This window comes from Cryptomeria japonica, chromosome 5 (genome assembly GCF_030272615.1).
Source record: "Cryptomeria japonica chromosome 5, Sugi_1.0, whole genome shotgun sequence".
Classification (NCBI taxonomy): Eukaryota; Viridiplantae; Streptophyta; class Pinopsida; order Cupressales; family Cupressaceae; genus Cryptomeria; species Cryptomeria japonica.
The window spans coordinates 250,986,005-251,058,093 of record NC_081409.1 but is presented as its reverse complement, the minus strand read 5'-3'; the positions used below and the strand labels follow the sequence as shown (position 1 = coordinate 251,058,093).

The window sequence follows — 72,089 nt, the reverse complement described above, 5'->3', positions numbered from 1 at the left end:
CAAACTCGAGCATGCTCCCATACTCTCCCTGGCTTGCAGAGAAACCCTTTGTACGGAGCACAATGCCTATCCTCTCTACATTTACAAATCATGTCAAGTGCACATCCATCTCTCAACTCCTCCACATCTTTCCCTCCAATTCCAAACAAGCCGTCCGTCCAATCATTGGAAAACACTCCTTGCGGATCAAGCCTCTCCTTAACCTTCAAAAATTTTTCCAAGTTCACCGATCGTTTGGCCAACCCTCCAAACAGGTAACCTCCAGACTTTCCCCAATGCAGTGCCCCTCCATACTTCTCTATCACCATCTGCTCTATCTCTTCATACACATCTTCATTCCACTTGGGTGTACCCGCTTCCCTCGGTCGATAAATTATAAGCTCCATCGTCACCTGATCCTCAGAGGGTCCCAGGTACGCCTCCGACTTCTTAATAGACCTGATAGATATTATAGTTTGGTCACACATCCTTTGGGGGTCCAAATCTCTTATTTTCTTGACATCCTTCATGGCTTCTCGGAATCGAGACAATGGCAGTCTCAGTTCCACGTCAAAGAACAAAGACGCGTGCACGCGACGGTCCCAGCTACATGTGCTCTCATTTTTATCTAAAATTTGGGTGGGAGTACAGCTCTCATCTGTTTGTTCAGGAGCTCGTTCGCATTCACCAGATGTCTGCATGCGATGATTGAAACCTACCACTGGGTAGCCTGTGAAGCGTTTTCCGTCATTCAAAAACCCGTTGCCGTTCGCCGCAAATAGAAGCGTTAGGTTTCCAACAAGGTTGCAAATTGCAGTGACGTCTGGTTTTGCCTGGATTGAATCGACTGAAGGGCAATGACAAACCAAATAAGATGATCGATATGTATTATATAAATGCATATTTAGAATAAAACGTCTATTGTGGAAACAAATAATTTTTTGAAAGAAGATTGAAATGCTGAAACACACACCTTGATAAGCACTTGTTTCAATGGCAGCTACTGTGATGGGAGTACCTATGAGTGAGTTACTGCCGTCTCCTGCAACATCAATAAAAACTCTATCGTTGGCTACGAAAACCGCCTTCCGGTGTGAAGGAAGCCAACTTATGTCGGCAAATGTGTGAGCTCTGAGAAAACGTTCGGCTTCGTTTTCTAGATCGTGATCATCTTTCACTGAGACGGAAACGGATCGTTTAAACATGGGCTGCAAATCGAATGTTATCTCTGAAATTGCTCCCAGCGTTCCCAGAGCCAATTTTGCGGCCTTGAGATCTTTGTCTGCTTCTGTCAAAGTTATGATCTTTGCGTAGCCCTCGGAAGGAGACGCAGGCACTACGATTCTCATTCCCACGACGTATTCATAAACTCCGCTGCCTTTCCCGGCGAAACTGCTGCCGTGGGCTCCGGTGGAAATAACACCGGCTGCAGAAACTCCGCTGATGTAAGGCATGGCAGGCAGAGCAAGGCCATGCTTTGCAGCTGCTTCAATCACGTCTCTCATGAGTGCTCCGGCTTGGACGGTGATTGTCATGGCCTCGCTATTCACTTCAATGACGGAGTCATAATTTTGGGTGGAAATGATGAGTCCTTCGCTGTCCACACAGACGAGCTTCGATATGCTGTGAGCATGTCTACTCACCACTCTGATCTTCTGGTTGTTCTGAACAGCGTGGGCAACAGCGCGCAGGAGTTGGGGCTCTGAAGTGGGCCATGCCACGCTGCCCGCCTTACAAATGGAACGGTCCTCCCATATGCCCAGGTAATTGAAGATTTCACATTCATCGCTTCTGCATTGTAGGGATGGAGGAGGGGGGCATGCTTTTACTTTGGCGTCTGTGCACAACACTAGCGTGACATACACGACGAACGCAAGCAATATGCTGAGAGTGCGAATCATCAGTTTCATTTTGCAGTTTTCTCCGTGGAAAACAAGTTGGTTATGTTCCGAGGGGACTATACCGCTGTGTACATATACATATCATTCCTGAATTCTAGTCATTTAATAAAATCTTTGAAAATAGCTTGTAATGATTATCATCTTAGTATGAAATGGCGGCAGCTATTGTGGCTAAACACCTTCCAAAATAATTACTAATATATATTTACAAAGCATTTTGATTTGATGACTAGAAAACATGGGCAAATTTAAAAACCTTGCCACTTCTAACATTCCTTTAATCATGTAGACTTTTTCAAATCATGTAGGCTTTTTCATTGAACAATTATAGGAGCAATGCCGGGTGAATCTAGACTTCTAAGTTCTAGTTGTTTAGATAAAGCTTATATGGTCCAAAGAATCATGAGACATTTTAGAAAATGAATCTTTTGTCTCAGGGAGGGGCGTTAGACAATCAATCAAAAAGGATGGCCTTATGAATATATTTCTTCCTACCAGATCAAATGAAAGCATGGGCGCAATAACAAGAACACAGTTAGAACGAACACCCACCATCCATTTACCAATTAGTCGAGTTATGCTTCCTCGAACTTCAACCATAGAGGTTCCATCCCCCACCTAAGGAATGAAGATAATAAAAAAAAACTCTCCTATACTACTTAAAAAGTTTACTCAAATTTAAAATCTTTCTTGACATTCAACTATCTAATGATTTTAATAAATACCATTACAATTGTTTTTCCCTGTAAAATTGATCTTAAGGAATGCCTTCAACTTCTTGTTTCTCAATAAAGGAATTTTTTAGAATTATCTCTATCTTTCTGGATTGATTGAAAATTATTTCTAGATGCGATAACAACTTATACTGTTGGAATTATCTCTCGCCCACATATTGTGAGGATATGGACAAAAAGAATCAGATGAGTAGAAAACTGGATAACGCCTATCTTTCATATTTCAAGGACCACACTTTACGTTGAGAATTATACGATGCAACCCATGTCGAAGTGATAACGTTATGCAGAAAATTACAAACGCCTATTTTGGTCTGCAAAATATTAATAAAAGTTGGAGCATTAAAGTCTTTGTTATCCCCACCGCAAAATATGTTATGAATAGTTGCACTTAACTTTCTATTTTATTTGAAAGCCCCAAACCCTAATATCATTCTACCATTTCTCAAACAACAAACATAGCGTAGAGTGCGCAATCCGTTGGACGTGGGCGTGTAATAACTGTTGAGATTGCGACCAAATGCCAAGCATGCCAAATATAGTAAATGCTGTACAATTATTATGAGAAGCCATGGCCAAGTCGTCCACGACTAGCATTCCTTCATGCACATTTTGCGTGGATTCTGATTTCTTAACATTATTGCAAGTCTTTACACGTCAGATATCTTCAGAATTCTACACACAATCCATGGGCGTGTGGTCGCGTGCGATAACGTGATGCAGTTATATATTCTTCTTAATATAAAACTTGACAAAGAAGAGCCTGATATTCTTATTATGGTGTGTGGTGTAGATGAGATCATCTGCAAGGGAGAGCAGTTGTCGACTTCGCTACCATTGTCCAGCTTTAAGGACGATGATGATGAAAGTTCCAATTATTCTATGACAGGCAATAGAGGGCCAGCCTTAAACCCTACATACATATTAAGCAACAAATTAAGTCTAGAGAATGTCAGTCAACTCTGAGTGTTTAACACTTTTAAGTGTAGTAGTGTATTCTTAGTGTGAACACACACATTAAGCAATATATTAAACCTAGAAAATGTCAGTCAACTCTAAGTGGTTAACACTTTTAAGCCTATAAGTGTAAGATTAGTGTGTGTGATTTAAGCCTTTATGTTGTAGAGTGGTCTTGGATTACCAAACAAACAATGCTCAGCCTTGTGTTACCACAAAATTTCAACCCAGATAACAAACATTTTGTAGTCAACACCCTAGAAAAATGCTCCCGATCATGGCCTCGCAATCCCTGTTTTCAAATTCTCAACTCCCACCCAAGACTACAAGGGTTAATAGCTCCCTGACCTACATAACCCTAGTGGTCAACATCTTCAATACGGGCTTTGTTTCCCCCTAGCCAAAATGCTACTTGTCACCTCTGTTGATTCTCTCACTTCCTAGACTTCGGTAAACTCTCCGCTAAAGAATTATTTTGTAGATTTACTATGCAAACCCTCAAAGGGTTCTTCTGTATGGCTAAGAAGTCCCTGTAGACACATAAAAATGTCTTTACAATAATCTTAATACATCTATTAATTAAATAGATATTGTTATTTATTTAATTAATTCATGATTATGGATACATTGTTTATTTATTAAATTCCTTATATTCTCTTTCATAAATCCTAAATCCCTATTTAATTCCTTCCACCCCCAGCAATCACATCTACTCAATGAATGTGGGACAAATGCTTACAAACTCCATTTCACTCAATAATCCCAAATCCTTCCCAAATTTGGATCCACCCATGATGACACCTATAAATACATGCCCCCTCTCTCTCCTCGAAATTTGGATGTCCTAATGTTGTTTTGAGATCTTTATGCTATTTGAGAATATTTTGCACATTTTATGGTTTTTTTCAATCACTTTCACATCAAACAACCATCTATGTTATTCTATAGCCTCTTGTGCATTGTGCAAATCTGAGAGAAAAAATTGTTGAGTATAAGATCTTGGTAGATAGGAGTGCAATGGAGTCAAGTGCCTCTTGAGTGCATAGGTTTTATTTATTTATGTTTGTTTATGCTTGCATTTCTTCAGGAAGAGCTCCATTGTTATGATGTTGGATTAACATTTTGAATGTTTGACTTATAGTTGGGCTTTGGAGGTTCAAGAATTAGTTTCCATATCCACCATCATACAATGCCTCTTGTGTGCCTCGATTTTGGAGGTGATGCTTAGTCAAGAGGTGGTGGAAAAAATCTCCTATTTCAAAATGAAGGGTTTAATTTTCAAGTTTAATCATATGTGCCCTTCACTTCTTGAGCACCTGGATCTTACTTGTTGACACTCTTCCCTTATGTACACTAGTGTTCAGCTTGTGTTGTAGCACCTTGATCTTAGTTGTTGGAGTTGTATATATATGTATATATGTTATGTGGTTTACCTGGTGGTAATGTGTTTCAGACCATGTGATGTTTATTTCTGTCATTTGCTTGAGGGTCTTATGTCTATCTCCTAGCACAGTGGGGTGGTCCTATTTGGTCCACATGGTAGGGTGGTAGTGTTTTTTACTTCCATCAAGGATTTTGTACCAGTCTTGTGTGGATGGCTTCATTTTGTTCCATCTTGTTCTCATGGATTTGGTCAGCTCAGTATCTTCAGATGATGTTTTTATGCATCTACCTTGTTGTATCTTTTGTATTGATGTAACCGATGTATATTTATGCCTATATGACAAATGATGTAATATAATGTACTCATGATATAGTTTGATGTAAATACTATGAAACTTAGTAGATAGGATTTTATTTCTATAATTGAAAAATAATGGTTCTAAACAGTTAAATGTTTCATTTGTTTCAAAAATATTTGTATTATGTACTCTATTATAAGAATCTTTATATTGTTGAAATGAATTACTTTAGTAATTCAATTTTCTTAAATACATGAATGCACTAGATGTAATCTTTAGATGAATTAATGTTCCTTAATTATGTATGGTTAGATTAAGTAACCATGTAGAGAAACCCTAGGCGAAAATTATAGAAGTCTCCTGCTTGTGCATTATACTTTAAACTTACTCTTTTAAAGTGATTGAATACTTGTTAAATGTTTCAAAAAAATTATTTGCACTCTATTCCAAGTTTGTTAGTTAGATCCTTTAGGGTTTCTTGGTGGGGCGTTAAATAACTCTTACATGAATAAAATAAAGTGTCATTCTATTACATGCAAACATATCTCATTTCATCATGAACGTCATCTTGATTCTACTCTCATAGTTCACTATCTTTTAGTTATTTTCTTAATATTAATTTAAGGATGATATAATTTGAAAACTATAATATTTGTAATATTTTATCTAATGAAGTGAATAATTATTATCTATCTCTAATTTTATATTCCAATTCTAGAAATCAAAACATAGAATGATTTTATTATTATTTTTCTAGCCAAGATGAGACTTACAACATATGTAGAATTCCTTGATCGAAATATGATCCTAGCTAATAACACTTTTTATACTTAAATAGTTAATGGCTCTAGCAATAGATTCATTGGTCTTTTTCTTTTACTAGAGAGTTCTATATTTAGCTTCAATGGGATTGTAAGAGTGATGATAGATGTATCAAATACCTTCAATTCTTCCAAAATCCTTGCAATAACCTCATGAGAGCCCTTGGATGCTTGCATGATATCTTAAGTATATTCATTCATGTAAGCCTTGCCCAAAAAAATATTTTATGTATCATTATAATCTCCTAAATTCTATGGTTCATGTATTCCACCTTCTCAAGGAGATGATTTTATTTTGTATCTAAATGGTATTGTCAAACAACCGCTCAAGTGCAACCATTTATTTAGGTATACTATTAGTTTTCACATATGTGGCTTTTTGTTCATCCACCTTGAAATTATCTCTATCAATCTCATTGATGATTTATTATTTAATATATGCAATTTTATAATGTGTTTCATGATATATTCATCATCTTTTAATACTTATAAATTTGTGTTATAAGATTTATTTTTTGTTACATCATGTATGTTTTTCAATCAATATTTTAGATCACACTTAATGCTCTATTTTGTAATGTTTTGAATAAAAATGATATAAAGGAACTACAAAATTCAGTTACTTTGGAGGAGGTTAAAAATGTTATGTTCTCCTTTGCTACCTTCAAACCCCTTGGTTTTGATGGTTTTCCCCTACCTTCTTTAAGTATTTATGCAAAATAATTGTGGTTGATCTCTTTAATGTTTTTTGAGATTTCTTTAGGTCTGGTAGACTTCTCAACAAATTAAATTCTACTCATATAGTCTTGATTCCTAAATAGGATGAAGCCTCCTCATTATAGGATTACAAACCTATTAGTTTATATAGCACTACCTATAAGATCATCTCAAAAAAATAGTTAATATGTTAAAAAATGTTATAAATCATATTATCTCCCCTAATTAAGAAGGATTTGTTAAAGGTCAACAAATCCTAGATGTTGAAATCACAACTCATGAAAACATTCACTATATGGATAATAGCAAAAGAATAGGTATGGCCCTGAAACTAGATATATCTAGATTTTATGATAGAGTTTCTTGGCCTTTATTTGTTGTTGTGCTTCAAAATTTTGGCTTCAAAGGTCATATCTTTAACCTCATTAAAACTTGTGTTACTATTACTAAATATTTTATACTAGTCAATAAAGTTCGAAGAGGTTACTTCTGAGGTGAAAATGCCTAAGACAAAGCAACCTCTTTTCCCCTTACTTATTCATTAATGTTGTAGAGGTCCTAGGTCAAAAATTTCAAAAGAAAATCAATGAGAGGATGCTAAAAGGTGTTAAAGCGACCACATCCTTACCCTACTCTACTCATCAATAATTTGTTGATGATACTATGAGTTTTGGAGATGTCGCTATCTCTAAAGCTAGACATTGGAAAAATACTCTTGAGAACTATTCTAAAGCCTTTTGGAAATACATGAACTATAGAAAAAGTAAGTTTTACATACTAAGAACTATTTAATAAACTTTTTTATAAGGATCTTACAATGTCAACTTGTTGTTTCAATGGATTCCTATCTTGATCTACCTCTAAGTACTAAAACACATTTGAATTCCTTTTGGATGAGAATATTTAAAATATATCATAAGAAACTTGTTGCATGGAAATAAAAGCTTCCCAGTCAAGTTGGTAAATTGATTCACCTAAAAGAATCTCTTTAAAATATTTGAGTTTACTGATTAATTTTGATAGGCATTGAAGAACACTCAAGAATGACTTTGGTTAATTGGAGGACTTTGTGTCTTCTCAAAAGGCTAGGAGGTTTGGGTATTAGAAATTTTTTTTTTTAACAAAGCCCTACTTGCAAAAGTATGGTGGAACCTATTAGAGGGAAACCAAAATTGGGAAAATATAATCTGTTATAAGTGCCATTGTCATTGCACCAAAACATCGACCTGTTAATGCCTGATACAACCATTAGAGTTGTAGAATCAACAGGAGGTGGTTAAGCCTTGTCACAAACTTGAGCGTTGCATTGCACAACACAAGGAGACCAGGGTCGCACACCTTACAACAAGCCCCCCCCAGCGCAAGCGAGGGGTTTGAACCAGTGACCAAGCTCTAATACTACTTGTTACAAGTGTGGTTTCCATTGCACCAAAAGATTGATCTATTAATTCCTGATACAACCACTAGACTTATAGAATCCACAAGAGGTGGTTAAGCCATGTCACAAACCCAAGTGTTGTGCTGCATAGCACAAGGAGACCAAGGGCGCATACCTTGCAACATAATCAAGGTTAACTATATGAATTTGTTTTACTAGAGATGCCTCCCCTCCAACCTAGATCTCCCCAAAGGATTTTTCATATGGAGAAATATTCTTACAACTGGAAATATCCTCAAAAATTGAGTTAACTGGAGGATAGGGAATGAAAAAAAAAATATTTATGGAATTACTCTTGGAGGGAAGGTCTTCTTTGTTATTTAACCAAAACTTCAACCATCTTAAATAAATTCTCACAATAACTAGTGGAATGGCTAACATCATGGTTATGTTAATTCGGAATAAAAAACCCCAATGGAAAAATTTTAGGGAGAAAATAAGGAGATACTTTGAGGAAAGAGATGATAGATACCAAATCCTTCATACTACAGCTCAACTTCTTTAGACTTGATCTAATTGGAGAATTCATCTCTTGCTCTCCTACAAAGAAGGATGATTACATTTGGATCCCTAGTCCTTCAGGAAGCTTCTCCATGAGACCTTCTTATGACATATAGGATCAAAGTATACAAATTCCCAACATCATTGGAACTTGATCTAGAACCCTCACTTGATCCCTAAGATCAACTGCTTCTAGTGGATACTACTCATAACAAGATCCTAACTAAAGATAATATTTAGAAAAGAGGTTTTAATTTCATAAATATATGGACTCTACGTTATCAAACTAAAGAAGACAATTACCATTGTATAATACACTGCCCTTATTCAAGAGAAATTTGGTCGAAAGTTCTTCAATCCATCTCTTATAATTGAACCTTCCCCAATTATGTGAAAGAGTTCATGATTAGTTAATTTTAAAATCCTCCTTTCTCCCATATTATCATATAGGACTTATGGAAACAATTACTCCCTTTTTTGCCTAAGGCCTTTGGAAAGACAAAAATAAATATATATTTAGGGATCAAAAGAAGAATAGTAAGGATCTCTTTTTAGGAGATTTTCAGTGCGTAAAAAAGAGTATAAATGTTAGAAAATATGGCTACTCAAAAAACATGGCATCCTACTAGGACCTAAGGGTCAAACAAAATTGGGGAATTTCTTACAGTCTTTCTAAAATTGACTAGACAAAAAATATCGCAATAAATAAATTCACTTGATCTCTCCCTGAGGTAAGATGGATCAAAATGAACTTTGGTGGTTGTTCCAAAGGTAATACTAGAAAGGTAGCCTCAAACCCAAATTTATAAGAGATGACAAAGGAAGGTTGCTACAAGTCTTTGTTAAGAACCTTGGTAGAGCCTCCAATAATTTTTTTGAAGCTACAACGGCCTTGTAGGATATCAAAGGACTAAAACTTAGGGGACTTACCAAAACAAAAATTAAGAGAGACAAAAATTATCATTGAAATATTAAAAGGGAAAGTTTTACTACCATAGAGATTAAGAGACAAAATGGAAGAAACCAAAAATATGCTATCGAGTTTTAGGCCATTCAAAATCTAACACACATACCAAGAAGGAAACTTGAGCACAGATGTGGTTTGTATTCCGAGCCTAAACTATAGAGACTTGACCTACAAGTATTTTTACAATCATCCCCCAATCATTAAAGAAATTTTTAAATTAATGAAAGTTTGCAATCTAATAAACATCCTAGTTTCCAAGTTATTATCCAAAGAATTTATTGGGAATGGTAAAGAGTTGAAACATGGCCTTGTTTCACTTAGAAATAAAGTTAAAAGAGACAACATTAGAAGGAATATTCATAACTAGGCACATTAAACAAAGAAAAAAATAAACAAAACCAAGAATTTCTTAATGTTATTTTGGAGGGTTAAAAGGAGTCAAAATAATAACACCTTAGATTAGAGGAGTCATCAGGAAGAAAGTCTATAATCAATGTGTCACCATAGCGCTCCATGACAATGCCAAAAGGAAGATCTCCAAGATGACTTGTGATACCTTAGCATGCAGAATGAGGATAAAGTGGAAAATATATTTTCCCACTCAAAGATGGTAAAAAGGAAGGATGAGCCCAAGAAGATAAATCATAAAAGGATCACCTTACTGGTTCAACCAAATAGGAATAAGCATAGGTTCCATTATTAAAGGTTGTGGGATTGATCTAATGATAAGGAGAGAGACATAAGTATCTCCTCTAAGTGACCAATAATTATGCGATAAGGCATGATTATGTGTCAAGGCCTAATTTATTGCTTTTAATTCCCTTAAATAATGAAAAGGACAACTTCACTCTCATCCTTTGAGGAGATATTTACTTGAAAGGGATTAATTTAGAAGAAATGATTGTATCCTACATGGGAGACTGATCTTCATTGGAAACATTTTGGATTTAAGTCTTAATTCCCCACCACTAAATTTTATTACCCTAAATATTTTTTGTCAGAAGGTCTTTCTCCATGAAAGGGATAGTAATAACATGATTATATATTATGGGCAATAAAAAAGGTGGAGAACTATTTTTGAGGGCATTAGTAAAAAAACTAAATACCTCTAAAAGAAAGAAAACAATCCCTCCTTGTTTGAAAAAGGGCTAGTTTGGAAATTATTGGTCTCCCTACTTGGGAGGTCTATGAAACTAAAAAGATAATGAGAGGCCCTTAAAAAATAATAGAACCATCCTCATTTGATTCTCTAATAAATGAGGCTCAACTACGGAGAAAATTTTGAAATCTTTGGGCGGACTTAGTTCGTTCTATCAATGAAATATCATAAAAAGAAACTTTGTAGTAATTTCTATGATTCCTAGGAGAATAGTCGGGTCACTATAAGGGGCTTGAATTTTGAGGTTACTCGAGATGATAGGGAAAGCGACTAGAGCTTGAGTTATAAGGTACAAAAGTCACTAGAAGGAAAAATGCAGATTACAAGGAATTTGTGGAAAACTTCTTCAAGGGAAAGGAAAAGATTAAAAGACATTAGAATTGCTACAACAAAACCAAGATACCTTCTCCTTGGGACCAAGTGATTTTCAATGAAATATTTTACTATAGAAGGGAGGTTTACTATAGTTCACAAGTACCATTTACCCTTGCTTAACCACATTAGGAATGGTGAACTTAAATTATCTTCTCCTTCTACCTAGTCTCGTATGTCTAAAATTGTGGTAATGATGGTGCCAATCCTACTCTCCACCAAGGTCTTATCATGGCCATCTATAAATTCCAATTATCTATTATGCCCCAACCTTTCCCTTCTAGTTCAATCTCGATCACTATTTTCCAAAACTTCAAAACAAAATATTAAAGGAAAAAAGAATTTACTTGACCACACTATATGGGTGAATCCCTAAGTATTGTCAAATAATCCTCCTTTTTATGTTGTCCTCAAGGTTAGTCCCAACAAGAGGAAAGCATGATTCTCAAATGTTGCATCTCCTTCCAAGAAATCCAAAAAAGGACTAGAAAAGAACCAAACCTCAAATTATTGTGGAAATTGGAGAGGATGGTGTGGAACAACTCATTAATACAAAAGAAGAGATAAGTAATATTGGTAGCCACAATGTTAAAAAAATGGTGATAATTTCTAGTGTGGCTAATATTCATAAACACCTTTATAAGGTGGAGATTGTTAATAGTGAGGATGATCAAAAGGGGGAGCACAAGGAGGGTGGCTAGGATGAGGATGAGTATATAGAGGAGGAATATACTTTAAGTGAATAATATATAGACAATGGTGAAGTGGAAAGAATCAAAGAGGAATAGGAGGAATAAGCTAACATAGTTATGAATGAGGATAGGGAGAAGGTAGATAATCAAGACATTGGTCACCATTCAATTGGAAAGAAAAGAATAAAAATAACTCTAAGATTCTCTCTTTGAAGAATCAAGTCGAGATGCTTCAAAAACAAGTGATCGAGCTTGAGGAGAAGCTGGAGCTCAAAAACAATATTTTTTTAGAAAAATTGAACATGACCTCAATAGTATTTATTGATATTACTAATGGTATAATTAATAGAGATAACATGCAAGTTGTTTTTGGGAGCTCCAAGATCAAAAAATGGAGGAAATAATAGATTATTGAGGCAACTAAAAATAAGAATTAGGATCATGCAATGAACACAAAGGCTTGCGGAGACACTTTGGACTCCCTCAAGGCAAATTCGAACCTCATAAAATGATTATGATCCTATATTTTGTTGTCTTGATTAGATGTAATTTTTTTAAGTTTTTCAAAATTATGTTTCTTTATGGTAAGCCTGCGTGCCTCTATGTACATCATAAACTTTTATTGTAGTTTCCTACTTGTTTGACAGTTCTTTATAATTTTGTTCATTGGTCAATGAGTAGCTGTGAGGCATTTTTGGCTCACATTTTCTTGGTTCTTGGGATCAGGGCCCTTCCACCATATTTTTTAATAAAAATATTGAGTATAAGTTCATTTTTATTAAGATGAGTTTTTGGCAAGCCCCAAATACAATTACAAAGGAGCATAATTACTAAAGGCGTAACCATCAAACCTAAAGATAGAAGTAAAAAAATAAAAATTTGGAGAACAAAAAAGCTCCAAGGGATAAAGTAAACAAGAAAAAATACTAGAAAAAACTATAATTGACTATCAATGTTTGGACCCAACTTAGGCCCCAACGAAACAATCTACGTATTTGGAATAGTAAGGGACTAGTTTTTTTCTTATGTCAAAAAATAGTCCATGAAGCATCATCATAACTTGTAGAACTTTTTGGAGTAGGGGAGGAAGTACCTTCCAAATAGAAAATGAGCCCCCTAGATGAGCACCATTAGGAGCAAGGTTACAATCTAGAGATAATGAATCAAGAAGTTCTAGAAAAGGAATAAGATAGAAACCTAATCCCCAATAGTTGGGGAAATAAAAGTAGCAATTAGAGGAATCAAACTCATTAAATTAAAAGGAGAAGGAGGCATCAAATCCCTAGGGAACTCTAATTCATCATCAAACACAACAAGAAAAATAGTGACTTAGTGATGGTCAACACCTTTCTACCAAGGGAGAATAATGTGGATGGGACTCATGGAAGCAAGAGGAGGAAAAATGATCTACAGAAGAATAGCATTTGTAGTGGAAAGGGATCCCCTTGTACACAATCATTTGTGTCCAAGGTTTCTCTCTCACCTTCAAAATTATCTTGGCAAGCAATCACCTTACAAGATCAATGCCTACTAACACATAGGCAAAGGAGTTGTGATTGAAGTTATTAGTCATAGGGTCCACCTTGAGGAAGCAAACCAATGCATTTCCAATATCCTTGTAGGTAGAGTTGCACTAGAATGGGAGAGGGATGTAATGCATCCTTATGAAGACTATAGAGATAGTTACATAGATTTATTATGCGGGTTAAAAGAGAGTGACCAAGGAAAAGAGAAAGAGGGTGAGAGATCCATTTCTAGTCACCCAAATCAAGACTAATTCACAATCTTCTAAGGAGTCAAAATAGATTACAAAAAACTCAGGCACAAGATTAAATCTCAACCTTACCTATGGCCAGTGAGTTCCAGTGCTCATAAATCCACATAGTAAATACACTCCAGCACCTCTTGGCCTAGTGCCACTTCTAGTGTAGAGGAGGCATAAGGGAGGCACTTACAAGAAACACTAGAAGGATCACCGCACGCAAGTTTGCAAAGTAGGTTGACAAACAAAGTTTTATTTGTTGAAGGAGAAGACTTTAGCGTAGACTTAAAAGCGACAAATTTTCCAAAAGTGATGGTCTTGGCATTGTCAGAGGGTGAAATAGAACATGTATTCAAAATATCGACCACTAACTCTAAGTTGTAGGCACTAGTGGACATGAGTGGGAAATAAGAATTCAAAAGTCGGGAAGAGTGGGGAGAGCAAGTGGCCATAAAAAATGTTCACTTGTGTATACATTAACAAGATTGTTGATTTCATTTTAAGTCATTTCATATTGTCCTTTATAGATGACTTTTCTAGATACAATTAAATCTTTATTAATCCTCAAGATCAATACAAAATAGCTTCTATAACACCATGGGGGATATTTTGTTGGGTTGTCATGCCTTTTAGATTTTAGAATGTTGGTGCAACATATCAATGTGCTATGAATCCTATTTTTCATGATTATATACATAAAATATTGGAGGACTATGTTGATGATATCTCGACCAATTCTGTTTTGTGCCAAGATCATGACAAAATATTTCATCAAATATTTGAACATACTCACAAATATAACATGCACTTGAATCGATGAAAATTTGTCTTTGGTGTTGAAAGTAGAAAACCATCAGGATTCATTATTTCATATCATGGAATTGAAGTAGATACAACGAAGATTGATACTATAGTCAACATGCTACCTCCTAGAAAAAAATTTAACTTCATAGCATACAAGGAAAGACCTAGGCCATTCATCAAATTATTTCACACTTCATGGATTGAACCTTTCCTTTCACTCAATTGCTTTAGAAAGCTAGTACTTTTAAATGGAACATGCATTGTCAAAAAGCCTTTGACAATTTAAAATGCTAATTGGATAATCCTCCAATCTTACAGCCATTAGCTTTTTTATCATCCTTTCCTTCTTTACATTTTGCTACTTCATCTAATTCTCTTGTAGCTTCATTGGCACAACATGATGATGATGGCAAATAATGTGTTATGTATTACATTAGCCACACTTTACTTGAATATGAAACTTGATACATTGCAATTAAGAGACAATGTCTTGCTCTTATATTTGCAACACAAAAGTTGAGACATTATCTCCTTAATAATGAAATGTATGTCATTATAAATTTTCATCCATTGAAGCATATTTTCTCTAACACTGATCTTTCAAGATGGCTTACTAAATGGGCTATGTTGTGAACAGAATTTGACCTTATGTGTGTCTATCAAAATTCACTTAAAGGTCGAGCCTTGATAGACCACTAATTAGTCAATGCTTCTTCAACATTCACTCTTCCTTGATAGCCTTGATTGTTCTAGATACCAAACTAGCTCTTGTGCTAGTGTCATATTAGTACCTTCTTTAGGAAAGCGAATTCCTCTCTCTTATTGTCTCAATTTGCTATGTACAAAGAACATTAATGAGTGCAAAGTCCTTATAGCTGGTTTTTGTGTAGCCATATCTTTCAGAATATAATATTTGCATATCTTTGGTAGTTCACAATTGATCATAATACAAGTAACCATAACTTGCACATCTTCGTATCTTTTTGTCCTCTTCAATTTCTTATATACATTCTATGCATCTATATCCAAGTGAATATATGTCACTAAAATTATTTATGAGTTGTGTTTTTAAGTGAAAACATATAGTTTATATCATATTTAGGAGAACTTTACTAATCTTGACCATTTAGTTAGATTCCTTGTACATTCACTTCGATGGAAGCTTACCAATTTTCATTAAGGAGAATCTCTTACATAATATTATTATATTTGAGGATATTTAATTTTGAATCAAGTTTAAATAGTCTTTTTTATTATGTGTGAGAGATGCTACTCATTGTATGACTTTCTCATTGCTCATAATTTTTTGATGAGATAAAATGGTAGAGGCCCGAACCCTTTACAAAAAAGGTAGCCATTAAGACAAAGCTAAAATTGCTAAAAAGTGAGACAGCTTGAAGGCTAGAATAATAGTCCCACGAGGGGTAAGACTACCTAAAAGATTTTGGATTGGAGGTATAAATTGACAAGAAAGAAAGCTCTCAATCCTAAACTAATGAGTATTGAGAGGAGTCTCGAAACCTAAAACCAAGGAGAGCACCTTAGATTGTAACAAAATTGCCAAAGAAAGGTCTAGAAGAGAAACAATATGAACTCCTAAGTAAACACGGGAAAAAGAAGAAGGGAGCAACCAACAACATTACATCTTGCCAGGAACCTAACCAGCCATCTTTCACATGACTAAATCCTTGAGCTGAAACAACCCTCAAATGAACGCTTTGAAAATTCTTCCAACTGGACATCCGTCCATCGCTGAGATAAGATTCCATCAAATCCTACTACAATCCACTTCAATAGCAACAACGGGAGAAGAAACCACAACAAAGTCCATCTCAAAAGTAGTCCGCAGGACAAATCCTTAGGCAAAATAATATCTGCCAGCCACTTCATCCAACACAAAGACCAGAGCCCAATCAAACCTCCCATAGTATCCACCTCAATAGGACAAGCCAAAGAAAACCCTGCAATAGAGTCCACCTCCACAGGACATGTAGGAATGCAGACTAAGGGAAGGGCAGCAAAAGATCTTCAAAGTAGTCATCTATCAAATCAGCACCTGTCCCAAAAATCTATGAGACAATAGACTCAGTAAAATGGGAACTCTCTATCCCCCACTGTGAGTCATCATCTACTTTACAAAGCTAGGGAATCAACAGCTCCCCACGAACATCCTCTGAAAAGCTATAGAGATAGAAAATACAGATAGCTACATTGTAGAAGAAACGATAGAAACCAAAGAGGGAAAAATAAATAACCATAGATAGAGCAACCAATAACGCACAAAGGTGCAAATTAAACCCCTTGAACCAACACCAAAATCCGGAAATGCGCCCAACAGGAACAGAGAAGGGCTTCCATAGGCCAACCAGGTAATAGATCTTCCAACAAGTGCACCAACAGCGTGCATCTACAGGACCAAAACGTTCGTGCAAACAACTCTAACAAAGTAACCAAATTTGGCAACCAAGCCTCTAGCCCAAGCATAAAATGTGACGGATAAGGTCTCCGGGAATAAAACATACTCGGAGGATGAACTAGAAAGAAGGTAGCCCACCAAGGGATGCCCAAGCTGAACAGCAACATCTGCCATAAGATAAAGCTCTCAGAGAATAATCAACTCCATACTGACTAAATCAGCGACACCATCTCCAATAGAGCAGACAGAGGGACCAAGGGCACCAGAAACAGAGACCTCATCAGAGGGAGCCAAAACACAAAAGCACCCAACAGATCCGAGCCAACAAGATAGAGCATGAAGAAAGAGAGAATACACGGCTCTCCCAAAGCAACCCATCAACCACACTAATCCCAATAAGGGTAGTTGAAACCCTTTCCCCTAGCCAAATTTGGGGACCGTAAAAAAATAGGGGCCAAGCAAGGAAATTGCACAATCCAACAAGGTCACAAGTAATAGTGAAGTGCTGGTATTGGTATTGATGTGATGATGTGATGGTTAAATTATGATGTTGTTGTTTCTATCATCAAAGCTCAAATTTTGTTGGAATACTATTAATGAATGTTTAAAATGGGGATGAGGTACCTTCTTTATGATCTCACAGGTTCATAACTCTGGATCAAAAGCATGTACCTTTCTAAAAAAATCGAGTGAAATCATCCCCACTCCATCTTGAATCTAATTGCCCTCACCATCAAGATCCACATTACAATTAGCATCTCTATCTCCAGAAGATGTAGAAATCCTAGCTCTCCAACTTGCTCTCCCACTCAACATCTCCATTGAGTGCTCATAATGTTGTAAGTAGAATTCAAGAATATTTTTTATACTTTGAGTAGATTTATATCCTTTGAGTTTTAAAAAATTGTTTAGTTTTCAAATTAATTGGTGATTTTGCTTTGGCAAGCATCCACCTAGTGGTTCACATACACATTGAATTAGAATATATTTTAAATGATGAAACTTACATAATTTTGGTTTCATTTTAAATGTAGTATACTTCATGTAATATAAGTCATCAAGTGACTCATTCTTACATGAAGTTAGATCATGACATCATTCATTCCCCAAATTTACCATGCTCCCTAGATAACCCTTTTGTCATTAGAATATATACATATATGAGACTTGGCCCAAGTCATGTTGTAATTATAGATGTGAACCTATGGACTTTTAAAATTCTATTTTTTGTACACCTATTTTACTAGTAACTATGATTGAATTAGTGACTTTTTATGTTGCTTTGTGCTATGTTACTGTATGCAAATTTATTTATTGACATAGATCATGTTATATTAATGCAAGACATATAGACACCAACTAAGAGGATCAAATGTCATTTATTTCAAAGCATTACATCAACATACATCATTCTAGATCCCTTACATAATTGTTTGCTACTAGTAATCTTTATTATAAAGACATTAGATTGGTCTATTTTGTTGCCATTTGCATGAAGATTGCATTAATGATATGTTATGTTGTCATTGATGTCAATTAAACCGATAATGATATGTTGATATTGTTGTAATATTGTTACTGTAACCGGTAGCAAGAATTTGTGGAGTGAATCGGTAACCGGTGTAAAACTTATCTATTGTTGTAATAGGTAAAACCTACCTGTTGTTTTTGATAAACCCTAACCAATTAAGTTTGGTGAATTGTTTATATTGGTTTATGATCTGATAATGAGTGGTATTGATGATGACACACATGATTATTGTATGAACACGATTCCAAGAGATTTTGGTGAGTTGTTGTAATGGTTTTTGTCGAGGGAATGAACAAATGTATTGCATCTAATGCAAAGCATGTGATGAGTTACTAAGTTCAATGAAGCAGTGATCAAGGAGCGATCAAGGTTTTCTTGATTGATGTGCAGAGATTGCTATTTAATCCAACGATCATACTTGAACCGAATTTATTTGTAATGTCGATGAGAGTTAGGTTTTTGTTGTGTTACCAACCTAATTGATTTGTATTTAAGTTGATGAAGTTGTTTAGTTTTAAGAGAGAGTTGGCAAAGAGATAGACATAGTTCAATTGAGTGTCTGCTTGTCAAACCGGATGATATATCTGTAGTTTGAGTAAAGGAAGATAGGAGCATGAAATGGATCTGATCAAGCAAGTGTAGTGCTATTCAGACAGATCAGCAAACTCTTGTTGTTTTCTAACAATTACAGCATAATTGAAATCCCCTAACCGGGTAAGCTCTAACAAGCTTGGTGTTATTCAAATCCTCTAACAAGGTGGTCCATTAGATTGGATTTTCAAATCCTCTACCAAGGTTACTCCTTACAGGGTATTGCTTCTAACAAGGCATTTTAGTCAATCCCTTAACCAGGTGATTCTTAACAAGATCAGTTCCTAATAGGACTTTTTGTAAAGCTTTAATAGGCTAGGCTCCTAATAGGGAAAACTTCAGAGGAGTTTAGATATTTACCTTGTGAGTCTCATCTCACCGTGGTTTTTACCTATTTGGGTTTCCACGTCAAAAATATTTGTGTCAAGTGGTGAATGTTTTTGTGGTTACATTTTCATGGTTGATTTACTTAACTACTTAACTATTTTTGATAAGTCATGATAACCGAAAGCATTGAGATATGAAGAAGTCCTTTACTGTTAATTTGTTGTAATAGACAACCGGTTTATCTTATGAGTTTTTATCTTGACAGAGTTATTATTCTAAGTTTACTTTGAAAGATTGATTGGTGAAGTTTATTATCAGTTTTTCTATCTACTAATTCACCCCCCCCCCCCTCTTAGTAGTTGACGGGATACTTATTCTTTCATCATACCATCAATTGGTATCAAAGAAATTCAGGTCCTCTAAGATCTAAGCCTAATAACTTGAGGTAAAGATCTATTGATCATGATGAAGAAGGAAGGTCCAAAGTTTAATATAGAGAACTGTGTAGGGGAAAAAGCGAGACTAGGCAAACATGCCCTAATCTCACTTTCAACCACACACTTGTGGAATACAAAAGAGCCTAGAGGTATCACACAATTGGCTACTTCTTTTTGTGGAAGAGAGAGCCATGGGCTACCTATTAGGATTTCTATTCCTTTGTTGTAATTGAAAGATAAAATAATGCAGTTCAATCCCTAACCCCAAAGTGCAAGTATGAACTAATAACAAGATTGCAGAATTGAACTTAAACAATGGAAAGCGAAAAGTTGTAAACACAAGGACAAGACAAGAATGTAAATGCGTACCCGGTGTTAAAATCTGAGTGAAAATGTTCGGCACGGGGGTGCGGGCGCCACTGTCCTGATTCTACCCCTGAAACTGCTCCGAAAAGGAAAAGCTATCAAAAATGTTGAAAATGTTGTCTGTCAGGAGGACCAGGGCGCCCAGCGCCCCTGTCCCAGGGACCAGGGCACCTAGCATCCCTGTCCTGGCAGGACCAGGGCACCCCATGCCCCTGTCTTGGTCTTTTGCTCTGAAATTTGGTGCGGAGTGCCGTCTCGACCTGCTATTCCCGGATCTGCAACCTGCGGCGTCGTCCGAGTCCCGAAACCTGCACTTATATCTGAAAAGATGTTTGGGCGGCTATATAGGGTTTTGCCTTAGTCAAACCCCCACTTCGATGATTTCCACCTCCACGAATAGCCAAGTTGTATTGTAAAATGTATTGTGTGTGCAGACCTAGTGTGTGTGCAAGGTCCTAAGATGCAAGTAAGCAAACTAGAGCAACCTAGAAAGTAAACCCTAATTGCTCATAAATGATAATGTAAATGCTCTAAATCAAGATGCAAAGTGATCTAAAGCATGAATAAAGGATATGTTGAAGCTTATGCAAAGACATGAAAACAACATGAAATCATACCCAACCCTCAAGGGAGGAGTACAAGCCAATCTTCAGTCGGTAATCTCCTATTGTTCTTCAATGTCTTCCAAGCCCTAAATGGATGAATGAAATTGATAAATGCTTGATAGAAGGATGTTGAATGTTGTTGAAGTATTCAAACATCTGCTCTTTTGCTGCATAGAAGGTCCTTGAAAGCCAAAAATTTGGATCCTTTCAAATGAAGAAAGAGAGCTCTTATATATGAAACCCTAGGTCTTAATTTCAACTTTTGGCCGACCTAGAGATTGAATATCCCGCCAATTTCTTGGGGTTAAGCTTTATTTTATGATTGGATCGCGCTCCTAAAATTTTGGGAAAAATGTCCGGGACCATGTGCACTCCGGGCGCCATGGTCCTCACAACTTTTCACCAAATTTTCAGGGCCGTCGGATATGATGATTTTAGAGCGAATCCCGAAGTTACAGGTGATTTTGAGATGTTCTGACCCCCAAAATCAAGCCCCCAAGCTCATAATAGGACCTAATTAGGGTTTTAGATTAAATGATGTATTGGAAGAATAAAATGAAAGGGGCACACTTTAATGAAAAGGGCCCAACTTTATGATGTGGAAGATGATGAAATAAGACCTTAGACCTAATTAATTTGATTAATTAAGTGCTAAAGGGGAAATGCGCTGCAAAGTGCAAGATGCGCCAAGGCGGGTGCTAAACTAGGTGTGAAATTGTACTGTGTACAATTTACGACGCTACATTTAGCCCCCACTTTAGCGGTCATATGAGTACTACGTGCATATGCAAGCTAAAGTACAGGAAAGTAAACATTATTTGAAAAAGGATATATCCATAAGTCTATCGAACGAAGCCCCCAGCGGTATCTGCAGTACACAATTAGGAACCACAACCTACAAAACACGCGTTAGATCACAAAATCACCTAATGTTTACTAAGGAAGGTGATGAAAATTCGAGGGTAGCTATATGCTCCCCCCTATTTCGGCTTGCTAATTTTAGTGAGTTGAAACAGGGTATCATGTTTACCACTTCGAATTGTTAAAGAATATTGATGACAAATGCTCACAAGAAGATTTGATATGAGATCAAAAACTAATGGAGAATCATTTGGTAAGAAAGAGGACTAAATCTCAATTCCAACACAACAAAGAGTGTGATGATTTGAGAGTTCTCTAACACAAGATGAAGGATGTAAATGGAAACAAAATGCAAAGAGAAGAAAAGAAAGGAAAAAAGCATGAATACACACATTGGTGATCCATGAGAAGAATAGTGAGAGAGAAAAACACGGACTTCTCGCCCCTAGATCTTGTCTAGGTGATGCATGTGAAAAAGGACATGGAAAACTAGCCCCTAGAGTCTGTCTAGGTGATCCATGTAAGGGAGGAGAGTGAGAAAGTCTAGCCTTATGCCGCTAGTTCCACTCAACCTCGTGTATGTGTGTGTAAGGGAGGTTAGAAGCACCTCATAGGAGTCTATGCCCGAGTATGCTACAACCTGTATATGTATAGTACAAAAGCGTGACATCTCGCTCTAAGAGTCTGTGCTCTAGTTCCGAGAATGACCCACTGCTCAAAAAGTGTAAGTTTTATGTCATAAGAAAAGTAGAACAAGGATACCTACCTTCATCACACAAGAAGATACCCCAAAAATGCAACAATGTCATAGATCCAAGCAAGAGAGTTCTGCACTCCTTAAGCAAGGATAAGATAGTTGAAAAGGGATATCTTGTAGTATGTGTAAAGGAGATCCTTAGAGGAGAAGAGATATTTGTACAAAAGACACCTATCCCTGAGAGAAATTGTCTTAGACAAATATAACATCTTCTAGAATAAGACAAAGAAGAGAATAAGAATGCAATACTTCCTTCGTTTGCGAGGTGAAAGTGATTCTTAATGAAGGATGACGCTCTTTTTAACCCAATTAGGAGAGTGAATTCGCTATGGATGTATTTTACCAAGTGCAAAAGAGGTTGTAGTCAAGGACTTACACCTCTTGTAAGAGAGAACCCTTGAACAAACAACAACAAATGCGTACAAGGCATAACATCAAGTAATAAAGTCCACACCATCCACAAAATAGGAAAAAGTGGATCCTTAGATAAAAATAAGGAAAGATCATTGCCTCCCAAGGATAAGGACAATGAGAAGGACTTACACAATCTTCTAGGGAGAGATTTGGACATAAGCAAAAGAAGAGATGTATGAAATCATTCTTGTCCCCATAGGAACAAGAAAATTAGGCTATTATGTTGCTTCAAAAAATATGATTGCACTTGAAATTGTACCATCATGAATGACAATGAGCCCCCAGTAAATGAGCTACCAATGTCACATAATGATGAGCAACATAATAGCCATTAATGTTATTTAAAGACATGACAGACTAAATGAGGTATTTGAATATGACATGTTAAATGCTCAACTATAAGTGAGATCAAGAACATGTATAAAATGATAAAGATTGAAGAAGAAAATTCACATGAAATCTTAGAAGAGGGATGAGTGTAATTTATTAGAGCCTTATCCCTAGAGGAAAGGACTTTATGATGAATAGGAGATAAAGATTCATAAGTGGATTTAGAAATTTGAGGGGATTCATAAAGAGATTTGTTCATTGCCAAGAATTCCTTATGAGGGGAATGAGAGTTGATAGAAGTAGAAGATGATTTAGTTGAAGTGAGATCATCATCACTACTAAATATAGCATTCACATTGAGAGATGGTCTTTTAGATGCTTTGGTACGTTTGCAGGGATTATAGCCGAGTCCAAAGGCATAATTGTGAAAATTAGTCTCTAGAGGAACTTTTATCCTTTGTTCATGAGCGCCACAACCATTTCCATGATACCCATGTTTAGAAAAAATGCGAAAACCACGACCATAACGATCAGCCATCTCAGGAAGAGAAGGTGGTTTTTCATAAGACAAAGAATCAAACTCTTCATAATTAGAGGTGTGAGGAGAAGAAGTTTGAGAAGCGGCCACAAAATTATTGCTCATAGGTTCAGGTAAGATTGATTGATTTTTAGTTTCTTCCTTCTTTTTAACTTTAAACTCTCTAGGAGGAACCCTATACTCACCTACAAAGGTGGGATTGAAATCAAGGGATCCCCAATCGTCTTCTGCGAGAACCTTCTCAGGATCAAAAGCCTTTTTATGCGTATATTCAAGTCGAGAAGGATCTTCTTTAGGAGCTTCAGACTCATCCAAAGAATTTTGATTATCAGAGGGTAAGGATTCATCCATAGGTATCTTGTTTAACGAGTCATCACTAGAAGAGGAAGGCTTAGAAGAACTCCCTTTGGAAGTAGATGTTTGCAAACAAGCTTGAAAATTAGTATCACCTATCAAGGTATATGTCTTATTATTATAAATAAATTTAACTTGTCTATGCAATGTAGAGGGGACAGCTTGCATACTATGAATCCAAGGTCTCCCTAATAGCAAGTTGTATGTTAGATTTCCCGACATAACATGGATAGGAGTAGGCAAAGTAACAGGTCCCACTGTGATGGGTAAGTTGATAATACCTAATGAAGACTTAGCCACATTATCAAAGCCTCGAATGGGACGAGAGTCAGGCTCAATAAGGGATGTATCCACATTCATCTTATGCAATAGATTAATGCTACACACATTAAGGCCAGAGCCACTATCTACCAGTGTTCGTCTTATAGCAGTGTCATTTATGATAACCACAATCATCAAGGGATCATATTGATGTTGAATTTCACTAGTAGGCAACTCATCTTGAGTAAACACAATTTGAGCTTTAGGATTCATCACAGAGTTAACCAAAGATACTATATTACTAGATGTATTAGGTGGAGGAACATTCAAATCTTTCAAGGCATCTTGTAACATTCCATGATGAGCGGAAGAAGTTTGGATCAAATCCCAAAGGGATATCTTAGTAGGGGTAGCCTTAAGTTGTTCTATGAGATCATATTCCTTACCAAGAACTTGTGAAATACGTGGAGCTTGCGGAAGAATTGGTTGAGAAGGAGGAAGTGAAGTTGGGATAACTGGAGGAGGATTAGGTTGCCTATTGTTTCTAGTATTATAAGTATGGGCAACCGCATGATAACTCTCTCTAGTCAATTGCTTAGCATACTCATAAGGGCTCTTAGAGGAATAACCTCCTTGCACAATAATAACCGGTTTCTTAGGAGTGCAAAAAGAATCATTAGCATAACCACCTTGAACCACTAAGATAGGCTTATTTAAAGGTTGAGAATTTTGAGAAGGACAAGCACCTTGGACAGTGAAGAGAGGTTTGTTAGGTGTTTCATTCACATGTATCAAATTGATTGAGGATGGTTTAGAAGAATGAACAAAAGTGTTGGAAGAATTATTGATAGTCTTCTCTTGCACTAAAATCTTATCACAGATTAGATCAATTTTAGGAGAGAGACAAGGGATAGGCATTGATGTTCTAGTAGGAAGAGTAATACTAGGAAAGGTCATATCATCCTCTATCATCAAAGGATCTACATGGGGAATAAACTCTCTAGGAGAAGGATTAACATTACTCTCTAAAGTCTCACTTTTGAGAGGGAGATCTTTGAAAGAGATGTTAACCATCTTGCTTTGAACTAGGGTATCCTTATGAGTAGAACCAAGTTGAGGAGAGGGAGATGCTTTATTTTTAGAGGGAGAATAATAGAGATTCAAGGAAGGTGAGAAACTATCAAGGGAGTTTTCAATATTTATTTCATCCCCTTTGGCTAGGGTTCTCTCACAGGGTAGAGAATAATCTACACCTTCTTCTAATGGTTCATCCCAAATAGTGAAGTTGTTGAAAGGAATGTTTGAAGCATTGTCAATTTCGGGAGAGGAGATAACATTGTTTATTAATTCCTCATCCTTAGGAGGGAGAGCATCAATAGATGTGTTAAACTCATCCTCTTTCCTCAAAATATGTTCAATATGATCTTTAGGGGAGAGAGAATTAAGGAAATTGCTTATTATTTCATCTTCTTTCTCTAAGGGATGCTTATGGGTAAGACCAACTTTAGGAGAAGGGTAAGCATTTACCATTAATTCATCATCTCTAGTGGGAATTTTTTTGGAAAAGGAAAGGCCATCACTAGGAAATGTAGGGATAATGTCATCTTCTTGCACAAAAAGATCCTCATGAAGGGAGTGTTTTTTAGGGGACACAAAGGCATCAAGGGCATCATTCAACAAAGCATGATCATATCTATTAAAAGGTTTATCTTTTGATTCAAAAGGAGATATCTCTTCATAGAGGGGATCATTGAAAACAACCATGTTACTAGATTTAGTGGAAGAGCTGATAGGAATGTACCCTTGAGAGGAATCATTCGACTTATCTTTCTCATCACAATGAAATGGCATAGTAACAATGTTTATGAGTTTTTGGTAAAATGAAGGTTTGGTATATTTAGGTTTCAAAAATTCATCTAAAGCTTCATCTAACTCATAATCATCACAAATATGAACATCTTGCAAATAAAAATCTGACATTTTGAAATTGCATAAAATTTTAAACACACAATGCAAAGAAACACACTTTTTTTTTTTTTTTTTTTCTTTTTAATGAAAATGAAATGAAAACACACTAAATCTAGATCTAGATCTAACAAATGCAATGCAAGAGGAAGCAATGATAGATTCACGTCGGGTTCACCAAAATGTGTAGGGGAAAAAGCGAGACTAAGCAAACATGCCCTAATCTCACTTTCAACCACACACTTGTGGAATACGAAAGAGCCTAGAGGTATCACACAATTGGCTACTTCTTTTTGTGGAAGAGAGAGCCACGGGATACCTATTAGGATTTCTATTCCTTTGTTGTAATTGAAAGATAAAATAATGCAAGTTCAATCCCTAACCCAAAAGTGCAAGTATGAACTAATAACAAGATTGCAGAATTGAACTTAAACAATGGAAAGCGGAAAGCTGTAAACACAAGGACAAGACAAGAATGTAAATGCGTACCCAGTGTTAAAATCTGAGTGAAAATGTTCGGGACGGGGGCGCGGGCGCCACTGTCCTGATTCTGCCCCTGAAACTGCTCCGAAAACTGTTGTTTTTGCACTCTGGAAAAGCTGTCAAAAATGCTGAAAATGCTGTCTGTCAGGAGGACCAGGGCACCCAGCGCCCCTGTCCTGGCAGGACCAGGGCACCCCACGCCCCTATCCTGGTCTTTTGCTCTGAAATTTGGTGCGGACTGCTGTCTCGACCTGCTATTCCCGGATCTGCAACCTGTGGCGTCGTCCGAGTCCTGAAACCTGCACTTATATCTAAAAAGATGTTTGGGCGGCTATATAGGGTTTTACCTTAGTCAAACCCCCGCTTCGGTGATTTCCACCTCCACGAATAGCCAAGTTGTATTGTAAAATGTATTGTGTGTACAGACCTAGTGTGTGTGCAAGGTCCTAAGATGCAAGTAAGCAAACTAGAGCAACCTAGAAAGTAAACCCTAATTGCTCATAAATGATAATGTAAATGCTCTAAATCAAGATGCAAAATGATCTAAAGCATGAATAAAGGATTTGTTGAAGCTTATGCAAAGACATGAAAACAACATGAAATCATACCCAACCCTCAAGGGAGGAGTACAAGCCAATCTTCAGTCGGTAATCTCCTATTGTTCTTCAATGTCTTCCAAGCCCTAAATGGATGAATGAAATTGATAAATGCTTGATAGAAGGATGTTGAATTTTGTTGAAGTCTTCAAAGATCTGCTCTTTTGCTGCATAGAAGGTCCTTGAAAGCCAAAAATTCGGATCCTTTCAAATGAAGAAAGAGAGCTCTTATATATGAAACCCTAGGTCTTAATTTCAACTTTTGGCCGACCTAGAGATTGAATATCCTGCCAATTTCTTGGGGTTAAGCTTTATTTTATGATTGGATCGCGCTCCTAAAATTTCGGGAAAAATGTCCGGGACCATGTGCACTTCGGGTGCCATGGTCCTCACAACTTTTCACCAAATTTTTGGGGCCGTCGGATATGATGATTTTAGAGCGAATCCCAAAGTTACAGGTGATTTCGAGATGTTCTGACCCCCGAAATCAAGCCCCCAAGCTCAGAATAGGACCTAATTAGGGTTTTAGATTAAATGATGTATTGGAAGAATAAAATGAAAGGGGCACATTTTAATGAAAAGGGCCCAACTTTATGATGTGGAAGATGATGAAATAAGACCTTAGACCTAATTAATTTGATTAATTAAGTGCTAAAGGGGAAATGCGCTGCAAAGTGCAAGATGCGCCAAGGTGGGTGCTAAACTAGGTGTGAAATTGTACTGCGTACAATTTACGATGCTACAAGAACTACAGAATATGGAGTGACAAAATGAAAATTTATATCAAGAGTCTAGGAAGTCAGTATTGGGAATATGTCGATACTAAGTATGTTGCACCTACTGGGATGTTGATTGATGATCAGAAGAAAGAGAAACAATAAAATCATCAAGCATTGGAGGCTATTATCAGTTCTCTATCTAATGCAGAGTATGTAGATGTTCACGGTCCTGAAACTACATATGAGGTATGGAAAAAACAGGAAGAGATTTATAGTGGTGATGAACATATTAAGATTTCTAAAGAGGAGAGTCTAACAGGAAAGTTTGATGACATGCAGATGGCCGAAGATGAGAATATCCAGCAGTATGGTCAAAGAATAAAAGAGATAGTTGGTGAAATTAACAATGCAGGAGGTAAAGTGGAAGAATCCACAATGACAAATAAGGTACTGAGAACCTTGCTACCAGTCTACGCTATCTGAGTTGCAGCTATTCAAGAGCTGAAGTCCATTGACAAAACTACTCTTGACTCCATCATTGGCAAGCTTACTGCTTTTGAATTAAATGGTTATGATGGTAGTGTATAGAAATTTGAGTCTGCATTTAGAGCTTATGTTTCTAACCCATCTGTGAGGAAAAGTAGAGATGCCAGTCATAGTTATGAATCTAGATCCAACAGAGAAGCTGATAATGAAGACAGTTTAGTTGAGCTTGAAGCATTGTTGGCCAAGCGGTTGCCTAAAGGTATAGGTAAATATAGAGGTAAATTAACTTTGAAATGTTTTGCATGCAACAAGATTAGACACATTGCTGCTAATTGTCCTAATGGTGATAATGAACACAAACGAGATAAATTCAAGAAGTACAAGGGTAAAGGCAAAAGAGATTGTCTTATTTCTGTTGATGGCGGTATCACTGATGAGGAATCTGATGGTGATTCTAATGAAGACATTGTGTTTGTAGCCATTAAAGAAGAGATGTCAGACCAGAAGGCATTAGTATCCAAGATGGATAACTCTGATGATTGGATCATTGATAGTGGTTGTTCACATCACATGACCGGTGATCGAAGCAAATTTCTTTCTCTGAAGGAATTTGATGGTGGAGTTGTAAGATTTGGTAATGACTCACCCTACATAGTTAAAGGTAAGGGAACTATTTCTCTTAATGGAAAGAGTAGTGCAGATGATGTCTATTAGGTTGAAGGCCTAAAGAACAATCTTTTGAGTGTGGCACAACTCAATGATAGAGGATACCCATTTGAGTTTAAAAATGGTATGTGCAAGATCTATGACAATAACGATGAACTGATTGCAACCGGGAAGCAAACTAGGAATAAGGATGTTGGAGTACTAACCAGAAGAAGAATCAAAGAAAATTCTTGCATGATCTCCACTATTGAACCAAGAACTGCTAAGGAAGCATTTCATGATGATCATTGGGTTAAAGCTATGGAGGAGGAATAAGATCCAATTGAGAAGAACAACACATGGACCCTGGTACCCCGACTGGTAAATAGAAATGTGATAGGAACTAAGTGGGTTTTCAGGAACAAGTTGAATGAAGATGGTGTTGTAGTTTGCAATAAAGCTAGGTTGGTTTGCAAAGGTTATGCACAAGAGGAAAGAGAAGACTATACTGAGACTTTTGCACCAATGGCAAGATTGGATGGTGTCATAACTTTACTTGCATTTGCAGGACACGAGAAATTCAATGTATACTAGATGGATGTTAAGTCAGGATTTTTGAATGGGATACTTGAAGAAAAAGTATACATTGAGCAACTAGATGGTTATGCTCTGACTGATAAGAAAGACATGGTATGCAGATTGCATAAAGCTTTCTATGGATTAAAGCAAGCACCTAGAGCATGGTATGAAAGGCTTCATATACATCTGTTGAAGATAGGCTTTCCAAGAACTAGTGATGATAGTAACATATATCTCAAATCTGAAGGAGATAAAATACTAGTCAGCGAAGTATTTGTTGATAATATCATATTTGGAGGTAATGATGACATGAGAAACAATTTTGCAGATGAAATGAAAAATGAGTTTGAAATGTCTTTAGTGGGGGAAATAAAAAAATTCATAGGCTTGCAAATACAACAAATGAAGAATGGTATTTTCATCACACGGTCTAAGTATGTGAAAGAGGTCTTGAAAATATTTGGCATGAGTGACTATAAACCAGTTGGGACACCTATGTTTACAGGTTGTAAGTTGTCTAAGGAAGATGAGTCCAAATCTGTTGATGAGAAGGAATACAGGTCAATGATTGGAAAATTGCACTATGTTGTTGACAGTAGACCGGACATAGCTCATATAGTTGGCATAGTTGCTAGATTCCAGAAGAATACTAAGGAAACACATCTGATAGCAACCAAAATAATTTTTAGATAGTTGAAAGGTACTATTGATTATGGGTCATGGTATTCATATGGAGGAAATTTTGACTTGAAGGTGTACACAGATGCAGATTGGGCAAGAAATGTTGATGACCAAAAAATAACAATTGGTGGAGCATGTTTTCTTGGAGGAAGGCTTGTTTCATGGAGTAGTAAGAAGTAGAGTTGTACTTCCCAATCTATTGTTGAAGCTGAGTATGTTCCAGCTTACACGAATTGCACACAAGATAGGTGGATGAGGCACATTTTGGAAGGTTTTAAGATGAAGATTTCAGAACCTATAAAGATTTTATGTGATAATACAAGTGCCATAAATATTTTCAAGAACCCTATTTTGTACACACAAACCAAGCATATTGAATTGAAGTATCATTTCTTGAGGGAAAAAGTTCAGTATAAAGATGTTATCTTGGAGCATGTTTCTGCCAAGGAGTAGCTTGCAGATATTTTTACTAAACCTCTGCCTAAGAATACTTTTGAGTATCTTAGAAGTTAGTTAGGGGTTGTCCCTCTTCATGAAGTTGGTTAAGTATGATGTAGATTACATCAGTCCTGGAGCTACTTGCAGAATTTTACAAGAGGATTGGTATAAAAGTGGATGTATTCCACAAGGGGGGCATCAAGTTGCAGATTGTTGATGATGCATAGTGAAATTTTACATTACATGTTTTACTTTCAATTTGGCATTGCTGTCAAAGGGGGAGAAGAATTATGTGATAATGGGAAGGAGAACAAGCGACAAGCTGAAGACATAGAGAGCATGGTGAATACTTGGTAATGTAAACCAAGAGGTAATGTAAACCAGGATTCTTGTTCACAATCACGCAACAATCAATGGTGTTGATATTTGTATTGCCATTAATGCCAAAGGGGGATATTGTTGGCATTTGCATAAAGATTGCATTAATGATATGTTATGTTGTCATTGATATCAATTAAACCGGTAATGATATTGTTGATATTGTTGTAATATTGTTATTGTACCTAGTAGGAAGAATTTGTGGAGTAAACCGGTAACCGATGTAAACCTTATCTATTGTTGTAACTGGTAAACCCTACCTGTTGTTTTTGATAAACCCTAACCGATTAAGTTTGGTGAATTGGTTATATTGGTTGATGATTTGATGATGAGCGGTAATGATGATGACATGCATGATTATTGTATGAAGATATTTCCAAGAGCTTTTGGCAAGTTGTTGTAATGGTTTTTGTCTAGAGAATGAGCAAATGTATTGCATCTAATGCAAAGCGCGTGATGAGTTACTAAGTTCAATGAAGCGGTGATCAAGGAGCGATCAACATTTTCTTGATTGATGTGCAGAGATTACTATGTAATCCAATGATCATACTTGAACCGAATTTTTTTGTAATCTTGATGAGAGAGGTTCTTGTTGTGTTACCAACCTGATTGATTTATATTTAAGGTCGATGAAGTTGTTTGGTTTTAAGAGAGAGTTGGCAAAGAGATAGACACACTTCAGTTGAGTGTGTGGTTGCCGAACTAGATGATGTATCTACAGTTTAAGTAAAGGTAGATAGGAGCATGAAATGGATCTAATCAAGCAAGTGTAGTGCTATTTAGACAAATCAACAAACTCCTATTGTTTTCTAACAATTACAGTAGAATTGAAATCCCCTAACCGAGTAAGATCTAACAAGCTTGGTGTTATTCAAATCCTCTAACAAGGTGGTCCATTAGATTGGATTTTCCAATCCTCTACCGAGGCTACTCCTTACAAGGTATTGCTTTTGACAAGGCATTTGTAGTCAATCCCTTAACTGGGTGATTCTTAATAGGATCAGTTCCTAATAGGACTTTTTGTAAAGCTTTAATAGGCTAGGCTCCTAACAAGGCGAACTTCAGAAGAGTTCAGATAGTTATCTTGTGAGTCTCATCTCAACGTGGTTTTTACCTATTTGGGTTTCCACGTCAAAAATATTTGTGTCAAGTGGTGAATATTTTTGTGGTTATGTTTTCATGTTTGATTTACTTATCTATTTTTGATAAGTCATGATAACCAAAAGCATCGATATATGAAGAAGTTGTTTACTGTTAATTTGCTGTAATAGACAACCGGTTTATCTTATGAGTTTTTATCTTGACAGATTTATTATTCTAAGTTTACTTTGAGAGATTGATTAGTGAATTTTATTATCAGTTTTTCTATCTACTGATTCACCCCCCCGCCCCCCCTCTCAGTAGTTGACCAGATACTTATTCTTTCATCATACCATCATATTTAGGGATCTAATAGAGAAGAATATTAATCTCCAATTTAGTATATTTCCCAAAGTGTTTTGAAGATATTTTTGGTCTTTATCAAATTTTAAATATTAGAAGACCATTGCAAGTAAATTCCATGTAATCAATTTTATTGGTTTATGGCCATAAATCAAGTTCAAATTTGCATCCTAAATCATTTTCGCATTCACAAAGATTGCTTATGTGAGTGAAAATTTGAATAAGAACAATGAAAGTAATTTAGAAATTCTCAAACACTTTCGTTATCAAACTCTAAAATTATAGCATTTCAACAAGCTAGTTCTTAACATATTTGCAATATTTAAATCATCTTGAAAAAATAACTCAATGTTTTATTTAAATTCTTTTAGGAAGACATTTATTAATTATAATATCAACATATTTAAATCAACTATTAGTTAACTATCTTAATTATTTAACCTAACTATTTTATGTATGATATGTTTCTCATTTAAGAATGGTTATGCTTATGATTAAATTTATAAACAAATAATATTTATTAAAATACAAGTGTCCAAACTTTTTATCTTTTTAAAAATTAAAATGAATATGTATATATTTGTATGATTAATTTATCTCTAACAAGTTTCGAATTTTCTATTAAATAGTTTTACTAGCACATCCTCTAATTTGTACAGTTTGGAGATAGAAATATCTTTTTATTTATTGAATATAGATATTTATTACTATATATATTCTAAACTTATTCAGTTTTATAACTTATATAAACTTGATCAATACATCAAATTATACATATAATTAAAATATCAAAAATACATTCTTTCGAAAAAAAAAACAATTCAAATCATGTGAGAAAAGGTCTCATCATTATTTTTCATACTTTCAATCATTTAATTGTAAAAGCATAATTCTATTTTGAATGAGTCAATCTTCAACAAATATTAATTACTGATAAAATATGTATCATAATAGTGCTAGGCATGATAATATATTTACTTATTTAGAAATAAAACAACACTACCTCATTTGACCTTCTTACAAACATGAGCATACTTCCATATTCTCCCTGACCTGCACAAAAAACCTTTGCTTGGAGCGCAATGTTTATCCTCTTTACATTTACACATTTTGTCTAGTGCACATCCATCTCTCCACTCCTCCACACCTTTCCCTCCAATTCCAAACAATCCGTCCGTCCAATCATTAGAAAACACTCCATCTGGATCAAACCTCCCCTTCACCTCCAAAAATTTTTCCAAGTTCACCGTCTGTTTAGCTAACCCTCCAAACAAGTGACCTCCAGACTTTCCCCAGTGTAGCGTTCCTCCATATTTCTCGATCAACATCTGCTCTATCTCTTGATACACATCTTCATTCCACTTGGGTGTACCCGCTTCCCTTGGTCGATAAGTTAGGAGTTCCATCGTCACCTGATCCTCAGCCGGTCCCAGGTACACCTCCGACTTCTTAATAGACCGAATAAATATGAAACCTAAGTCGCACATTCTTTGAGGATTCAAATCTCTTATTTTCTTTACATCGGCCATGGCCTCTCGGAATCGAGACAAAGGCACTCTCAGTTCCACGTCAAAATACAAAGACGTGTGCACTCGACGGTCCCAGCTACATGTGGTCTCATTTTTATCTAAAATTTGGGTAGGAGTACAGCTCTTATCTTTTTGTTTAGGAACTTGTTCGCATTTACCAGATGTCTGCATGCGATGATTGAAACCGATAACTGGGTAGCCTGTGAAGCGTTTCCCGTCATTCAAAAACCCGTTGCCATTCGCCACAGCTTGAATTGTCCCGTTTCCAACAAGGTTGCAAATTGCGTCCACGTCTGCTTCTGCCTGGATTGAATCAACTGAGAGGCAATTGCATACCAAATAAGTCGATCAATATTTATTATATAATAAAAATACTACAATTATACATTTTTATAAAAGATTGAAATGTTAAAAGCACTCACATTGATAAGCCCCTGTTTCAATGTCAGCTACCGTGGTGGGAGCACCGGTCATTGCGCTGCTGCCGTCTCCTGCAACATCAACAGAAACGCGATTGCTGGCATGAAAAACGACCTTCCGGTGTGAAGGAAGCCATCTTATATCACCAAATGTGTGAGCTCTGAGGAAACGTTCCGTTTCATTTTCCAGATCGAAATCATCTTTCACATAGACAGAAACCGATCGTTTAAACATGGGCCGCAAAGCGAATGTTATCTCTGAAATTGCTCCCAGGGTTCCCAGAGCCAATCTGGCAGCCTTGAGATCTTCATCTGCTTCAGTCAAAGTTATGATCTTTGCGTAACCATCGAAAGGAGAACCAGGAACTACGATTCTCATTCCCACCACGTATTCATAAACTCCACTGCCTTTCCCGGCTAAACTGCTGCCGTGGGCTCCGGTGGAAATAACGCCGGCTGCAGAAACTCCACTGATGTAAGGCATGGCGGGTAGAGCGAGGCCATGCTTTGCAGCTGCTTCGATCACATCACTCATCATCGTTCCGGCTTGGACAGTGATTGTCATGGCCTTTCTATTCACTTCAATGACGGAGTCATAATTTTCCGTCGAAATGATGAATCCATCGCTCTCAACACAGACGAGCTTTGATAGGCTGTGAGCATGTCTGCTCACCACTTTGATCTTCTTAGAGTTGTAAATAGCGTGGGCAACAGCACGGACGAGTTGGGCCTCTGAAGTAGGCCTCGCCACGCTGGCTGCCTTGCAAATGGAACGGTCCTCCCATATGCCCTGGTAATTGAAGATTTCGCATCCATGGCTTCTGCATTGAACAGATGAAGCAGGTCGGCACGATCTTGTTTTCTCGTTTGTGCTCAAAGCTGGGGTGAAATACAAGATAAACGCATACAAAATAGTTAGAGTGCGACTCATCATTCTCATTTCGCACTTTCCGAAATGTGAAACGAGTTCTGTTATGTTCCGAGGAGAAGAATGGGCTCCAAACGCATCTTTATTTCTTTCTTTCTTGCTGGATTACATTTTAGGGATTACCACTAGATTACAGATTATGGATTACCATTGTGATGCCCCGCCTTCGCATAAGGGTTGTATGATTCACTGTCTAGGGATGATTATAGGCATGTACGAGATCTTTTGGTTGAGAATCCATTCCCAGAACTCTCTCGATCTTCTACCGACGTTGTTATCGAGTCGACATGACCTTATCCCTTCCCGCCAGCACATCCCATCCCCTAATAAACTTCATTAAGAAAAGTAAGGTTGCGCTTTTTATGGAGGGTGCTTCTTCCAAAATTTCAGTTTCTAGAAATATTTAAAAGTTAGGGGTCTCATTTAGTAGTGTAGTATAGTTTAAAAGTTATTTGATTAAAATTAATAAATAAATATCATTTATTTTTTTATGATTTTCTAATTGGTATCAAAAATTTCAAATGATTGAAAAGTTGTAGAAAAAAATTTAAATTAGTAGGACAATTTCTAGTTCTACTCCTATTTAACTCAAATCTATAGTCTCAAAAGACAAGGGTTGTTGCTTTCTTGCTTCATGGGACCTTGTGCTCCATGAAAATAGATAATCAACCCCTTCCATAAGACCTCACTCTAAACTATTAAAAGGGCAGGGGTTAATTTATAGAGGAGCTATCATTTCAAATCGAGGTCTATTTTTAAAAGGCATACCATGCTCATAGGTTGGAGTCTTACCTCCACAACTAGAGGGTCCAAGGGATGGACAAAGAGATAGAAGAACTCCACTTGCCAACTATAGTTTTATTTTAGGAACCATAATTGTTGAGAAAAGGGATCGTGGTTAATCTTTTCAGAGAATAATAAAATCTATGTATTGTGGAATAAAATCACTCTAAATTATAATTAATGTGATATAAAAATTAATATTCAATAAAATATGGATCAAAAAGTTAAGAAAAATTATGCATACACTAGATATTAGTATTAGTGATTTGGGTTAAGTTATGAAAAAAAATGTCCTGAAATAAATGTCACTCATTAAAAAATACTTAAATTGTTCAAAATTATTTCAAATGATAAATTATTTATTAAAATTTAAAAAATATTTATTTAAAATTTAAAACAAAAACCGTAAAAATTAATAGTTTACATCATCTTGAAATTTTTAATGAAATTCCCATTTAAGTTATACATGGTAAAAAATTTAATTTAAAATATTTCTTCCAATGTCCCATTCAGGCCAAAAGAGTAGGACATGATCAACCATGATACAGAATCCAATTAGTTAAAGTAAAATAAAAGGCAACTTGGTCACAAGTACACAAGAGCTTTCAATCATGTCATAATCCTATTCAAAATATTGGATGCATAAATGAAGACTCTCATCTCACTATTAACATGACTAAAGCTAAAAGGAGGGAACATTAGAGAAACTTTTGTTGGAGGAAGACAATAAAGCTACCCTATTAAATGAGAATGATTTAGTATAAATTGTTAAAACTATAAACCTTATAAAACATGTATCTCCTATAGCATAGATTAGTTAAGAGATCATAGAACCCTCTTATCCACAAGAGATAACTTTTTCAAAGATAAAGCTTGGCAAATAATGTAATACCTAGAAACCATGAACAACTAGTTGCCAGAAGCAGAAAATTATGTCGAGGAATGAAGTAAAAAATATTGTACATAGTAGACTACCATAATGATGATGTTAGGTTGGAATCCCATAAATAGTTGATAAAATTGATGTCGAATTTATAAAAATAAATGAGTTTAAACAATTTTGTTATGAATACAAATACTAGGAGGAAAATGAATAATAGGAAACCACATAGATTTATTATTTATTTAATGATATTAAATTTACTAAATTTTATTTCCATAAGATAGCCCATTGAAGCCTAATGTAAAACCTAAAATATAGTGGATAAGGTCAATTCATTATTCTCCATGAAAGGGCCATTATGTTCTATTGCTCAAAACATTTCCTTATCAAAGAAAAGAATTCACAATTCCTAGAGCGTTGATGAACTAGGACCAAACATTTGATGACACATATTTGTTTCCTTGCAAACTCATACAGTGCTCACCTTTGATTATTTTTCTTTCTATAAAATTAGTTTTCATATTATAGGATGATATAGTTTTACAATGAGTGCACTTTTTAAGTAATAAGAGTAATAGGTAAAGAAATGAAAGGATGATTTAACCGGTATCAATAGTAATTTTTTTACCTTTTTGTTGTTTTGTCTAGATAATCTTGTTAGTTACCCCTTTGGTAACTATCTTGGTTTGTAATATTTTTTGGGCCCTGCCCAAAACCCACTTATACTAATAGTAAACAATAGTCATTGTGTGCATTACATATTCTAAACGGATAGAGCATATTAAAGAGTTAATGGTCTCAAAATTTGAGATTGATAATATGATTATGTGATACTGCTCTTGCATCCTAAAGAACACATACGTGCTAAATTTCATGTGAATATATTGGTAATAGCTAAATATTGATAGATTTGTAGATTATATAAACATTAGACCCACAAGATAGTAGCAAATTTAAGGGCTTAGTGATCAATATTTTTTATGTCAACTCTTTTTTTTTTTTAGTGTTACACCTTACTATTTGCAATTTCTTAAAGTCCACACCATTTTGAGTGTGAGTTGCTAGCAATTTCTAAAGTAAACTTAGAATGATTAGAACAAGTTGTCAATAATCTAGATCCCAAGGTGGACCCATATAATATTTGAACCCGATGATTACAAAGGATACAATATTTAGTGTACAACAATATATTTATCTAATGATTCATTGACCTATAGAAACCAATAAATTTGAAGTGAGAACTTGGGGAAGTGATTCCTTAATTTGTTTATTGTTTGCTTCCTTAATATAATGTCTCATTGGTGTGTGTTTAATTCTTTTATTAGTTAATTCACATTTCTCACACATAGGTGCAACCTATGTTATATTAAAATTGGGGATTCATTGGTATATTTTCTCATGGTTGATACTACTACCATGTTCTATCATCTTAACTTTCTCTCATCCTTTTGAAGTTGGACTTGTCTTCATCTCTTCCATCAAATGTGGTTTAATAGGTGAAGGACTACCCATGGGGATACCCTTTGAATTATGAAAGAAATTATTTTTAGTGTTGATGGTGATTTGATTTTAGTCACTTCAATTCATCTCATGCTTGCATGAACATTTCGCATTATCGCTCCTAGTGGAAGAACTTACTAACTATGATATACTTACAATGTTGGTTTTGAGCTAAACTCTTATATAGAATCCCTTTCTCTTATTGTTACAACTATGTCGTTGGTTCATGATCCACACATTCCTCCAATTTTTCATATGCTCCCATCAATTCTTGAGTGTGTCACAAGTGAGATCCTTGTATCCTATGTGATCCCTCTACTTTAATCTTTTTATTTGATTTAATCCCCCTCTTTGTGGCTTGTCTCCCATTATGGCCAAGAAAACATTTTCTCCTCCACCCTCTTTTGGGTTGTGTGGGTCATTGGTTTTCTTCAGCTATCAACCAAGATATGAAAAAAGGTCTTACAAATAATATCTCCATCCCATTACCGGATTAAGGGTGTGGACTTCTTTAGGTCTAGGATGTAATTATTTGGTTGTATTGTTTGTTACTTTGTTGTTGCAACAAATTTTCTTTTGATCTTTCGTTGTTTAGTTTTTGTGCTTCCTTTTGGCCCATGTGCATTATGATGACAGTGTAATTCAATAGCTTTGTATAGAGATGTGACCCTGCTTTAATACCCAACTCTAACTTGTATGGTCCATTAGGACCATTCTCTTAACTCATCTAATTAAAAGTGTTGGATGATTAGATATAGACAATAAAATTTTATGTTTCTACGTGCAAGAATTTTTTATAAGGCATAATTTTTTCTTTACAAGTTTAGAGTATAATTAACATGCACTAGAAATGTTTCTTATTATGAGGCTTTCATTTATGGACTCCTATTTTCCCTGAAGAAAAATGTAGAAATGGTTGCAAGCCTTTGAATACTTGCAAATCATTATCAAACAAGTTATAAATTAGTGTACATGCAATGGAAAACATTTATCATCATACTACAATAGAGTATGGGGCATGGTTGATGTATTTATCATACATGTTATTTCATAGAGAAAGAACCATACTTGATATATTAGTAGTGACTAGAAGAACCTTGGAACTTTTTATAGATTAAAAGTTTATCATATTTAAGTTTATTTGGTGCCTAGCCTATCCATTAGAGATCATATTTAAAATTTATAGGTATAGTTGCCATATTTTTTTCATGGTTCATGAATTAATGTTGTAAGACAAATTTTGAATTAAAATGTATATATTTTTTACTTAACGTTTTTATCACTCTCAATTCTCCACCATTAGCAAGGAAATCTCTTATTCCTAATGATAGAGCATTAAGTGTGATCTAAAACATTGATTGAAAATAATACACAATGTAACCAAAAATAAATATTATAACGCTACATTTCAACATGTCATGGACACAGCATTTAAAGTATCTAATGCACACAATACTTTTTTAACTATTGAACTTATTTTAGAACTTTGTTACTTTTGTCACATTCTTCCATTCATGGACAATTTATTATTGTTGAGTTCATTTTAGAGCTTTGTTTCTTTTGTCATATTTTACCATTCACGGTTATTAATTCATTTTTCTCTACACATAATAAACTATCATTGTCTCTTCCAAGTATAGATGAAACTCCCATGGATAAATATATCAGTAGAGAACCCATAATTAAAGAGATTTAATTTAAGAACAAGATTGCACCGAGAATGAGCATAGTTGGTCATTGTACATATAGGTAGAGTGATTGGGTCAAATCAAAATTCAAACCCAACACTCAATGAGTGGTGGTGAGATGCCTCCCAACCAAACTAGCATTAGGTGTCGAAAATGAGTCGACACCTCTCTAACAACTCCTAACCGACTTGACATCTTGCATGGACAAGTGTCAAGAATAAATGCATGACTAAGAAGGATTAATAAGCCTAAGTGTAATTAAATGAAATAAATACACTAACATCCCCCCTCCCCCTTAAGCATAAATTAGGTGGGCATGAAGGAAATGGGTCCCGGATACTAGCATGGTGAGGTACCCATGTACAATGAAATCTTTCATAAATGGAGAAAGACAGAAAACCTAGTGGGAAAAAACTATCCTCCAAAAAAGAGATAAGAAGAGAAGACCATGAAGATGCCCCTCAAAGTAGAATTTGTTACAAAGAAGCCAATGTTTACACCAAGAATGTTAAAGTGTGACACAACCAGGTACTAATGTTGATGAGGAATGACCAATGAATCACTCACTATAATAAAATAAAGATCAAACATGGAGACGCCTTCTTTGAGCATCAGTTAAATACTCCTCAATGGCAGATTAGTACAATCAAAGTCTGATTAGGCTCATGTACATATTTGTACAATCAAAGTCTCAAATAGAGTCATGCACCAAGTCTCAAAAGATATTCCTAATCTATGGAGTATAAGAAAATTACATCACATATGTCATCAATGACAAAGTACAAAGAGGTGTGGCACTTTATATTAGTGCATTACAATATAGCTCTTGCAAGAGAATGCATATGGTGTGCAATATGACTTCCCATTCTGGATGTGTAGGAAGTGATGTGGTTGTCTCTGAAGTTTGCACATGATCCAAAGATTGAACCTTGTCATACTAGTTTCCAAATCTGCAATGTTGAAAACTGGTATGCATATTTTGTTGCAAGGAATCAAGCATGCTCTCTGTGAAGCATTTCTAGATTCATAAGTAATAACAAGTAAGGAGATTGCAATGCTTTCCATATGACTACATTGTACATCCCCATAAAGATCAAGAAGGATACCCCCCTTGATTTAATAATATTTGATGACCCCCTTGTTTTTGGCACTTTATAAGAGTTCTTTGTAACTAAACCAAAAATTAGCACTTTATAATAAGAGTGTGTGAGTGTGCTAGTTGGATTTGTGGCAAAGACACATGCACTTTTACAAAAAACGGCACTCAATTCTGAGTTACCTAGCAAAAGTCAATGAGAAAAACATTTTGCCTTATTACAAAATTAACCTTCTCCAATAAAAAAAAATTCAATAGAAGAAAATTTGCCAAAAAATTAAGAAGCAAATTAAGCCCCCAAGGGTTGGAAAGAACCAGGGGCTAAAGTCCAAAATGAGAGACTCTGAGTATTCAACACTTTTAAGTCTAGAAGTCAAAGCTTAGTATGTGTGATTTAAGCTATAGAATAATTGGAAGTTTGATCATCATCATCTTCCTTGAAACTTGACAATTGCAGCGAAGTCAACAAAGAATGGCCCACAAGCCCATGGCGCTTATATGTTTGTTCACAAGCCCATGTTGCTTGAATGTTTATTCTTTGAGAAAACTTAGACCGATATTAGGGTTTGGGGCTATCAAATAAAATAGAAAGCTCACTGCCAAGAGTTCATAATATATTTTGTGGTGGGGATAACAAAGACTTCAATGCTTCAATTTTGTTAATAATTTTCTGACCTAAATACTCATTTGTACTTTTATGTTTAACTTTATCACAGCGACATGAGTTGCATTATATAATTGTTAATGTAACGTGTGGTTGTTGAAATACCAAATATATGCATTATCCAATTTTCTATATTTTGATTCTTTTGTGCATATCTTGATATTACATGGGGAAGAGAGATGGTCCCATTTTGTTTACAAATGGAATGAATAAATATATTTTGTGTATTTTTGCACGTCCTTAGTTTGGTGAAGAATCCATTAATTGAGAGTGAGGTGAAGTATCCATTTTTTGAGAGAAAGATGAATGATATGGGTAAGCAAGAGTTCATTTTGGAATTGTTTTATTGTCATATGTAGTGGAAGATGTGTGCATTCCTCCAAAACATCCCTTCTTACTTTATGATTTTTAAATTAAATTAAATTTATTTTCCTATTAATGGGACATGAGGTTAAGTGGGTCAGTTAATTTTCTCAATGTCATTTCAATTATGTTCCTTCATACTTGTTAAATATCAAATAATAAAATCATAATGTAAATAATAAATTCTAAATATATTTATTCTCAAATTTATATAGTATTGTAAAAATGGATACAATATTTAGCAGTCTTTGTTATCAATGTATATTAACATTATATGGTCATTATAAAACCATCCAATTAAAGACTAATGTAAAACGTTTCAAGAATAGACAAAAACCTCCACATGTATTATTAGAAGCATCAATTTTTAAAGACATGAAAAGTTTGTTATTAGCTAGGATCATTTTTCTTGTAACGTACTCCACAGTGGTTTCAAATTATATTCCAAATACCATAAAGAATGGTCAAATTAGGCTGTATGTTAATTTTTAAAAATAATGTAGCATCAAAAGACAATCATCCACTCAAGAGAGTGGACAAGGCTTACAAATAGTCAAAGATTGCCAAATAATTTTTTTCTTAGATATAAACTTTCAATACATTTAGATGATGGTGAAATATGAAGGTAGGCTCAAGATGGTGTTTATAATGAAGTGGGGTGCATTTCCATATAAAGGAATGTCATTCGGATTGATCAATAAAAGAGACACCTTTTAAAAAGGTAAAAAAAAATTTCAAACATTTTATTGCCAATTGTATAATCATTTATATGGATTATTTATCAATGTTTTCTATGCATATAGCTAATCATATATGATATTTGAGGAAATTGATTATAGTGTTCTAGAAAGAATGAAATATCATTCAATTAAAATAAGTTCATTTTTGAAATTAGTAAAGGAAAGATTCTCAGTCATATCATGTTTGAGAGGGAAATAACTATCAATCCATAAAAGGTAGAGATAATCCTAGAGAATTATTTTATTGAGAAACGAGAAGTTAAAGGAATTACTTAATAAGATCAATTTTATACCAAAAAAATCATAATTGTATTTAATAAAATTGCTAGATAGTTCTAATTGATTAAGGCGGGATAGGCCCAGACTTTTACATAACCACCACATAGGTGCATTTATAAAGGAAGCTCACAAGAAATGAGCCCACCAGAACCATAAAACCAAAGAAAGGACAAACCCTTTTTTTGAACCAAGGATTTTGATTGAAGACTCAAACGGGTGGGAACAAGCTTTGTATCACAATAAAAACATCAAATCAAAACAAAAGGGTTTCAAAAGAAACCTCAAACCATCTAGAAAAACCCCTTGAACTTTGACCAAAGCAACCAAGGGAACAAAAAAATAGCCAACAGATTTTGAAAGGAATTTCGCAACCTTTTGCTTGAAAAACCCTCTTTAAAGAAAATTCAAAAATCATTCCTCAAGAGGGACCATAAGAGAACAAGGGGTAGTGGGGTAAAAGCATCACCCCACATAAAAAATGGTAGTCCCCAAAAGAAGTTAGAATCCACCATAGAGGCCAGTAGGAAGGGAGTAGAGCCCTCTCTAGTTAAACGCTCGTAGGGTAACCATCCCTCAACATGCCACCGCTTCCAACCCACCATCGATGGCCAAAACCCCACTCCATGAGGAAAACCACCTTCCACCAAGAAATGTTTTGAACCCATGGCCCCAAAGGCCTCAACCAACCACCACAAAATCATACTCCACCTCAAAATGAGTCTTCATTTGGAGGGCTTGTGACAACAAGAAAGGCTCCACCAAGAGAAGAGAGGGAACCATAGGCCCAAAAACTATACCAGACCCCTCAACACATGTAAGAGGTATTAACGCCTTCAAGGCCTCCATTGGGATGAAAGCTTAAGCACACACAACCTCTTTCCAAAAACACTCATTATAGAAGACATAAAGGAGAACCATAACATTGTACAAATGGGTCCACTACACAAACACAACATGAGTGACAAGCACAACCATAGCATAAATTAACTCCAAGCCAAGGTCCACAAATAAGGAACCTTGGAAAATAAAAACTACCCAACAACAACAACCAATCTAGAAGAAAAAATAATAAAAAGGTTCAAAACCCAAAGCACCAGAGGCATAAGGGAGCTAGAAGAACCAATGCCATCACCATCCTTAATACACCCCACAAGTCTAACCTAGAAATGAACAACGCACCTAAAAACCACCTGGGAAGAAGACACAAATGTCAAAGGAAACACCTTCTTTAACCATTGAACAAGCCACAGATTCATGACAAAAATAGAGGAGGGGGTTGCTACCCTTTGAAGCACCTCTGGGCCCCAAACATCACTTTCAACAAGATAAACCCACCCAACAACAAGCACTGCAACACTATCAACCACATACACTAAACCACCATGCAAGGCATGGACAAATTCTACCCCCACAAACAAAGCCACTGTGAATAGCCCCAATCCTTAATAGCCTTCATAGAAACAGGTTAATGAACCCATAGATAGTTCCAAGTAAATAAGACCGACAAATGAGGGCCAGATCCCATCATACACTCACCTGTGGCACAAAAGACGGGATCCCTTTGACCCAAAGTAGGGCACCATGCACAAGGAGGCAAATCCAAGTACCCTAGAACCACAATTTCCCAAAAGAGGGAAACACCATTGGATAGGTGAAAACACACACCATGGCCTTCATTTCCATCATTCGCATTGCCATCAACATCTCCTTCCTCCTCATCCCCTACAAACTCCCCTCCTCTTGAAACCCTAGTGCTCCACTTTCCCTTCCCACCCATCATTTTTTCCTAAATTGCTAGATAGTTGAATGTGAAGAAAGATTCCAAATTGGAGTAAAATATTGAAACATAACTTAGATTTTTATAAATTAAAAATATGTTACAAATACTCTAGTGCTAATTAGTTATTATTGCACTTAGTCATTCCAATTTTATTACTTTACTATTGTTCTAACTGAAAGGGAGCTAAAAGATTAGGAATAAGTTATTTTGAGTTTATTTTTAATTAATACAAAATTTAAATATTGAAAATTGAAAAATAATAGTTTACATTGATTAATGAAATTAAAATAATTATCATTCTATGAATTAAAGTATTTCTCATTGTTATAGGTCTATCTATAAAGCTATGATGCTTCAAATATAAAGTAAGTGGAAGGTTATCTTACAAGATTTTGACCTAGTATTCACCCTCTAAAACTTGTGAGAGAATAAGGTTTTGAAAATATTTATAACTAATATTTATTCAGAAATTGTTTACCAACAAAACATAATGCAATCCATTTTTAATTATGAATTCCATATTAAATTAGGATTTTATTAATTAAACTATAAGTGTCCCAACCACTTGAATTATACTGCAAGAAAATCTTTATGCTAGAATAGTAAAAAAATATGATAAAATCAAGAATTTAATATTAGAGAAACCATTATGTTATATACTTAAGGTGTTCAGTAAAAGATGAGGTAGCCAAAGTGTTAAAGTATTTTTATGAGACTTTGTTTAGGTGTTTATACAATGCATCAAATACTCAATACTGATTATTAGTAACATCTATTAAGCTTGGCTTCTATGGAGGTGATTGTTGCCCCTATTGAGGTGGGATTTCTTTTGGCTTCTCTGTTGAGGGAATGTCATATTTTTCTCCTACGGTTCTCTTTCGTGTTCCTTAGTGAGGTGGGGACTTCTCCTATTGAGATGGGGATGTTCTTTCTGAAGGAGGTTGGAGGGTGCTATGTGTTGTATTCTCTGAATGGGTTCTCTCTAGTTGCTAGTTTGGGGTTTGTTTGGTCCTTTTCCTATGGTGTTCCTCTTCTCTATGGCTCCTATTAAGGTGGGATCCTCTTCTATTGAGGTGGAGAGGAGTGTTGTTGGTGGAGGGGGATTTGGAGGGTGAGGCTCCAGGTCTAAAGTTGTTGGTCGGTTCCTAATGCTAATCCAAATTTTTCAATGAAGGTTTGGGGATCCTTGGTAAAATCCCCCCCCCCCACCTTGTTGTACCTAGTTGGTTGAGTTTCAGATGTAGGATGGTTTGGATTCCATCCTTTCTTTGTCTTTCCAGATAGTTTGTTTCTGGATTTGAAGGTTTTGGGTGGGTCCTTTTGAAAACCCATTAAGGTTTTGGGTCCTTAGAAAACACGTCTAAAAGTCATTCTACTTTGTTTGGCTGGATTTCTTCCTTCTTTCTCGATAATCAAGTCAGGGCCCTCTCCCTACGTACTTTAATCAAAACATTTATTAAGCATACTTATGTCATGTTCATAATTTTCATCCATGTTAGGTTTTAGCCTCAATATTAATGTGGTTTTATAAACTCTTTACATTTTAATTTTATATATATATGGCATTACATTAAATTATTATTTTGTCATTTTTTATTTTGCAAGAAAACTTGTGTTTTCATTTGTATTTCTCAAAGTTTAAGTAGACACACAAAAAAAAAATTGTTCAATTATTTCTTTATTTAGCAAAAAAATTAATGTATATTTCTCAAATTTCAATTGGTTTGTACATTTTTTGTACGAGGAATTTCAAGTTATCATTAAAATGGTTAAATATTCTTCATCCAACTACAAATCATGAGAAAGAAATTTAAATATATATATATATATATATATATATATATATATATATATATATATATATATATATATATATATATATATATATAAATATATGAAAAATATTCATCAAATATTTTCCTTTGACTTTTCATATTGGTTAACCTTAAATCCTTTATACGAATTAACCAAAATCTAAGAGAATAAAAGTCAATTATGCTTTTAGCACTTATAGATGCTAAGGAAAATGAATGCATATTTATGAAAGATATCTTCCTAAATAAAGTGTACCTAAATATTCAAATAAGATATCTTTCATAAATATTCCTTAATGAGATTAAAGTATTTAGCAAAAAAATTAATGTATATTTCTAAAATTTCAATTGGTTTGTACATTTTTTGTACAAGGAATTTCAAGTTATCATTATTTAAATGGTTAAATATTCTTCATCCAACTACAAGTCATGAGAAAACAATTTAAATATATATATATATGAAAAATATTCAACAAATATTTTCCTTTGACTTTTCATATTGGTTAACCTTAAATTCTTTATACGAATTAACCAAAATCTAAGAGAATAAAAGTCAATTATGCTTTTAGCACTTATAGATGATAAGGAAAATGAATGCATGCTATCAACCATAACATATACCAAGGAAATAAAGTGTACCTAAATATTCAAATAAGATATCTTTCATAAATATTCTTTAATGAGATTAATGTTTTAAAAAATAAATAGAAAATATTTTGAAATAAGTAAGAGCATTAGATTGAAATTCTACAGTGTCATTATAAACTAATTTGTTATTAATTCACATTAGAGATAATGAGAAAAAAAATTCATCTAGTCCATTAATACAAAATTTAGGCTTGATATTACATATTATTATTATAATTATAAATATTTATTTTGTGCATTCTTGTTTCCAATGTAAATTATGAAAATAATATAAATATTTGAAAATAAAAATAGAGTATTTTCCAACCAATTACATTTTGATGAATGAAATAATTCAGCACTTTTGACATATTCCCTTCTAAGTAGATCAAAGAATAAATCAAATGGTCATTACATTTGATTGATTGATGCATTATCTTGCATACCTCATGAAATTATCTTTATTTTTAAGATCTCATGTGATGTATGATAGATAATTTAAAATAATTTATCTTTTCTTTGATATAGATAATTATGAAACTAGTATTTTACTCATTCAGTTCAATAAGACTAACAATTATATAATATCTTCATCTAAAACTTACTCCTTTTTCATTGTTTTAGAAAAGGAAAAACTTCATGTAGTTAAGAAATGGGAGGATTTATCTACCAATGATATCTCTTTGATTTTGATGACAAAAAAATCTTTGATCCCTTTGAGCTTGTTTTGATAGGAAAATTCATGGATCTTTAGCTTGTTATTAAATTTTTTGAATATTTGACTAATAAGAAATGATGATTAAAGATTAAAGGTTATATGGACATAGAAATGTATAGGAGAGTCTTATTTTTATTATCTTCAAATTTATTAATGGCAAAAGATTCATTTTCTAAAATTCTTAGTGATTCTTTGGTTCATATAAGCTTTATCTAAACAACTAGACCTTAGACCTTTAGTTTGTGAAAGAAATCCCTTTGAAAGTTGTAGTCTAAGTTCACCTCACATTTATTTTATAATTGTGGTATGAAAAAGCCATTTGTCTTGATTTTAAGAAAGGGACTGTTAGAAGTGAAAAGGTTTGTAAATTTACGAATATTTATCTAGTTATCAAATCAAACTACTTTCTAAATATATATTAATATTTGTTTTGGAAGATATTTATCAAGTAGAATTTCATGCTTTCTTCCTTTTCTATTTTGTAAGTGTGAAAAATGATACTCAGCAAATCTATTTTCAAAGATTTTATTAAAATACTATAATTCAAGAATGATTTGTGTCTATACATAGTGGTATAGCCCCCTCGCAACATAACCAACTTGTTTTCCATAGAGAAAAGTGCAAAATGAAACTGATGATTTGCAGTCTTAGCATTTTGCTTGTGTTCGTTGTGTATTTCATGCTAGTGTTGGGCACAGACACCAAAGTGAAAGCATGCCCCCCTTCTCCATCCATGCAATGCACAAGCGATGAATGTGAAATCTTCAATTACCATGACATCTGGGAGAACCATTCGATTTGCAAGGCGGGGAGCGTGGCATGGCCCACTTCAGAGCCCCAACCAATATAAGGAAAAAATGATATGGGTGTAGTGTCATAAATTGTTGATCTTAATAATTTCACAGTAGGTTTGGGACTCATTTTGGTTGATGTGCCTAATTTATGCATGAAAATGCCTAGTTTTGAGACCGTTTTTTAAACTTGTTTTATTCTCCTATTCCCACCCTTTTTCATAACTTATTTCTCTAGGATTATGCTACCTAACACCCTTATCTTGACAAAGAAGCTCAACTTTTGAAGGATGAAAGTTGAAATTTAATTTAGTGGGAATTTATCTTTCTTTGTTGGCCTTCCCCAAAGATATTATTTCAAAACTATGTAAGTTGCATATAAATGCAACCCCCTCTCTTATTTCAAATGTGTAATGAATCTACACAATCTCAACATTACCAAGCATATCCAAACAAGAAAATATTTGCATTGAATGAGAAAAGCATTTAAGCATTCAATTCTTCTACAACAACATGATCAAATGTGTTATATTTCTTCATGTTAGAAGCATGCATTAATATGTTGTAGGACTTCATGAGAATCACATTAGATCTTGTGTAATATTTTATGAGAAGGTTTGATGCTTGAGATAATATCCTGTCATTTTAACATTTTATTATACGTAGCTTTTATCCTTACAAGGGAACATGTACTCAGATCTCATCATTATCCATTATTGAAGTAGGAATAGTAACACAAGGTTTGACTCAAAAAAGCCCCTAAATGATACATCACTTTTCCTTTGTTTTTTGTATGTGCAAGTGTAGAATCGGCAACAAGAAATTTGTACAAAAGAATAGAGTAGATAGTGACAGAATTTTAACAAGCAAAAGAATTTGGATTAGGTCAGCCAATGCCATTATTATGCTAATTTGTCCTATATTTTTAGGAGAAAAATGTGTAGAGATTCTTGATTGCATTTTTATTACCTTCTAAAACCTTCAAAATAGGGTAGTTAGTGCTTTTGTCCAACACAGTTAGCTCTCAATTTTAGATCACATTTCCTCTCTATTTATTTATTCCATATCTACTTTACTATTTTTTTCTCATTTTGTATCTATAGTATACTATTAAATTTACTCATTTTATAGTTAATAACCTAGATCACATACACACATTTTACTATCTCATTTTGTATCACAACAAGAAGGGAACAAGAATCCCAAAGCCTTTCTCTCCCTTTGAGGATAATATTTAGACCGATTCTTGTTCCCTAATGTTATGAGGAAGAATTGAGATGTAATGTCCATTTTCTGAAATAGGAATTAATAATAATAAAAAAATATAAATATAAATAAAAAATATCTATAATGTAATATAAACACAAGTTAATTTATTTTAATGGAAGGTAAAGAGCCATGCCTTGAAGGATGTACTTTCCCTCAAATGTAAAGATATAAGAAGGAAGAACAAATCATTTCTATTTTTATTGGGGGGGAGTATATCTACATATACATATATCCATTACACACAATAGATTAAAAAATTCTAATATATTTAATTTGCGTACAAGAGAATGAAAAGAATTTCTCATAAACTAACATGTATCTAGGTATAAATAGTAGATCAGATTGATATAAGACCAACTTGTGCATTATACGAGAATTGATCAACCCTAATTATTGGACATTAAAATCAATATCAAAGCATTGTTCCTTCTAGCATGAGGGATAGAGAATAGTTGATGCAACTTAGATAATTTTTTATTTGATTAATAATTAAAAGAGTGTAGTTTAGACTGTGCAACAATTTGATGGATAGATAATGAGTAAAGAGAAAGCTTGAACTCTATGTTGACACAAACTACCAATACAAAGATAACAAAATTAATATATGTAAAAAAGGTGGTAGTTATATGTCAATAAAAGGTAGCAAAGACAAAGATTATAAGAAAGTGTATGACAGTGAATAGACTCTAAGAATTATGCAATACAAAGTAGTGACATAAACCTTGTGACTATCAAGTAAGACATTGGCATTGACCCCCAATTTGAAGTCAAATGTGATTTTTGTAAAAAAATATTGTAATAAAAATAATCTATGTTAATAATAGAACAATCAAATAGACAACAATTCAATTGTATTCTATGAACAATGATCCATTCTTAAATATGAACAATGACCCATAGTTACATATGCACCAATATGTCTATCTTAGGCAATGATAGCAATACAAAATAAAAATGTGTTGTGATAATAGACAATCAATTATTTTAAGGAATTGGTAGACTAATTCATTATATGTAAAAAATCATAATGTAAGAGTGTTGATTCATGAAGAGATGCGACAATAATGTAATTTGTTTGTTAAAAAAATGATGACAATAATTCATAAAAGAGAAACTATCCTTAAAAGTATTGATCGTTCTCAAAGAGAAACAATTGAATGAACAAAAATAAATTTGATTAATTAGAGAAAAGACATATCTATTGGTTGTTAAAAAGTCACGACCTTTTTTATGAAAAGATACATAGAAGATATAAATGGTAGGTTCAATTCATTGTTGAGGTGGGTAAGGAATGCAAGTATTGTGCATTGTATGAGAATTGAAGATTAAAAGTCATATAGACCAAAGAGAATAAAAAATATAAATTTAAGAAGACATGTATGAATAAATTCATGAAGAATTTATAAAAGAATATTTCCAATAAATGAAGGCTTGTCCTGGGAGGATATAAGAGGAACTTGATACCATATTCTAAAGTAAGATGGGGTTAGGCCCACTTTCTGTATCTAAATGGCTTATGAGCAGGAAGATGGGGTTAGGCCTAATTTCTAGTTCTAAATGGCTTATGGGTAGAAAGATGGCGTTAGGCCCACTTTTTGGTTCAAAATGGATTATGCTCAATAGAAAGATGGGGTTAGTCCCACTTTCTAAATCAAAATGGATAGAAAGATGGGGTTAGGCTAACTTTCTCACTCAAAATGGATTATGGGTAGAAAGATGGGGTTAGGCCCAATTTTTTGACTCAAAATGGATAGAAATATGGGCCACTTTCTTGCTCAAAATGGATTATGAGTAGAATGATGGGGTTTGGCCCACTTTCTATCTCAAAATAGATATGAGAAGCAAGATTAGGGCTAAGCCCAGTTTCTAGCTCAAAAGAAAAGAAGCAATCTAACAACATGTGTATTTACATGTATATTCTATATCTGCATGTATTCATTTATACACTTTGAGTATTTATGTGTATGCCTTGTGTCTGCATATATTCATGCATATAATTTATTTTTTAATTTGTATTCTCTATTATTGATTCATACCTGATATTTTCTAGATATGAGAATAAATAGAGTAAACCAAAAAAAAATGAATTGCATTTGGGTTCATAAATGCATGTCGTGCTTCTAATCATCATCTTAATATATGTTAAGATCGCCCTTGCTTTAATGCAAAAAGATATCTAGGATATTTCACAAACATTGGGTGAAAAAAATTAATAAATCTCCAAGGATAGGTTTGGGGATCATCATGATTCAATTCATAGAAACCAACATTGCTTAATGACAAGCAATCTTGGGTGAGGTGGACTTGAATGTTCCCTTTCTGAAATATGGTTTAATAATAAATATTAATAACAAGGTTAAAATATAAATAAAATAATAAATAATAAATATAATATAATATAATAACAACTTAATTAAGTTTAATGGAAGGCCAAGAGGCGTGTCTTGAACAGTGGTGTCTTCCTCAAATGTAAAGATATAAGAGGAAAGAAAAAATCATTTTGGAGGGAGGGGATTAGATTGAGATATACATATATACATTAAACATAGAAAAATTAGAAATTCTAATATGTCTAATCTGTATATAGAAGAATGAAGATAATTTCTTATACACTAATATGTATCTAGGTATAAATAGTAGATCAAGTTAATATAAGAGACAAATATCTAACTTATGCATTATACAAGAATTGGTCAACCCCAATTATGGGACATTACGTGAGATTGTAATGTGGTGAAATAGGCGTTGACAATCTTAGCCATGCAAACTATGAACTAGACCTACTTCACAACATTATATTAAGGACAGATGATGAATCTATATATTCAATATCAATTGTATGAATAGGGTTGGTGTTGATTGGATCCCACTCCTCTTTTGTTTGTATTTGAATTGAATACTACAAAGATGCAAAGTTGTAAGCTAGATCTAGTGCTAAAGATATAAAATTGACATAAATTAATATAAATAGATAATTGCAAATTTGATATGAAGGGGTGATCCAACAATTATGGCTATTACAATCAAAATATTATAACTATAGAAGTTTAATCTAGGGAAATTTTGTTTTGAATCTCATTACAAGTTGGTAAAATTGGAATGAACATAGTTTTGATACTACTAATTATAGATTTGTTTTTTATCAATAGTCAGTCTTATATTTACTATCTTCTACTTTATCAGTTTCATGTAGTTATTCACATGTTTTCACATTTTATGGCATTCCATGTATATAGAACATCAATTAGAAACAAGAATAATCGCAAATCTTATCTAATAGTAATAATAGAAATTTAAAGAGCAACAATTATTGTAGCACCATAATTTGTTTTCATAGAACCTATGTGTTTTAATGGTTATGTTGGGGTTTTGTCCCTAGCTAGTGGGGGAAGCTTTTTATTTTTCCTTTGCTCAGGTTGTTACCTTCTAGATTGTTTGGAGTCAGTTTTGGGGTTTTTCCCTATTTTTGGCTAAGGGTTGCTTCAGATTTTAGGGCTAAGCTCAACTTTGTGAGTCTTTTTGGAGCTTGATGGTTTCAAGATTTCAATATTCTCAAGTGGGCTAGTGTTTCTCTTCCTTTGGTCCATTTTCATGTGGCTCCTATGGAGGTGAAGTCTTCTCCTATTAAGGAGTGGATTATTCTCATGATTAAGGCTTGGGTTTGGTCATTTTTCTCCTTTCTTCCTCTTTTACAATTCCTACTTAGTTAGTGGTGTCCCCTATGGAGGTGGAGACTTTCCTTATGGGAGAGGTGGGAAGTGGTTTTTTGAGGGTTTTTCTTGTCTTTGGCTTCTTGGATGCGAGGTTGGATCGAGTGTCGATCTTCATCTTTGTGGTTTCTTCCTCTATTGTCCATTTTCAGGTGGGTACCTCTTCTATTAAGGTGGAGGTGGGCTTTGTAGGAGAGGTGAGAAAGTGTTATTTGAGGGCCTTTGTTGACTATTGGAGAGTGGATTTGGAAGCCATTTTAAAACCCCTAAAACCCCTTGTGAAGGGTCAGGGAGCCTATTCGAACCCTCCATTCCTCTTCATGTTCTTGAGTAGTTCAGAGGTTCAATTTATTCTAGTTAGTTTATTATGTATTATCTTTATGTTACTGGAAGTGAAGGTTATGGGAGCCTTGTTAAAACCCATTGTTAAGGCTAAGGGGGCCTAGAAAAATCCCGTTCTCATGTTTTTCTCAGTAGTTTATTTTCATGGCTTTGACCTTCTATTTTTACATCTAGTTCTTTAATGCTTTGTTTGTATTGGTTCACTCTAGGTTGATTATTGGTTGCCTTTGTTTAATCTTATTTCGGCATTTTGTAAGTAGGTTCTCAATCCTTGCAAAACCTTAGGGCTTTAAGTCCCTTTAAGACCTATTGTACATGGTTTTGAGTCCCCCTCAAAATCTATTTTTCCCTTAATCAAAAACAATTTATGGATTTGGAGGTTTAATAAATTATGGGGTAACAAGGACCCAAAACACTAGTGAATAATTAACTAAACTAATGTACCTTGATATAAAAATTTCTTTATTAACTCTTATTTTCTTATGTTAAATGAACTATAATATCTCAAAGTCTACCTCAATAGCCTTTGATTGTGTAATGATGGTCATCATTTCCAACCTAGATTTCATATTTTTATAACATAACAAATGTGGTCCAAATTATATCCTTCAAAAATTCCTCTCAAATCCAATTTATTGATGGTCTTTTTAAGACACTCAATAGTTCAAGAAACACATTATATGCAGTTTAGCACCCTTGACAAGAAATTTTTTCCTAAAGGTTTATATCACTAGGTCAAGGCCATGAAAAATATTTTAGTGGCTATCACAATATTGTTCTAATTCAAGGAGACTATGGTTTATTCAAGTAAATGTAGATAAACATTTCTTGTTGCATAATAAAACTTCTATTTTATGTTTAACCTTTAATAGAACCTGATCATAAAGTTTTTATTGCATTTATACATCACTTTAAAATTAAAAATTTGATAATGAAAAAGCAATAAAAATTATGAATTATATTTATTTCATCTCATTTTATAATTTGTGGAATTCGACAATAGAAACACCTTTCTTTAATTTGCTGAATCAAATAATTTGATATTATTTTTATTTTATGCATAGCCTAAACTTGTTCAATGCTATATAGCATGTATGTTCATCATATATCTATTTAGGAGAGCATGGAAGTGAACCCTAACCAATCAGTTTGACAGACACCAAATTATGTGTGCAATTAAAATATTAAAAATACAATCTTTGGAAGAATTCAATATAGACCATGTAAAACTAAATTTCATCACTATTTATGAGACACTCAATTTGTTTAATAATGAAAGTAAAATAGTTTTATTTTGAATGACTCAAGTTTCAAACAAACAACTGGTTACTCGTGAAGTGAATATCATGATGAGTTAGATATGATACTTATTCATGATGGGTTTGGTATGATACTATACCCACTTATTCAGACACAAAACAAAACGTTACCATACTTACTTATTCAGACATATAACAAAACCTTCTCAGTTGATGTTCCTACAAACACGGGCATAATCCCATACTCTCCCTGGTTTGCAGAGAAACCCTTTGTCTGGAGCGCAATGTCTATCCTCTCTGCATTTACACATCTTGTCCAGTGCGCATCCATCTCTCAACTCCTCCACACCTTTCCCTCCAATCCCAAACAAGCTGTCCGTCCAATCGTTTGAAAACACTCCCTTCGCATCAAACCTCTCCTTCACCTTCAAAAATCCTTCCAAGTTCACAGTCTGTTTGACCAACCCTGCGAACAGGTAACCTCCAGACTTTGCCCAATGCAATCCCCCTCCGTGTTTGTCGATCACCATCTGCTCTATCTCTTGGTATACATCCTCATTCCACTTGGGCGTACCCGCTTCCCTTGGTTGATAAGTTAGGAGCTCCATCGTCACCTGATCCTCACTGGGTCCGAGGTACACCTCAGACTCCTTAATAGACCGAAAATATATTGCATCAAAGTCACACATCCTTTGGGGATTCAAATCTCTTATTTTCTTTACATCCACAATGGCTTCTCGGAATCGAGACAAAGGCACTCTCAGTTCCACGTCAAAGTTCAAAGACGTGTGCACGCGACGGTCCCAGCTACATGTGGTCGCATTTTTATCTAAAACTTGGGTAGGAGTACATCTCTCATCTTTTTGTTTAGGAATTTGTTCGCATTTACCAGATGTCTGCATGCGATGATTGAAACCGACAACTGGGTAACCTGTGAAGCGTTTCCCGTCATTCAAAAACCCGTGGCCATTCGCCGCAGCTTGGATTGTTCCGTTTCCAATAAGGTTGCAAATTGCATCCACGTCTGCTTCTGCCTGGAATGTATCGACTGAAAAGGCAATATTGTACCCAAATACGGATTATTCAGATGGTTTTTTTAAAACGAAAAAAAAAAAAAAAAAACTATTGAATATTTATTTTTATAAGAGATTGAAAAGTTAAAACTCTCACCTTGATAAGCACTTGTTTCAATGTCAGCGACTGTGGCGGGAGTACCCAGCATTGAGTTGCTGCCGTCTCCTGCAACATCAACAGAAACTCGATCTATGGCCAGAAAAACGGCCTTCCGGTGTGAAGGAAGCCATCTTATATCACCAAATGTGTGATCTCTGAGGAAACCTTCCGCTTCATTTTCCAGATCGTAATCATCTTTCACTGACACAGAAACTGATCTTTTAAACATGGGCTGCAAGGCGAATGTTACCTCTGAAATTGCTCCGAGCGTTCCCAGAGCCAATTTTGCGGCCTTCAGATCTTCATCTGCTTCTGTCAAAATTATGATCTTTGCGTAGCCCTCGGAAGGAGACGCGGGCACTACGATTCTCATTCCCACCACGTATTCATAAACTCCGCCACCTTTTCCGGCGAGGCTGCTGCCGTGGGCTCCGGTGGAAATAGCGCCGGATGCAGAAACTTCGCTGATGTAAGGCGTGGCTGGCAGAGCGAGGCCATGCTTTGCAGCTGCTTCAATCACGTCACTCATCATCGTTCCGGATTGGACAGTGATTGTCATGGCCTTTCTATTCACTTCAATGACGGAGTCATAGTTTTGGGTGGAAATGATGAGTCCTCCGCTGTCCACACAGACGAGCTTCGAGACGCTGTGAGCATGTCTGCTCACCACTCTGATCTTCTGGTTGTTACGAACAGCGTGGGCAACCGCACGGAGGAGTTGGGGCTCTGAAGTGGGCCTTGCCACGCTGGCCGCCTTGCAAATAGAACGGTCCTCCCATATGCCATGGTAATTGAATATTTCACATCCAACGCTTGTGCATTGCACTGATGGAGCAGGCAGGCATGCTCTTGCTTTTGCGTCTGTGCACAGAACTGGGCTAAAACACAAAATAAACACAAGCTGCAAAATGCGAATCATCATGTGTGTTTCGCAGTTTTCCAAATGGGAGACTGGTTATTATGTTTATTCCGTGCGGACTCGACTGTTTATATATAAATAATTCGTCGGTGAATCCTCGATAGAAACCGACTTCAAAACTGCCCATGAATGCAGGTTTACAAAGTATTCCAAATTGATAACTGGGTAAACGCAGACTCGAATTGACACAAAGTATTCCAAATTGACAACTGCATAAAATTAACGCAGGCCCGAAATTACATGCCTCCCTTGTCAGTCAATCTTTCAAAATTGCCTTGTCAAACACTCTTCTTCCTCAAATCACTTTCAGTTTTTATAATAAAGAATTATACCCGATGTAAAGCGGGTAGAAGGGCCCGCTGATGAACCTTCTGCTCTCCCAAGCTTTATAATGGCATTCAACCTCATGATGGCCGATGAAATTCAATCACGTGTTTATAAACCTCGAAAGTTAAATTTAAAAGGTCATGAGCTCATGCACTGACATCAAGGCTGCTTACGTTTCAATCGATTAGCTAGATTTCAATAGTAATGGCTTCCATACATGTAAATAAAGTGCAACTGCATAAGCATAGTTTTGTAATTATGCGGAAGGCTTTTCTTATTTGAAAGGGATGAATGGTGTGTAATAGAAGAGAAGGAATGTAAGATGATTTAAATGTCATTGTCATTAGATTTTTCACGAATTTTTCCTGGGTTTTATTGTTTTCTTATGTCACATCCATCATTCTTTGTTGATTTTTAGCCCTCACTCTTATTTTTTCTGTGTATGTGACAATTTTTCCTTATTGCTTTTTTTTACTAAATTTCACTTACCTAAAGCCTTTCCGTCCATTCATAAACACCGGCATCACTTGTAGGAATTCTATGTTGCTTCCAAATCCGAGAGTTAATTGTGATGAGTCTATTGAGATTTGACAGCTATATATCTCGCCCATTCCAACACCAATATTTGATAAACAAAAATTTTCAATATAAAAAAGCTTATTGGGTGCTGGTGTATTGGAAAATGGGCTCTTTCACTATCAACAATGAATTAATTTATAGAGGTTATTTAGAATCAGAATACCGAGGGGAGCATATCTCATTTGTATATGAAAATATTTAGTTAATTAAAATTGATTTTTATTTATAAGGAAAATTGTGCACAGGTAAATTATTTTTCACTTATCTATTAAGGACAAATAAATAGGGAAATGTAATGTGTAATGGCATGTTCTTTCATGCTAGCCTTTTCAGATCAAAAGATCAAATTATGTCAAAGTGTTAGGGTTAGATTTACTCTTCTTCATCTCCTTCACTTTTTTAAAATGTGATTTTTGGTCATTTGAAAAAATTCAAAAATTTTGGGCATAGGAAGGACTAAGAGGTAAGTCTATAAGTAAGAAATATTATAATGGGAAAGTTGGTTTTAAAATCTATCATAGGTGTAACACATAGAAGTTAATCAAAGACAATAATGTTCTAACTTGATTTGGGGCATATATGAAAATTACACTACAATGAAATTGTCTACACATTTGACATTCAATTCTCTTTGAGGGAATCAATCAAAGGTTATTATTTTCTTCAATCTAGTTAGATCTCAACACCAAACAAAACCACTACAACTTGAATTATGCACCTTTAAGTAAAATTTAAGAATGAAAAAATAATAATTACCATTTATCTTGATGATTCTTCCACACAACAAAAGCCTTTCAATATTGTTATTCAAATGTTAGTATCCTAGACTCAATATTTTCTTTAGAAACATCATAATAAGATCAATGTTAGGTCAGGCGTGAAAATAAACCACTAAGGTTTGTATTATGCACCTTCAAGTAAAATTTTGGAATGAAAAAATAAATTACCATTTATCATGATGATTCTTCCACACAAAAAAGGCTTTCAACATTGTTATTGAAATGCTAGTATTCTAGACTCAATATTTTCTTACGTAGTGGCCACTACTTGTCATTTTAATATTGTAATAGAAGTAGAAGTAATAAATGTAATAAGATAAATATCTAAGATTTTAATTTTGATTTTGAGAAATGAAGTTGAGTATTAAAAATAATAAGATATATTGTAATATTAAACTACATCAGGATAACCCTAACCTAACTAAAATAATAATTTTTAATTATAATACAAGATATAATTCTAATTCTAGAATAATTCCTAAAGTTAATTTAATTGCAATAGTAAAAAATAATGTAATTTTGTAAAAGATTATAATTTCTATTTTAAAAAAATTAAATATTATTAGACAAAGGTATATAATGGAAAATATTAAAAGCTAATAGTTTGAGAAAATATTTATTCAATTTATTTTGTAATTTTTTTACCTCAAAGAAAGTTGAAAGAAACATCATGCCATTATAATTTATTTTTTCTAATTTTATAAGAACAATATAAATATCAAGTGAAAGATTATTTTAAAAATTCTAACTAATCAAAGATAAAAAATACTTATATCAAAACATAAAATAGAAAAAATTAAGAGCAATATATACAAATTAATGAAATTTTTTCATTTTAAAATATTAATTATACAAATTTTTTAAAGGTTTTAATTTAAAAATATTTTTTTTAAAAATAATATTAAAATTCATATACCTTAATTTATAAAAGATAATCACAAAAATACTTGTAGCATTTCTCATGCCCTAGCACATTCTTAATGATAAAATTAAAATAAAACATTGTATTTCTAGTATTCTTTTCATTGGTGTTGGTCATTGCAGGAGTTTAATAACCACTACCATGAGTTAGTTATTTGAAAATATTTTGAAAAGATTTTCATATGAAAGAAAGTGTGATTATATATAGTTGTTTCAAACATTATACAGTTACACAAATAATGAAATGAAAAAAAGATAAAACTAATTGTTTATATCATATTAAATAAAAGGTTTCAAAAATAGCTAGAGAATATTGGAGAATATTATTGGTAACGGAGAAGTATTCTCATTATTATTTATAAGTAAGATAAAATATAGTAAAATTATGACCTCTGAATTATTTGCATGTGTTGTATTATTTAATATTACTATTATAGAGGAATTACAAATTCTTCAAATAATGTTAAAGTAGATAATCTATTAAAACAAAAGTAATAGTTGAGAAAATAATGTCTGTCTTTTCTTATCTTTTTACTTAACTATTTATATGTTGATGAATCTATACAATAATTTAGATTAGTATAAAATAGGATATTTACTTAGAAAATAAAATAAATTTTAAAATAGAAGTAAATATATTTTACATGTAGTATTCATAATTTTAATTTTAATATTAGAGTGATATGGATAAACATTAGGATTCTTATAATAATATATTTTAATTATTATGTTATCAATATATTATAATATTATTACATAAATTTTTATATATTTATTCTTATGTTGTTGTTATTTATTATTTTTTTCTATTAAATATAAAGGAGTTCAAATAGAAAATTGCATATCAGAGCCCACAAAAACTAGGCATGTCCATAGCCAAATAACGAGTCAGATATAACCAACCCCGAACAGGATAATCAAAAGAGACCAAAAATTACATCATTGATAACTACAAGACTAAGGAAAAAAGGACACAATGTCATCATCTAGTCATCTAAACACAATATCATCATCTAGTCATCTAAACACAATGTCACCCTCAGGATGACAGTTAGCTCCAATAGGCGGGATCCGGGTAGTCCAGCCCTGGTCTCCTTCCATCCAAACTTCCACCAAGCCATCTAGGATCTGTTCCTTGTGAGGGTGGGAGGTCCTCTCCCGAAGCTGCCTCTCCTCTTTGTTGATCAAATTATCCATAGTCTTTCATGCCTCGAGGTGGTGCATGAATTTTATCAGTGCCTTCTCTAGTGGAGTCTTTTGAACATCACCCCATTCCCATGTGAATCCATGAGAAATCTCTCTGATGTGAACAGGAATGGTTCCATCATCCAACCATTTATCAATTTTTTCTTCATCCAACTTTATAAGCACTGAAATATGCAAAGAGACAAAATGAAAAATGAGTCTCCTCAGAGGCTCAGAAATATTCCTACTCCTACTATTAAAAACTTCATCATTTTGAAACTTCCATTGTATATGGTGAAAATGGATAACAATAATAACAATATTGAAAGGCTAAATGAATTCAACCACAAAACCCTAGCCTAACAATCAACAAAGATCCACCATAACATATGAAGATTACCTAAGACAATGCAAATCATATGAAATCACAAAGATTATACCATCACATGTCCAATAGGGTTTTGATCTCCATTCTTCCTATCTCCATTGATCTTGCTTGATATATTTGCTCTCAGATTTTATATGCACAAGAGCTCAACAAAGAATGGAATGTGGTTGCAAGTAGGATCGTAGTGTAGTCAATTGCATAAAAGATGATTAGCATGAATGATTAGGATGAATGATTAGAATGCATAGAATGATTAGCATGATTGATTAGGGTTTGATAATGAAGGAAGCATCTCCTTATATAGAAGACACAATATGAAATGGAAGGATAAGATTGAGAGGTGTAAAAGGAGGTCGGCTATGATTAGATGGTAGGTAAAAGAAATAATAAAATAATGAGAGGGGTAGGTGGTGTATGAATTAAGAGATGAATGACATGTGAGATGGGTAGAAAAGGCTAATAAATTAATTAAATAAATAAAGATTTATTTAATTAATAGAAGAAGTGGGATAATTAAATAAATAAGATATTTATTTAATTTAGGAAAAGGATAATTTAAATAAATAAATGTATTTATTTAAATGAGAAATAAGGCTAGAAGAGGATAAATGAATTAATTAAATAAATAAGGATTTATTTAATTAATAGAAGAATTAGGCTTAGATAATTAAATAAATAAAATATTTATTTAATTAGACATGACAATTTTGGGTGTCTACATTTTGCCCCTCTTTGAGACAATGCGGCTTGTTGCGTTGTTTCAAAGAAGATAAGATGAACTGATACAGAGTTGCCCCAAGACGGGAATGATATGCCCCCTCGAGAGATTGGATGAAAATGTCTGAAAAGATCGCAGACAATCTCTCGATAAGAAAGACAAGATAGAATGGATTGACCGGATAAAGTGACAAAGTCACGGGATAACGAAGACTGACTCAAGAAATGAATGCGAGGGCTAGGGGTAGTCTATAAGATAGACCATGGGGGAAAATACATCCTCATTGTCATCTACACAACCACAAGAGCATATTGCAGAGTGAGAATAGAGCAGGAGCAGTCAGCAACGATGGCCTTTGTTCACAGATTTGATCGCGTTCGCCGATTCCAGAGGCCAGCAGAGGCAGGAGAGACGGTAAGTACCACCAAACCTCCTCGTACTTTGATGCATTTAATTTTGTCATTAATTCATGTCGAATAGGGTAATAAATGCGCTTAGACTAGGGTCCAAAAGTGTCAAAAAATGTCCAGGCGCGTCTGTGCAGAGCATAGGCACGTCTGTGTCAAGAAGGTGCGTCTGTGTTTTTCAAGCGCGTCTATGCAGTCTTTGAGCACGTTTATGTCATGTAAGCGCGTTTGCATTTGAAAAGTATGAATTTGCATCTTCTAGGTCAAATCGGCAGTTCTATGATGAACATACGCTGTCGATTGGATAAGCTGCTGAGGGGATACACTCAAGCAGGTCCTCTAGGAAGACTAGGATAGATCAAGGCACTTTGTGATGAACAGTGAGTACCAAGATAGAGTACTTTGTGATGAACAGGGAGTACTAAAATATGAGCAGCACTTTGTGATGAACAGGGAGTGCAAATGTGAGTAACGCTTTGTGATGAACAGGGAGTGTCACACACGTAGTACTTTGTGATGAACAATGAGTACCACTAGGATAAATAGCAACACTTTGTGATGAACAGTGAGTGTCACTAGGGTAGATAGCCATATGCATTTAGATAGCGAGTAGCATTTTGTGATAAATAGTGAATGCCACTATAACTGACATGATTGAGTTGTTTGACTGCAGGAGTATTTGCCGATGCTGGAGTCACGAGAGAGATTCCCGTCGACGCAGAGGTTGCGACCTGAGTTGTCGCTCGAGGACAGAGCAGCCATCGAGGAGATGGGTTTGAGACATGTGCTGTATGTGCCTGAGTTTCGGGAAAACATGGGTTTGTTGACTGCGCTGGCTGAGAGATGGCACTCTGCGACTTGCACTTTTCATTTGCCAATGGGTGAGATGACAGTCACCCTGGAGGATGTATATAGGATTATGCGGATACCGATTGATGGGGAGCTGATTCTGTATGATCGAGACGGAGACAGATGCACTGAGATGAATGTTCTAGGATCCAAGACTGGAGATGAGGGTGGGACACGTGGCATGGGATACCATGACATGGATAGGATTAGCACTACCAATAGTGTTCATAGGAGTGATCAGTGAGTTACTCTGTATCAGTTTTGTACCATTTTGTATAATGATGTAGACACCTGCGGGTGATTGTAGCCATATGATTTTGACATCATTGTATCATGACACTTTATATATATATATGAGATGATTCATCTTTGTGGCAGCTATATGCATGTGTACCTATGTGATGAGATGTTCTTATGTGATGCTTATGATATGGATGCAAATATGTATATGATGCAATGCAATATTTTTAGTTTTTTTTGTTTATGTTTTATATGTGTATGCATGATGCAAATGTGAATGTAAGTAATGCAGATGAATATGATAATGCAAATGTAAATTGTGCTAACAGGTGTTGTGTGCAGGATGTGATGCAGTTGTGATATCTATATGTATGTATGAAATGCTTATATGTGGTAATGTAGGTGCAGCTACATGAAATGCAAATGTTTTTGGTGTGTCATTATACTCAGTCATGTGATAGCAGGCTAAGCGGACTCGAGAAGGATGATGGAAGTCAATCAAGAAAGGGGGGATGAAAGACAGAAGATATGAAAGTGAAAGAGCTTCTTGTGCGTTATCATCATTGAGCTTTATTATGGCAAGTAGGTTATGACAATCGAGGCATATGTTTGACCCAGAAAGTCATTGTACCTATTTGCATGGAGATAAGACAGTCACAAACAAGGAATGCCCCAGTTCATACTAGACTCACAGTGTCCTCATATCCTTGGACAAGTCATAGCATTACTAAGAGACAATCCACAGACAGCAAAAGAAAATGGGTGACGATACCCCATCCTCGCCTTTCTAGTCAAAGACATCCTAGAGATAGAATCTCTAGTCAAAGACATCCCGGAAAAGCTAAAAGACATGTCACCAAAAAAAAAAGATGAAATCAAAAGAAAACCAAGACTCGACACCAACATCCACTGTAGTCCTCAAGTTTAGTGTCTCTTGTCACTTGTATAAGTCTTATTTTATTGTGGTCACAATGTTCACTTTCACAGAAAGGATAGATAGCACTGAACCATAATGTTGTCTGAGTCTGTTGAAATATTTGATTTGTTGAAGCCCATTGTTGCTACTGTGTCTCATCTGAAACTGACTGAATCCATGAAACTGATACTTTATTGCAGAGAAGATGAAACTTTATTGCGGATCTGTGATGCAAATGCTGCTTTATTGTGGATTGTGCGCGGATAGACTAAAGAAAGCTGGAAGAAACCTTACTCCTTGAAACATGTGATGTTCTCAGTTCCACACCCATCACTAGACGTAGGATTTGCCTTAGCCACAGATAGGGTCTGATTTGTTATGGATGGAAAGGGATGTGAAAAGGGAGGTTTATTATGAATGGCTAACCAATCTTAGGTAGATCAATAACAAGCCATGATGGGACTGGGTAAGTTTATTATGGATGAATAGGTTGTGAGTGTGTGCAAAGTGAAATGATGAAAGAGAATCCTGAAGGAGGGAGGAGCAATGTCTCTACGCATGGCGCTGGTGACCCAGTTTTCACCATGGTACTTGCCCAGGGTGCCACCGAAGTGGTTTTCACCGTTGGATGAAATTATTTCTCTTTACTTTTTTCAATTTTTCAATGTTTTTTGTGTCACAAGGCGCCTGTTTGCCAGGTTTTCACCAAGTAACGATTTTTTTGTTTTATAATTTTTTTTGTATTTTTGAAATTTTTGATTTTTTTGTGTTTTCGAATTAGGATACTCTGAAGAGCTATGTGTAGAACCTGCGAAGGTGCATGCTATTGATAGGATCCTCCAAAGGTTCACCTTCTGTAGTTGAGAGCTGATATGCCCCAGATCCATATGCTGATGTGATGATGTAAGGACCAAGCCAGTTTGGTTCAAACTTGCCCTTCTTCTCTCTGTCTTGTTGATTTTTAGGATTTTCTCTGAGAACCAAGTCACCTACCTCAAATGTGTGAGGCTTGACTTTATGATTGTAGTTGTATTGTTCCTTGACTGAATGATGTGTAGCTCGAGTGTTTGTCTTCCTTGATAAAGGAACTGAGATAGAATTGCTAGTGTGTGGACTACACAAGCCCATATGCGTGTCACCTAAAGAAGTTTGGGCATCCCTGATAACAAAGTCCCTTGAGGAAGCTCCATTAAAGGTCCATGATGTATCGCCATAAGGGAATGGATGTGTGGAACAAGTGGATGAGTGATGAAGGCTTATGATTGTGAAAAGAAGTGAAAGTAGGATAGCATGATGGAGACTTAGGATCAACAAGTATGCTTTTTGACTTGAAATTTTAGAGATTTTGCCCCCAATTATTTTGATATTAGGGGAGATCAACTCTTGCTCTTTTTCTTTTATAGGATTTTTATCCTTGAATTTGATTTTTGCAGAGTCCAATAGATTTTGATTTTGATTTGAACTAAAGGACTTTTCATTATTTTTGACTTTTAGATTTTTCTTCTCAAAGCTTGATTTTTGATCCCCAATGAGTAAGGGCTTTTGTAATTCTTGTTGATCCAAGTCTGGAAGTGGACTAGAAATGGAATGAGTGGGTGATATGGTAAAGTTATGTGAGTTCTTAAGAGGGCTGGTAATACGCTCAATAGATTCTTTGTTGGAACCACTCTTAGGACTATTGATATCAAGAGTTGCTTGTACTGCTAGAGGAGATTTGCATTAAGACTTAGTAGCCACAACACTAAGTGGTTCACACCCAATTCCTTGCAAATTGTTTATAGATTGTTCTTGTTGACTGAATGGCTTAGGAGATAGTGGGAGTTGCTCAACATGAAATATATACTCACCACATCCTAGGTCTTTAACCTTGAATTTTTCTTTGAGCTCTACTTGATTTGATGTAGAAGCTTTCAAGGATTCTGGATCCACATATGCTGATGAAGGAATAGCTTCTCGATTGACTGGGATTGTTATTTCTGACCGAGGTTGCAGATTGTTGCAATATATGAATGGATTTGGATCCGCTTTGATGGTCACTTCCACTCCATTGTGTGGAAACTTGATGCATCGATGATATGTTGATGGTACTGCGCTCATCTCATGAATCCATGGGCATCCTAGCAATATATTATATGTGAGATCCAGATCAAGTACTTGACAAACCACATCCTTTGTAACTAGCCCAACTCTGAGAGGTAAGGTGACTGTGCCCTTGGATGAACGCTCTTCATCATCATATGCTTTGATGGTAATTTTGTTTGTAGAATTCACAGCTTTGTCGGAATATCCCAATTGTTTAATAGTGCTCAATGTACAAATGTTTAGACTTGCTCCTCCATCTATCAGGACTCATTTTATTCAATGTTTGTGTATGAAGGCTTCAATGTGCAATGGTGCGTTATGTGGCTGACTTACGGATGCGTCATCGGCTTCAGTGAATGTAAGGGAGTGTGGAATGGAAAGGTATCCCACCATGGCTTGAAACTGGTCCACGTTCAGATCAGTAGGAACAGCAGTATCTCTCAAGATTTTGTCAAGAATAGCTTTATGTGCGGGAGATATGCGTAATAGCTCAAGGATTGAAATGAGCGCGGGTGTCTTCCCTAACTATTCTACAAGGTCATACTCAGGTTTGGTTGATGAAGAAGCGATGTTTTTAGTTGGAGCACCTTGCAAAGTGAATTTACTTCGGCGAGTTGTAACATGACATTCAAAGGTAGGTTCAGAAGAAGATCCAACACCTTTTAGGACAATCTTGGGTCTCTGAGTAGAATTCCCAGATGCTTTGTCCTTGATGATAATGGTAGAGACATAATTGTCCATCGAGATGTGATTGATAGTTGAATCATAATTGTAGGATGCTCTGGTATAGTTGGTTTGATCCTCTGTGGCTTTAGCTTTTCCTTTGTCATGTTTTGGGAATGGTTCCTTAAACATCTCATGTTCTTGATTAGACGAATGTCCCTCAATCTCAATGTCACCTCTATCAATGAGATCCTGTATGATGTTCTTTAGTCGATGACAATTTCCTGTCTTATGACCCTTGCTCTTATGAAATTCACAATACTCATCATCATTCCACCAATTTGGTTTAACCTTTGGTTCATATGGAGGAAAATCTAGAACTGTGATTACCTTGTTTGCCACAAGCTTCTTGAAAACTGACTCAAGTGGTTCTCCCAATGGGGTGTACTTCCTTCGTGATCTGGAAGTTGTTTAAGTATTTACTTGATTGTTTGTAGAACTTGATCTTGAAAAGATGAATTTGGGTCGTACTGTGTTGGCATCAACAACACCATCATTGACTGTGTTCTTGTTTTTATTCCAAAATCTTGGCTTGTCTTTTCCTTTAAAGTCATCTTTGTTTTCCTTGAATATTTTAATGACTCCTTGTTCAATTAGGACCTTTTCTGTCACTAAGCCTTTTTCAATGACATCCTTGAAGGTGGACAAACAAGCTTTCCTTAGATCATAGCCAATGTCTTTGTTAACATTTTGTGTGAACATCTCTACCATTTGTTTTTGTGGAATCTCACAAGAGCATCTGCTGGCTAGATTTCTCCATCTTTGTAAAAATGATGCTAAAGATTCTCCCTCTTTTTGCTTGGTGTTGCACAAAGTAGTGACTGATATGTCTGTCTCTATATTGTAGGAGAAATGTTGAATAAATGCTTCTGCTAGGTCACCCCATGACTTAATACCAGGTGGAAGTTGGGAGAACCATTCCATAGCTTGATCACCTAAGCTTTGTGGGAATAATTTCATCAAATATGTCTCTTTTGTTGCTACCTAAATGCAAGCTGTGAAAAATTGTCTTATGTGTGCCTTAGGATCCCCTTTTCCTCTATACTTATCAAATTTAGGCGTCACAAAGTGTGTAGGAAAAGGAGGCATTGGAATGCTCTTGTCAAATGGATAAGGACATATGTCTCTCATTGTGTATGTTGGCTTCGGTGTATTTATGTCCTCCATTTTCTTTTGTAAGTCCCTGATTTGTTGCTCCAAATTGCTCTTAGGTGGAGATCGACTTCTTGGACCATATCCTATGTTTGAGGTACCCATTGGAGGAGGTGCATGTTGCATATATGGATGATATTGATCATACACATGTTCATATGGAGGAGGTCTGTAATGATGTTGCATATATGGACCACTTGGTATAGATTCATGTTGAGGAACACCATATCTATTTTGTGCATGTATACCATACTCTACAGGCATGTCATGTTCTATTGTATTGCCCCCAAATTTGACATGAGGTTTCCTTGTGTCCAAATTTTGAGCATGCCTTGGAATATCCCATTGCTTTGGTGGTTGATCCTTAGCATTGATATGTGATTGAGCATATTTTCCTCCATAAGACTTCCATAATGGTCTGCGAAGGTGAGTATCATATGTTTGACCATGTGTATATGGGACCTCTGGTTTTTGAAGCAAAGCTGATGGTGATTCAGGTACTATGTGTGGTCCTCTATTTCCTTCACTATTAGGTCTCCTTTGATCCATATTGGAGTGAGGTTGTTGCAAAGGTCTATGTTCCATTATTTGAGACATGTCAAAATCATGAGGTATCTTGGCTCCACTTTGTGCCATCATTTGTAAGAAGTATTGTCTATCTCTCCTCATTATTTCCTCAATCAGTCGATTGAAATGGGAATTCATAATGGATTCTTCCACATCTACTGAATGTATTGATAAGTTGTCCAAATTGTCATTATGTGTAACATTGTTGTTTGTAGTGTCCATGTTCTCAACATTTGGATTGTTTCTATAGACATCCATGTCAGGTAATGTAGTATGATCAGAATTGGAAAAGATCTCATTGTCATACTCATAAGAACTCATGTTTACGGACTCTTGAGCCTCTTTAGTTTCTCTCCTAGATTTTTGAAGACGGGTTTCAACCATGAACTAGGTATTGACCAAGATGTGTGAGACTAGATGAAAAATGGAAAGAGTATGGAAGACCAAGAGTTGAATGGAATGTAAATGAGTCTGAAGTGTACTTGCAATGTCCAAAGTGTAAGACCAAGCATGTATGTAGTAGAGTAGGTGTGACTTCCAAAGAGAGGATAGTTTCTCTTGATGAGGTAAGTTGACCTTGACTCTAAGTAAAACCAAATGAGACCCAAAGGTAAGAAACCTTGATGAGGGACCACTTAGCAAAGTGTTGTTGTATGTAGTGTGTTGACAAAGTATGATGAGGACAAGCAAGTGACCTTTTGACTCAAGTTTAGACAAATGTGAATGTAATGTAAGGTGTAAAGCAATGATGGATTTTGTGAGACCCAAAGACAAGTTGAATGCTAGATGAAAACCTGGAGAAACAACCTAGGAAGCTCAAGAATTCTGAAACTGATTGTTCTTGTTTGCTTGACTGTAAAATTTTTCCAATTTGTGAAGTTGTGACCAAATCTGAATGTTTGACTATTTTTCGTGACAAGAGGACACAATGTTGATGAGGACTCAATGTTTGCAAGTGTTTAGACTCTCCAAGAAAAGTGTGTTGTTTGATGTAAAAATGTTTTGCATACACTTGAAAACACAAAAGAGACAATGTTTGGCTGTTTGGTTTTGAATGTTTTGAATGTTTAAAATAAGTCAAGCACACTTCTTATGGTTGGCCAAGACAATAGTTGTTGATCCCACATGGGGTTTTACCCCCGAGGCTATGCTATTCAGAGCGGATACTTAGATGCTTGACCTCACTGGCTCCACCCTCGACACTCACTTCTCGGGTCAGCCAAGCATCAGTCCCCACGAAAACTCCCCATGGCGAACTTTGTATCTCTACTAAGAACTGTATGTGTGTGGGCCGCTACCAGAGGTCCGACCTCCTACCCCAACAACTAGAAGGATTTGGGCTTCTAAAACAAAAAGGTGCTAGTAAGGGCATCCGCTCGTGTGGCCATACATGCGGCACTTTCAGCTCTGTAAATACAGAAGGCTCCCAGCCGGTAGGGGTTACGCCCTACAAATGATCAAATAAATTTGATCAAACGGGTTTATGGGGAGACATAGTGTCGGTATGAACTAATCAGCACACGTTATCCATAGTTTTCACCATGAATACAGTTGTTTATAGTGGTTCGGAAGAGGTGGGTTTTCCTCGCTACCACTTGGGTCATTCTCTTCTCACTAGTAGTCCTAATGACCACACGGGAAGACAGGCCCTCTAAAGATTAAACAAAAAGAGCCTATTGCTCAAGACACAAAAGACAATGATTCAATTTTAGTGCACCAATTGAAGTGTTTGCTAGTCTATGAAAACAAGGCACACAATAAAAATCCAAAAACCCTTGCCAAGGATCTGCAACAAAGATTTATTAGTAGATTGGATTGTTTCAAATGATCACCCCTTCCTGCAAGCACACAAGTTAGGTAAATTTTAGATCCAAAAGACTTTGTGAAATAGGGGCCTTCAATAATGTGTTTTGTTGACCAATTCAAAGATCTGATTCATCATAAAAAAATAACACCTGTAAAATTTCAAGAGATTGCCAGAAATGTAAGAAAATCCAAAAAAATTTCTAATTTGCTCCAAAAATTAATTTTTTATGAAAAATCATAAAAAATTCATATAAAATGCAAAATCGATCCAAAAAATCTGAAATTTTTACTGGAGAGTCTTGATAGTCTTCCAAACTTGCACAAAAAAATTTTTGTAACAAATCCAAGGAGTTTGTGAGATATGAGTAAAATAATGCAAAACCCTAATTTTCAAAGATCTAATTTTTGAGGAATGATTTTGCATCAAATTTAAAATTAAAAAGAACAGATCCTGTGTATAATTCTGATATATTTCCAAAAATGTAAGAA

The 72,089-nt window shown here is 35.0% G+C and overlaps 3 protein-coding genes across 3 annotated transcripts in view; all 3 read right to left on the bottom strand.

Annotated features, from left to right (window-relative positions):
• The window catches only part of LOC131051428 (L-gulonolactone oxidase 5-like), a 1,919-nt gene extending 16 nt beyond the window's left edge, over positions 1 to 1,903 (bottom strand). Inside the window, exons 1-2 of the mRNA XM_057985949.2 lie at positions 953 to 1,903; positions 1 to 826 (exon numbers count right to left, since the gene is read on the bottom strand). The exon at positions 1 to 826 is cut by the window's left edge and continues 16 nt beyond it. Coding sequence (XP_057841932.2) covers positions 1 to 826; positions 953 to 1,889 — 1,763 coding nt within the window. The 5' untranslated portion in view covers positions 1,890 to 1,903. The remainder of the gene's footprint in view (positions 827 to 952) is intronic.
• A 31,788-nt stretch (positions 1,904 to 33,691) lies between these two features.
• LOC131051427 (L-gulonolactone oxidase 5-like) lies at positions 33,692 to 45,336 on the bottom strand. The gene is made up of 4 exons (XM_057985948.2): positions 45,096 to 45,336; positions 44,739 to 44,982; positions 34,639 to 35,663; positions 33,692 to 34,533 (listed from the first exon to the last, which is right to left on the bottom strand). Exons 1-4 carry the CDS (start codon positions 45,334 to 45,336, stop codon positions 33,692 to 33,694), a joined length of 2,352 nt encoding a protein of 783 aa, XP_057841931.2.
• A 10,582-nt stretch (positions 45,337 to 55,918) lies between these two features.
• On the bottom strand, positions 55,919 to 58,051 carry LOC131051452 (L-gulonolactone oxidase 2-like). The gene is made up of 2 exons (XM_057985975.2): positions 57,040 to 58,051; positions 55,919 to 56,917 (listed from the first exon to the last, which is right to left on the bottom strand). Exons 1-2 carry the CDS (start codon positions 57,962 to 57,964, stop codon positions 56,076 to 56,078), a joined length of 1,767 nt encoding a protein of 588 aa, XP_057841958.2. The 5' UTR covers positions 57,965 to 58,051; the 3' UTR covers positions 55,919 to 56,075.
• Between the last annotated feature and the right edge of the window lie 14,038 nt (positions 58,052 to 72,089).

Bases quoted from the DNA above. Each gene is read 5' to 3' on its own strand.
- LOC131051427 (XM_057985948.2), bottom strand. From the start codon at position 45,336: ATGGGTGGGAAGGGAAAGTGGAGCACTAGGGTTTCAAGAGGAGGGGAG. The intron at 44,983-45,095 runs GTGAGTGTATGA...GGCTATTCACAG, and splicing joins TCCCGTCTTTTGTGCCACAG to TGGCTTTGTTTGTGGGGGTA. The intron at 35,664-44,738 runs GTGCGTTGTTCA...AATGTAATCCAG, and splicing joins TCTTCCCAGGTGGTTTTTAG to CAAGAAAGAAAGAAATAAAG.
- LOC131051452 (XM_057985975.2), bottom strand. From the start codon at position 57,964: ATGATGATTCGCATTTTGCAGCTTGTGTTTATTTTGTGTTTTAGCCCA. The intron at 56,918-57,039 runs GTGAGAGTTTTA...TTGCCTTTTCAG, and splicing joins TGAAACAAGTGCTTATCAAG to TCGATACATTCCAGGCAGAA.